Below are 60,948 nucleotides of genomic sequence, written 5' to 3'. Positions count from 1 at the left end.
CTGAAGTTCTGCACCTTAACCCACCTGTGCGAAGGGAGCAGCCTGGGGTATAAGAGAGGACGTAAAGTTTGAGTGTTATTTTCTTTCCATCTCCTGTGCCACATTATGATGTGGCCAGCGGAGTGCGAGTCAGGAGAAGGTCTAACTCCAAACAGATGTGAGTCCTGCACCAGCCAGGTCAACAGAGGCAATAAGAGGGTAGCCCATCTGAGAACACCGTAACCTCACAGCCAGATTTCTTTTCTTTTTTTCTTTCACAAACCCTTCAGGTATACAGTATCGAGCAGCCACAAACATACAGCTGTAAGATGGGAAGGAAAAAAATACACATTTAATTAAACTCTCCATTCCAGGCATAACTGGTTGAGAGTAAAGAGGGTTGTGTGTGGTGAGCCGGCCCTGTGCCCCCTTGTGTAAAAGAACACCTGGGACTCTCCAAGCATGCAAGCTATGCTCCACGTGATCACAGGTTACCTCACCTGGGCACAGGCTGACGATGGAGGGTTGTACCTGATGTGTGGCTTTCTCTGACCTCTCCATAGACAACTAAGGAAGTACACAGAACACAGTTCATAGGACCAGTCAGGATTCAATTCAATTCACTTTCCTGATCCCGAAGGAGATTCAAAAGGACTTGACTTTAATACAGAACACTAATCACCGGACTAATCAGTTAAATTACATTTAATTAGCTTTCAATTCATGTGGACTCCATGACTGCATGCCCGATTAAAAGCTATCATGACGTTGCAAGGCAGTCCCTTTCACAGATGGTCTCTGCTTCTGGAAGCTGACTGGGAATTAAGGGCATGCAGAGGTTTTGGCTTCTGTACTCAATCATGATGTCATTCTAATAACAAAGAAAATGTCTGACAAGCCACAAGGAGATTTTGTGTTTTTATTTCTTCAGACGGAAATTTACAATTGGATCTGAGTTCATTCTCTGCAAACTTTCCAGATTACCACCAAACAACTGCTTGAGGGCCACAGGGTTGAAATGTTTTACTGTTTTAAAATGTTTTAGGCTTAATTTATTTAGAAGATTTCCAGCATTGCATCTGTTCCAGTGTTAACAAGGGACAGTACATACAGTACGGTTGATTCATAGATGTTGCCTGTAGAAATTATCTATTCCAAACAGATCCTTCTGAATAAATACATTCAGGCTATTCATTCAAACCACCCCATTGTTGGTTTGCTTGTTAAACTGGAACTGGATTACTGGTGAACAAACGTTTCTTTTCACCTCATTTGAAGGGATAAACCCTGTCGTCCCTTGCCCAGAAATGCAGTGGACACGAAGCATAAAAGCTGGAGGCCGTAATCTCTCCCTTCAAAGGGTTTGACTGGCAGAGTGGCCAACGGGCCTGCATTCCCAGGAGAGGCAAGGAGGAGGAGAGGGGGGGGGGTGTGAATGGGTCTGGATCGTTAGATTCTCCACAACACAACCCCCCCACACTGCAAATGATGCCTTTACCTAACCTTTCTCTTTTCTTTCTCACCGAGGACTGAGAGAGAAGCGGGAGAAGGAAGGAGGGAAGAAGGGATGGAAGGAATAAACAGACAGTGACAGTACAGGACCCCACCGTGGTTGGCTCACAGCTCCATTTATGTAAACTGAGTCTGAGATGAGGAGCGGTGATTAGCTTGGCAAGGACACAGCAGTAATTAGATGGTGGTGTGGGTGGCCGAGGGAAACAGCTGCAGTCTGGACTGATCCTAGAAAGATACTTTTATACTGAGGAATTATGTTCCGCTCCTTGTCGCAGTTTCTCTGACCTTTACGCGTTGTGTGACATGATGCTGCGGGGGGTGGAAAGCTTTGAAGAGAGGTTACGTAATAGTTCAGTGCTCAGCAGGCATTGGATTGGACTCAACATTTTTCAACACTCAACAGGCATCACTTTTTCTCCTCAGTGGCACAGTTGAGATTTAACACCTTGTTTCTAACTTGACAAAACTGGAAGGCAAATTATTTTAAATTACCGTTTTTAGTGAGAATTTATGAACCTCTGACACTTGGGATCGTCGTGTACTGTGGGGTTCTTCAACCACCCATGGTGTCAAGAGTGTTATTACATAAACACAGTCCTGGGTGGGGATAGGGATATGGTTAAGGGTGTAGTTACTTGGTGTAGGTTGTAGTTAAGGTGTTCCTTTGCACCGTTGTGTCTGGTAAAAAAGTACAGTCTGTTCCTCGGCACAAACCATTATTAGAATCACTATTTTTAGAACTGTACACTTCTGGTCTTAGATTATCTGATGTATTTATGATATGCACCATTTGTTTTTGTTGTTGTTTTTTTTTACTAAATTAAATAAAACATGTAACTTAATGTTATGAAAATAGTACGGTTATGCCCTCAACACGGAAGTGACATCATCATTAGTCAGGGTTCTTTAGAGATTAGCCCAGGGAACAATAGTGAACACAGGAACAGTTTGAGATTATCCTCCACCTTGGTTTTGATATCACAGACCCAGTGGTGGGGCTGTTTTGAAGCTCATTGGCTTAGGATATCCAGACCCCTGACTTTAGAGCAGTCTAAACAAAGGTAATTTGATTAACGCCATCACCGGGTTCAGGTTAATCCTTCTAACATACACGTCAAAAACCACAGGGTTTAGCTCCCTCTCTAAAACTCCCCCTACCTTCTTTTCTGTCAGTGTCTCTCTCTCTCCCTCTGTCCTCCATGACCCTCGATGACTCCTTCTCTCACCGACCCCCCCCTGCGACCCCCCCCCTGCGACCCCCCCCCATGCGACCCCCGCCCACTACCCCAGTGCTTTTGCTGTCTCTGTTCCCTTCCTCTCATTTCTTCCTCTCTCTCATTTGTTCCCTTTTCTTCCTTTCTTTCCTCTCTCCCTCTCTCCCTCCCTCTCTCCCCCTCCCTCTCTCCCTCCCTCTCTCCCCCTCCCTCTCTCTCTCTCTCTCCCTCTCTCCCCCTCCCTGTCTCCCCCTCCCTCTCTCTCTCCCTCTCTCTCTCTCTCTCTCTCTCTCTCTCTCTCTCAAAAGCCGTGTCAGTCTGAAACCTTCGAGTGGAGCGCCTTCTCCCTGAGACAGAGCCAGCGAGGCTTGAGTGACCTCTTCAGCGATACACAGCAAAGTATCTGAGGTGTTGAAGGGAGCTGTCCTGTGTCTAGCTGGCTATGTTAGGGAGGAAGTAGGAAGTCTCCTCACCTAGCGACCTCCTACTGAAGACCACTCCCAACTCTCTCTCAGCACCATCTGTCATTCTGGCTCCACATTTTCCCGAAGATGATTGTCATTGGCCCATTTTAGCATTTTCCTTTATTAGGCTGGTTGGCAGGCCAACAAAGAGTGCCTCACCTACGTAGTTTCATTCACTTCAAATCCTGTTAATATTCTCAGAGAGAGAGAGAGAGAGAGAGAGAGAGAGAGAGAGAGAGAGAGAGAGAGAGAGAGAGAGAGAGAGAGAGAGAGAGAGAGAGAGAGAGAGAGGGGGGGGGGAAGGAGAGAGAGAGAGGGAGGGAAGGAGAGAGAGAGGGAAGGAGAGAAAGAGAGAAAGAACTATCCCAAGCTGGTCCGCTGTAAAACAGGTCCATTCTGTGAAATAGTTGAGCAGGTAACTCATTTATTGATGTAAAGAGGCACGAAATATATTAAAAAATGTAATGTTATTTATTTGAAGAAAAGCTTCAGAAAGGTACACAGATTGTAGGTTCTAAAAGTGATTTCATGACTTCATGTAGAAGTCGAATCAAAGGTACAATTTATTGCTGTGTAAAAATTTAAAATACTTGTTTTACAGCATGTCATGGTGGAAAGACATTGACTGAACGAAGCTCTAATCCTGCTCCAAGCCTTCTGGTTTTACAATCCAATTTTTATCACACAAGTAAAGTAAAGTGGAACAATTTGATCAAGAGCAATGGGAAACATATTAGGATAGCTGAAGGGGCTATCTAGCTCTGATTCAAAAACATGTGGTATAAAATACATTACTGGAACAGAATAAGCTGCATGACATGAAAACATGTCGACACACTTCATCCATACTGACCATATGATTTCAAATAAAGTTTAAAGGCACTAGGGAAGATATTTTTGTGGTGATTCTGTAGTAGCTCGAACTACATATTAACAGAAGAAAGGAGACAATTAATAGCCAATGCTTCTTGTCTGTTGGGTGGCCAGTCAGAATGAACTATGCGGAGGGGACTCCTTAAGGATATTAGACTACAGTTGCTGTCAGAAGCACATGATGAAACATACCAACTAAGTAATTTAATTATGTTTTGGCTTCTAAGACAAAATGCTTCCCATACCGTAGCTCACTGGGTGGGACACCAGCACTACATTACCCACACCACCCCAGACACACCAAACAGAGTTGGAACACAAGGAAGATATGTTTTGTAGTCTTGTTAAATAGTCTTGTAGTTCATCAAGTTCACAACTCCTGGAATGTTTATCCAATCATCATTATAAGTCAGGGCAAAATACAAATACTGCTAAATCTGCCAGTGATCTCAAATCAGTGTCCAATCTTTACGTACGTTTTTCCGATCCTGGACCTGTTTGTGGAGAGCTCCAAGCTCCAGATAAATGATCTGGTCCTCACAGCCAAGAGGTCAAAGGTCAAGTGACAGGGATCAGTCCATCAGCTCCTCTCTTCACTCCCACATCAAACGCATCCCCCTCACACCCTCTCCAGCGTGTGACAGCCCAGACTCATCACTGTCATCAGGCCGTCAACATCAGGCCAGGCAGGATCTGTCACTTCAGTCACTTGACCCTTGACCTCTAATGGTGTCCAAACCTCACAAATCACACACACACACATACAAACACATGCTGTACAGTACAAAGTATTAGAAAAGTTAAAGATGTAACTGTTATCCTGTATAAGAATGATTCTGTGTTCATCATTCCTTGTGTGTAGAGAGAGGCCTACCCCCAAATCTGAACTTTGGGTAACACGAGGCATACGTAAAAAAGGGAACCTGGGCTTGACCACTATCTTACTGGAGAGGCCATAAAAGGGTTAACCATATGGTCAAGCTTACAGGAGACAGAGAGGTCTATGCAAGGGAGCCAATGAAAAAAGAGCCATGGAACATTTGCATGCATTGTTTTAACCAATGACTGTAAAGAGCAGCTGTATAGCTAGCTAGCACAGCATGCTAGCAGACAACCTTTGTAGCACAATGGCGTGTGATGTTTTTGTCTCGTTGTGGGCCGGCCGCAGGCAATAAATCTTTCTTCAACGTGTTCACCGACTGACTGTGCAATGCATGATATATTAATAATTCTGACACAAACACGCACACACACGCAAACAAACGTGTGCGCCACGTAAAATACAAGACTTGACAAGTGTTGAGGTGTGTGCCGTAAAAGATACAGGGGCTTCACAGACTCATGTAACAGTAACCTAATGGTTTGTTTGGTTTGTTCCTGCTACTTGCCTTGCTGCATACCTGCACAGGCCTCTCTTTCAGCCCGACATGGTAATCCCCATGTCAAGCTGAGACTCTTAATGTGGTGCTTTATCCAGCGTTATATAATCTCAGTACAAAGACATGAATGTGAGGCACAGATAAGCACTTGTAACGTCAAGCAGACGAAGCAAAGACAACAAACAACCAGATCAGAGGGGATTCCACTGGGAGTTTCACTTGACTCGTGTGTGTGTGTGTGTTTGTGAGTGTGTCGCACTCCAATACGTCTGGTCTGTCTAGACTGAAAAACACAGGTGACACCTTGTCAATCTGTTTCCCAGATGAAACCTCAGTTTTTCATGGAAAAATATTACATTCTGAGAATGAAACCTACGCTCCAGAACTTCTGAACTATTCCTGGTTTAAGTTATGTTTGTTACTCGAGTATTACCGTATTAAATCTGTCAAATAATGTATTAATATCCAGGAGTCCGTTAGTCGTTACTATCCTCCATGCTCTTCTCGGCCCAGGCCCAAGTCCGAACTCATCCGATGTCCTCTCATCAGGTTCCACATTCCTGAGAGAAACTGAGAGAGAAGCACAGTGTTCTGAGGAGGAAGCGGTTGAGGTGGGACAGACCTGTGCGTGTTCATCTTTCCCTGCCTTCCTTTTCCCCCAGCTTCTCACTTACTGCCCGACGGGGCATGAATGCCGTCGGGAATCAACATCCTAACTGGGATTATAATAGTCTCAAGCACATGCTCTGGCTGTGGTGTGAGTGTGTGTCTGTGTGTGTGTGTGTGTGTGTGTGTAGGCTCACTGTTTAGCTCAGAATTTGGCTAACATTTTCACAACACTGTCATAATACATCCCTCTGTCCATTCGTCAATGCCAGACTTTGTTTATCCTCAACACACACACACCTCGTAGGGTCCACAGATCCAGAACCCCAGGGCCCCTCTCTGCCAAATTGTGCTCCAGTCCGGACAAATAATAAGTGAACAGCTCAGGATGGTAAGTTCTGGTAGTCTATGGCCCAGTAGGTCTGTTCATTTGGACTCTCAGGCCTCGGCAAGCACCCTCTGATAGAAGATCAGGTCTCAGCATTCCAGCTTTTGATCTCTGCGATCATTCACATGCCCTGCATTCTGTATGGTAAGAGTTCTGGAAAAAGCACACACACACACATATAAAAACAGCTGACGTATTATCGGAGAACTCATTTTCTTCTGGCTTCCTGTTATGGAGAACATTCCTGTAAACATTCCCAGGCTGTGTCAGCCTTCAGCATTAATGGTGTTTCCTTGACTACACGACAGGCTCTTTGATCTTGGCCCGGAAAAGAAAGCCTGAGTAATAATAGTCACGCATTCACACCTCTGGGAGTAGGAGGGAAAGAAGGAGGGGGGAAAGGAGAGTAGGGGGAGAAATAAAAGTGTATTTGAGGACGGAGGGGCCAAAAGTTGGGATGAATAACACCTTTACACCCATCACACAACCAAAAGACCCACAGACAGACAGTCAGACATTCCTGCCTTGCACTTCCTTTCCACCCAGCGTGTCACTTCCTTTTCCAGCTGAGATAAACACAGACCGGTGGATGTCTGCATCCGCCCGGACTCACCTGAGACAGAGCCCATTAGAGATAACTCTGAAACACACACATACACGTGCAAACACACACATGCTCACGCAAGCGCACACACACGCGCGCATGCATGCAAACGCACACACACACAATCTCCCACAAACCCATACAGACACAACCCACACACATGCATATGCTATTGGAAACAGTTGTTATATGTTACTTTGGGGTTTCTCAACATGAGGCAACCCATAAGATGTGTTATATAGCTATTTAGATTCCAGAGTCAAACCACTGAGGATATATACATATCTCGGATGTCGGATCTTACTGACGGTTTTCAAATGTTGCTCGCACCAATATAAAGGAAATCAGAAAAGGAAAGACATTTGGGGTTTTTTGGAGGGTCAAACAAGTGTGTGTACATTTCTGTTGGAGCTTGTGGGTCTCCACTTTTCTGTGGAATGAACCAGGACTATGGATGCGAAGCTCTGGAGACACGCAAGCCGTGACTGTAATGCAAACCCAATTATACAACGAGGAGCCCTCCTCTGTCATTAGTGGTGAGTGCCCCAACAGCAGCAGTCACAGCTACTACGAAGGCACACATATTGCTTTATCCTCCTTAGGCCCAGCATTTCATTCATCCCAATCATGGTGGACATCGGTTTTGGGCTAGTAACTTAGCAACCATACTGCCCTTTCCTACCTCAGGAATAGACGTGCAATCGGTTGATATATTTGTTACAGAAACTTTAACGAATACGAAAACTATGACGTATTTTCCCCTTTCAAATATATATATTTGACATTACATTTATGGAATGTCAAATGTCAAATTAACCTTTTTTCTCTGGTAGCTGTATAAAGCTGCAAGTCTAGGTCCATCAGACCTCTTCACCATCATGGTTTTGGAAAAGCAATAATTGCCAACTTCCTGGATGTCAAAGTAGAATGTACGAGAGAAAAATATATAAAACAAACACAAAAGGAAACAAGAGATCTCCTAGGTACTCCCAAATAAAACAAAGCAGCGATGCCAAACTGACTTCAAGTAAGCACGTTACCGAGAGGTGGTTAAGTCGGGAAGAATTTTCTTAGATTGCGTCAAGGCTCGCTTGTTGGTTAATACAATGTGTCCGCAGTAGAGACAGGGAGTTGCTGGCTCATCCTGGTGTAAATGTTTTCACGGTGATACTCTGGGACAGCAAGGCTATACAGTACACCACCAGACATCAACAAGTTCCAGACATCAGGATCGTCATAAGGTCATAATAAGAATATGTTCGTTTAACAGGCGCCACTTATCTGAAGAGATGTATGTGGGTTTTTTGAACCTGCAACCACTTGGTTGACTGTCTAACGTTCAACCACTGACCTATCCCAGTCAGCCACCATCAACCAGCACTTCAGACCCAGAGGGAGAAGGGTGAGGTCAGGGATGATGAATCAGAGCTTTAAAACACTAGTTCTGTGAAGAGAGTGGGGTGAGTTGGCACGCTAACACTGTATTTAGAGTCTAGAATCTGAAACCTCTTCAGGATAACATCAGCGAGCTGATGTCAGAGGTGATGTTTTATCAGATCCTGAACACAAACCACAACTTTATTTCACACACACAGACTCTACTAGGTCAGAGGGTTGTCAGTTAGTGTGCAGTAGCAGATTTCTGATGCTGAGAAGGACGCTAAGACGGCTGGGTCAATGTTTTCCAGAAGTAAATCACCATCAGACCAACAAATAATAACACTTATTACACATACTGTAGCCTGACCTGTAGTAGCTTCTGGGAGGACCTTTTACCCTCCAACCATCACTCTGAACTTTCACCCCCGCAGATTGAAAGATGGCCGTTCTCGTGTCATGTTTCTCTAATGGCTCCTGTAAATCAGTTTGCATTCGGCTCAGTAACATCTGTTCTGTCAGATGGTTTTTTTCTGGGGGCTACTGAGCTGCATGTATCACCCCCTAAGGCAGGCTGTCATCACAGCTACTGTGCAATGGTGATGAGGCCCGTTGTGGAAGGGGTAAAGAGTTGGAGGGGCAGTTGGAGTGGCAGGATTGGGGGGTGGAGGAGAGGAGGAGTGGAGGGGTGGAGAGATGCAAAAGTGAAGGAGTGGAGAGGTGGAGGAGTGGTGGAGGGGTGGTATACAGTAGGATCAGGCAGGCTTCCTCTGAGGGCTAGCGCAAATCGCTCGAGGCAGTGTTGGGGATAATCATTTATGCTAGTGAAAACGTCTCTGAGAAAATACCTGACTCCAGACGGCCGGCGGACGGATGGGTTGGTGCCTGCTGAGTTGTCTTCATCTCACATACAGGAGTTCATGGAGGGCAGTGTCACACCAAGTGCTGTTTTCAAACTTAAACCCACACAACATCTGTCAATCTGTGTCAGCTGTTACACAACCTGACTAACTAGAACACAGGTCTGAGAACGTCCTGCTCTGAGCAGCGTTTGTTTACGCTGTATGTGAGCCACCTGAACAAAGGAGTGCTACACACACACACACAGCCTTCCCCCCCAACCCCTACCTGAACAGCTGGGGAACAATCTGAATTCCCAGAAAGCCATGAAAGGGAGCCATTCTGCTGCTTCTCAGTGGAGAAGCAGGGGGTCTCAAGTAGATGACCACAGTCTTCCAACCAGCCCCTGCCCCTTCTAACCCGTGGTAGTCACGCACAGCAGATGAGGTCCCCTAGACCAACGCCATAGGCAGCGTTCCAATCAGCTTTGTTAGTGCTGGGCCGCTGGGCCTAACTAGGGCAAGCCGTAGCAGCAGTTCCCATGCTAACCCAATCCTATAATAACATCAAACTGTGCCACAGCTGTTGTCAATGTATCATAATAACATTAGGGTAATGATAAACTCTGTTGAAATTTGTGTTGAGCACAACAGTGGTTAATGGATTACAACAACATGGACCGGTGTGTCTGGGTACAGCTCAGAGGTAGAGCAACAGGATTGTAGATATGAAGTGAGTGTCGGTAAGTATACCACCTCTCATCTGTGTGTAAAACCCAGCACAGTGTATGTGGGGGTCATGTGGGGACTGGTGTTAGGAAGGTTCAGGGGTACAGTGTGTGTGTGTGTGAAGCTTGTGCTTAGTATGAATGGTCGTTACGCGCCACTGGTGGAGGTATGTCAGGGGGGGCTGACTCCAAACAAACAAAGGAAAAGTCAACCTGGGGCAGAGCAAAAGTTTGAGTTCACAGAGCTCAGGTTTCCCCCGGGAGCAGAGAAGGTTCTGGCACTGTGAGACTCATCCCACCCCCTGCAGAGCACCACCCTTCCTGCCAAGGTAAATTCCTTGTCTGTGCAAACTTTCATGGCGAATAAATCCCTTTCTGATTCTGATTCTGATTCAAACAAGGCAGCCTGCGTACAAATCAGAGTTGGTGTGTTTGTATATGATAAATCATAAAACCAATTTCCTTTCTCAATAACAATCACTTACCAATTATTGAAAAAATACAAAATTGCTTCCCTATGTTGACTGACAGCTTCGGTAAAGAATGCTTGTGATAAAAACCCAGGATTATTATGATTTGGATCACATGGCATTCACTTCCAAACTTGTCCTCAACCGATGCATTGTGTGTGTTCATTAGTGCGTGTGTGTCCGTGCGGGGGTGGATTAATTATTAGTCTATTCACAGTTTCCACTTTAGTTATGACATCACGTCCTGTCAATGCATAAACGGCGATGGCCCACCTGCGGACTTAGTAATACTCCTGCAGGTGGTACATTTCTGGAGGTGTAATTTGATTTAAATTCTGCCCGAGGGGATGACTAAAGTTGTATTGTATTGCATAGTGAGAGGTGAGAGACAGGATGAAGGGGATTCCCAGAACCAGGAAAGGGGAAAGAACACCGTATAAAAGGTTGTCTCAGACTCGTAACGGGCACCTATGTTCAAGGACAAACTCAGACGGCAGACATTCCATAAATTCCTGCTCTCTTCCAGTAAGCAAGATGGTGGAGTGTTCAAACCAGTGTACGTTTTTTCCCCCCCTCTCACGTTCTGAACAACCTTCTCCGGTATCCCGGTGAAGCAGTTGTCTGGTATTTGTCTGTGCCGTTTGCTTTCATGTGCTGTTCTGTATGCAGATTGGTCCAGGAGGCTGGCACTGGGTACACCTGTGGACCAGATGCTCGCTGTCTCTCTCTCTCTCTGTCTCTCTCTGTCTCTGTGTCTCTCTGTCTCTGTCTCTCTCTGTCTCTGTCACTCTCTGTCTCTGTGTCTCTCTGTCTCTGTCACTCTCTGTCTCTGTGTCTCTCTGTCTCTCTGTCTCTGTCTCTCTCTGTCTCTGTCTCTCTCTGTCTCTCTCTGTCTCTCTCTGTCACTTTCTTCCTTGCGATTTCACTCTCGGTCTCTCTCTCCATGTCTCTCTCTCCATGACTCTCTTTCTCCGTATTTTCTTTCACGTCTTAATGATTGTCTTAAATCACTTCCTATACGAGCTCCAAAAACAATTTGCGTGTACTGTTAGACAAATATTAGCTTTGCATTGTGCTGTGTTTTACACATACACACACACACACACACACACACACACACACACACACACACTCATATCACAAACACCCCACCCCACAGCTGTGTCTGAGAGCTCCCATTGTGCCATGTCTGTACATCTCTGTGGTTCCTTGTTTCACAACTACAGGAAGACTAAAGCCACCTCAACGCCCAACTTTGTATTTAAACAGGTATGATGATGCTGCTTCTCCAGTGTTTGAGTCAGTTTTTGAAAACAAAGAGCAAACATATCCCCCTCCTCCCCACCTGTGACCCCCTGTCATCATTTCATCCCCTATCTTGAGCGATATACTTCCCCCCCACCCCCTTTTCTCGTGGTACCCCTGCTTTTGCTTTTGACACCACTCCAGTTTGGAGACTCCAGTGTTATTTGATGGAAGCACACAGTTCACTCTGCCCTCTGTTCTGGATTTAGTTTTGAAAGAAAAAAATGTATTTAACGGACCCTGACAAACGCTCTTCATACCTGCTGTACTTATCCACCTTGAGGTTTAATGGTAGGTTGGGGGTGAAATAGGCTTAACGGCGTATAATACGGCCAACAGGCAAAGTGCTAAATCACCTGGGTTCAAAAGCTTAACACGAAAATCCTTCTTCTACTGTACTCAACAAGCTCCCTTGACGTATCCCCCCACCCCCACCCCCCCCACCCCCCCCACCCCCGGGGGGCACTGCTGCAGTTTAGCGTGAGTGACATTTCCAGCTTATATCGTTAATCAGACTCATACCTGCACTTTCTCCGCCTCTCTTTCCTCCCCCCCCCCCCCCCTCCTGCTCCGGGTCAACCCCTGCCCCTCGTTGCTCGTTTAACTGTGAAGTCCCGTTTGAAACGTGGCTGCTGGTGGTATTTGTTTTCGGGCTGCCATGTCGACCCCAGAGGCTGGCGTGTTTAACGAGGCCAGCGTTAGGGACTGCCGGTATCAGACTGGAGCTGAACGCCAGGCAGCAGGCTAACGCTCCGCCAACTGCCTCCTCATGAGCGCTAGCGGTAAAAGTGTGTTATGGGTACCTCTGGCACGTGCTGACCTGAGTGATGTGGCCTGGACTGAACACAAAACCCTCACTGAGGCTGCAACTGAGGCCGCAACTGACGCCGTAACTGAGGCCGCAACTGAGTATCCCTGAAACGAACAGTATAATCATCGTAACCTCAACAAACGTTACTATCACAAACAGATGTTGCAGACAGCGGGCAGAGGGTTAGCAGGTCCTCACTGTGTCCAACCTTCCTTGTTATCTCAACAAGGTCACGCCATTCCAACTATTGTTTCACCATGCTAGATTAGGGTTTATTTGTTTTTTCATCTCCATGGTGAGTCAAGAATCACATAGATTAAAACAAATCAAACCGAACTGAAGTTAGGAATGGTTTAACTCTTGCTGTCAGCAGACCCGTCATATTTAACATCAGGGATAACTCTGTGTTTAATTCTGCACATCATTCTTTTTTAATAAATCATACATATTATGAGACAAATATCTCCAACAGGCATTATGCAGCATTAAAAACAAAAAAACAAGTGGTGTTAAATGACCAGAGCCATGTTACCCTTTAATCAATGAAATGTTATTCAGAAACGAATATGACTTAACCCTGTTGTTTGATTTTAGGTACATAGTTGCATGCCCACGTTCACCATCTATGAAGTCATTAGTTCTGTGGATGTTCCAAAAACAAACTCTCATACTGATATTCTCCTTGCATTCCAATTGGTCCAAACCCTGAAAGTGGAACAACTATACTTTACCATATCACCATGAACAGTTCCCAAGCTTTTGGGTTTTAGTTTTTTTTTGCCAGCAGTTTTATCCATGACATTCCAAATAGAATTTCACATTCAGTTCCCAAACGGGAGGATCTGTCACTGTGACTGTGGGAGCCTTTGTGTCACTATTTTAGGAAGCACTTGACAGAGTATTCAAGATCGCAAAGAGAACCTTATTACAATTTACAGCTGGACTGTTGCTAAAATAATTGCATTCCGTTCTAAAGAAGCCTGACAAAAAACCCACAGGGAACCGGGCAGAAACAAATTCAAGTGGACCCAGTGTCACACTCGTGGATCAAAGCAGAGGACTTGACTGCTATTGTGCCGTAAATCCTGTTGATATCCACACAAACATGACCCCTGTGACCTCTTCTGAGAACAAGGCCAGCCGTAAACCTGCTCTGAGACAGGAGACATTTCCATTCAGAATTCTGCTGCTCCTGAGACCAGGCTGTGTCTCCATAAAAGACTGATTATTTTGCATCCATCTCCACGGGACAGTGAAGTTGATTGGGCGCCAAGTGGGTTCCGGAGAATGAGTATTGGGTTGCCACGGCAACGGTCACTCAGCAGTTTATTCCCAAACAGACAATAGAGTTATGTAAACTGGACGTTAGCTAACCGTTTTCCTGCCAGAAACCAGAGGATTCAACAGTTTTGAACCTTTTTCAAAACGTCGTTATTAGCTGACCTACGTTCCACATTATCTTATGGTCTGATTATTTGAGTTGTGTAACAGCTCAGTTAAACTCTACAGTTCCTGTATTCGTTTTTTCTGCACATTTCAGTAAGCAAAGACTGAATTGAATTGAATGAGCAGTTGATCTGAGCTCTGTGGTGAAGCCACGACTAACTGATGCATAAAGCCATCATTAAGCCCAGTCAGGGTTTTATGGAGGCCAAACCTCTGTAACTACAGATCTACGACAGTGTTCCTCAATATCCCCTCTGACACACACAATGACTCAATCTACTGCGACCTCTGTTTCCCAGTCAGAGGCCCTATTTTTAGCATTGAGAGGAGATAATGTTTTGACAGTGTGTGCTGTCCTGCAGTCGGGTGATAGGAGGCCACAAGATAGACCTGTCCAGGGCTGCTCCCAGCCTGGTAGACACAACAGCAGAAGGCTGCTGAAAGGGAAATGGAAATTCCTCAGTCAAGAACTAAAAAGAAACATGCACGTCCATGTTTTCCAGACAGGATCGTTTGGGTATCAGTCCTGCTTCTGAACTAGACACCGTAGATTATTTTCTGATGTTTTATCCATGTCGAGTACCACATAAAAAAACCTGGAGAGTTTACAGATGACCTCAAATGCCAGATACTGCTAAACACAGTGTAAACCTCCACCACCAGCCTCCGGTGCGTCTGGGCGGTTGGAACATGGAAGGCCGCCAAGTCCTGCTGCCTCTCTCCTGAATTGCACACAGCAGATATAGGAGGTTGTGTTCTTTGTTGGGGAAAATGATTACAGCCGTAAAAGCGACTCTCATTAATTAGGGTTTTACACTCCGGGATCAGACACATCCCATTGAGTGGTCTCCAAGAGCACATCCCAGAAAGGTTAGTGATGCCCAGAGGAAGGCTAGTGGGGCGGCAGCGCCAGGAACGAGGTCTGAACTTGTGAATTTTACCTTTTCTCCATCTAGAGATGTTATACTTTGTCTCCTGAGAGGGGAATATACTGGAAGCCATTACCCACTTGAACTAAAGCAGATGCTTCAATGCTTTGTTTTTTGACCCTAGTTTTACTGAACTCGTGTACAGTGAGCGCCTAACCCATGCAATGAGTGAGCACATACAGATAGGCCACCGATTAATTACACTTGATAAATATTGGTCAAGGCCATCTGTTCCTACTTACAGCATGTAGGTTTTTGGTCACACAGGGTGTAACGTACAATACATGAAGCTGCTTTAATGAGACATTGAGATGTCTCTCTCAAAGTCCTCAAGCCACACAGTTTTATTTTTTTTGCAAACTGGAACAATTAAAGGGTTTCATTACAACATAATTTGCTTTCTCTATGCTCACATTCAAAGTCATTTTAGTGCCACCCCACCCAACAATGCTAACTAATGATTTCCTTCGGGAATGCAACAATGCAATCACGCAGAGAGAGAGAGAGAGAGAGAGAGAGAGAGAGAGAGAGAGAGAGAGTGAGAGAGAGAGAGAGAGAGAGAGAGAGAGAGAGAGAGAGAGAGAGAGAGAGAGAGAGAGGGGGGGGGGGGGGGGGGGGGGCAGAGAGACACAGAGGCAGAAAGAGAGAGACCTCACTAGTAAACAGTTTTCATATGGAAAATCACACAAAACTGACTTTGTCGTGCAGTTGATGGGGTGTAGAACATAAACATGTTTCCAATTAAAATAAATGCAAAGAGGGCTTTCATATTTACAGTATGCAAGCCGTAAAACTCGACATAAAACATAAATGGCATGTACAGACACATCTCCAACTACTGCACAATACTCAAAGAAATGTATTTGATTAACTTATGATTGCAGTAAGAGAGTAGAAGCAGGATTTCAACCAAGACACTGTAAGGATACAAATACAACCTTCTTCCCATTCTGGTGTATTTATCTCTTGCTTCATTGACGATTATGGCTCTAAAAGCCAATCCTGGGCCTACCCTGACTTTAGAGGTCAGCCTGTCCCAGTGACCTGGTGACACCCCCAAAGTGAGACTCCAGTTTGACTGAACCGTATCTGGAAGAGTGGGAGGGTCAGGGTGATATGTGACTCAGTGTAAAGTTATTTGTCCCTTTCTTGAAAGGTCAGAGGTCATGAAAGGAATATTTGACTCAAGGACTGATTTATTGCACTGCACTTGAATCTGACTAAACTACATGAACATTTATTTTAATACTTGTACCTGGAATGTTACCTGTCAATTCTGGTAAAACTGTACTGCGAAGCAGGTATGAGCATCAGTTAAATAAATAGTGAACTGTAAAAGACAACGTCTGAAGATATCAAAGTTGTTCTTCTTCGATTAAAATGTTTGGGAAATTCCTCAAAACTATAAACACCTCAAGAATGCGTCTCTCTTACAGTGAAAACATAAATCCCTGTCACAAGTCAGTGTTTTGCCTGGGTGGATCTGTGATTGACAGGTACATCAGAAAGCCCCACCAGCCCACAGGCTCTTGAGCACATCAAAGTGAAGACCAACTGACGTTTCACAACTCAAACTGCAGCCAGCTCAGAAACATCACACACACCAGACATTGTGAACTGTTTGTCTGCTTACCTGCCAGCCCGCTTGACTGATTACCTGCCTGTCTATCTCTCTGGACTGTGCAGCATGTGGGTCCATAACTTCTTGGCTGCATGCCAGTCTGAGGATCTTCCTGTAGGAATATACTGTAAATAGATCAACCGTTTCATACAAAATAACTGATGCTTTAGACAGAGAGAGTTGTTAGAATTGACCATTTATTCATTAGTACTGTACTTTTGTACATTTTGCATATTTTTTCAAATATATCCTGTATTGTGCTAATCCAAATAGAGTGTATTAATTGATTAATTGATTGATTGATTGATTGACTGAGGGATGGGTGTAGCTCACCAGCTCAGCATTTGACTGCAGATCACAAGGTCTCAGGTTCAGGTTGCCTTGTACATGACTTTAGGTGAACATGTCTGCTGAGTGAAGTCTTTAGGGATACCCATATCCATGTCTCCGTCTCTTCACCGGCTTCTTCTGTGAGATTACACAGGGCGGCTGTTATTTTTGGCTGTGGCGAGTTTCACAGGAAACACTCAAGATGCTCCATGTGTTTATGTATCAGGCAAGAAACGTCATCTTCCGCCAATAACAAAGGACTAGATCGTTTTCTGTGGTTTATGTTCATGTTCAACCACCACCACAAAACAGATTGCGGCATTGAGTTCTAGGGTCAAATTCAACAGCCTCTCAGAGAAGGGAATGTTCTGCGGACGTCCTCGCCGTGTGAGCCTATCTCCCTCGCTTGTGTTTATCCTCCTCTACAAGCTCTCTGCATCGTCCCCAAGGACACTCACCCGCCACTGTTTCAGGCTGTGTCCAGGCTGCATCCTAGCAACCAAGTCAACACTCCGGTAGACAACAAGGTGGTTTGTGCCTGCCTAAGTCAGCCAGAGAACAACATGAGCCACTTTGAGCATCAGCACTCCCATTTTTGTCTTGCAGAATCAGGTTTTGGTTGTTGGATGATTTTGATCTCATTAGTAACTCATTTGGACTAATGGGCGCAGTTTACAAACATGGGCCTTCAAGGTTTTTAGATGTAGGAATGGGGAGGAAGGGGCGGGATGTGGGGGAGAAAGGGGTGGGGTGTGGGCGGTTACTGTAGCAAAGAGAGTTGTTTTGGCCTCTCACTGTTCCTTGGGTTGCTAACTGGTCCAAACAAGGGATTCAAACCTTGTTAAAACCCCTAACAAAAGAAGTCCTGATAAAAACCACACAGTCTCCAAATCAACTCCAGAAATGTCATTTTACATTCAGCACGAAACTAACTTCTGGGATGAAAAGAAACTAAACGATTGCTCCCTGGTTCGGCCATAAAACCCTGTGACTTTATGGAGCCCAGTGTTCACTCTGGAAGTCATGGAATGTTATGATTCCAAAAACTGACTCATGGACCGGAGGGGGGGCTTTCCCCTCCCCTTTGCCGAACGCTGCAGTGACGTCTGTCCATTTCCATTCACAGATGAACAGCAGAGCCCCCACAGTCCCAGTACCCCACAGTCCCAGTGCCCCACAGTCCCAGTACCCCAGAGCCCCAGTACCTCACAGTCCCAGTACCCCAGAGCCCCAGTACCCCACATCCCCAGTACCCCACATCCCCAGTACCCCACATCCCCAATACCCCACATCCCCAGTACCCCACAGCCCCAGTGCCCCACAGCCCCAGTGCCCCACAGTCCCAGTGCCCCACAGTCCCAGTACCCCACAGCCCCAGTACCTCACAGTCCCAGTACCCCACAGCCCCAGTACCCCACAGCCCCAGTACCCCACAGCCCCAGTACCCCACAGCCCCAGTACCAGTACCCCACAGTCCCAGTACCTCACAGCCCCAGTACCTCACAGCCCCAGTGCCCCACAGCCCCAGTACCAGTCACAATACAGCAATGTAGGAGTTTGAGAAGCATCCCAGTAGACAGTCTATGATACAGACAGCCTGGTGGTAGTCCTGAGTTGTATTGCCGTTTGGGCAGTCTAACTCTAAACTTAACCCTAACTTTATAGCAACCGTGTTTTTATGCAAAATGTTACACTAACTGTAACCCTAACCCTAATATTTGATGTCCAGATAGTACTCAAAAGATAATAAAACGCCTTGAGCTTTAACGGCATGTCTTTTGTGAAGCAATGTCCAATGTACAAAAACGTATAACTATTGTCAAGTCTGTGTACATGATCCTCCACTTGAATACAAACAGTCCAAACATTTCCAAGCCCAGCCATAACGTGAAGTAACACGAAAATCAGGGTGTACAGCACATTATTCATACAGCCCATTACAGCCCACCTCACAATGTACAGGTGGACTGAAAGGGAGACAGACCTCCAGGGACTTAATCATGGGTTAAATACCCACTGAAAGACACCACAGGGGGGTGAAGGCCATGTGAAGCTCTGCTGGAATAGCCTCAGGTTGTAAACCATCCAGGTAGAAAGCAGACACAAGACTAGTGTGTTCATAGACACCTCTATATGCAAATCTCAGGTTCTGATTGAGTCACTGTTGCCGTCACCGAAAACGATAACGTTTGATTAAAACAATGTGAGGAGTGATCTGAAAAGTGATGTGCATTCGTGTGTGTGTGCGTATGTATGAGAGAGTGTGAGTGTGAGTGTCATAAACAACACCTGGAGGGTGAGTGCAAACATGCCTGCATGTGCGAGAAGTTCTCTCTGTCTGCATGTGATTACATGTGTACTGGGGCAGTCCACGCCTAGTCCCAGTTGTACAGACCGCCTGTATGGGGCATATCAGTGGGATTGTGTGTCTGGATCTGGCTCCTGGTTGGACTGTTAGTGACTGAGCAGGTCTGGACTATGCAAACCTGCACAGGTATTCACACCTGCCCTTGTCCTTCTCCACCAACCCACACAAAGACAAACACATGCACTCTCGCTCTCTGTCTCAGAGCCACATACACTGGAGCACACACACTTCTCTCTATCTCTCCCTCTTTCTAATATTTATCTGCCTCTCTTTTCAAACTCGCTCTCTCTCTCTCTTTCTATCTCCAGAACCATGTAAAACCCGGTGGGACCTTATTGTCTGGGGGCAACAGGAGTATTGACACCAGAACATCTAGCCTCGGGAGGATCACAACAGCGGGGAACCCCTCAAATCACGTGTCCCCTCTCGTAAACAAAGCCATCTCTCTTCCCTGGCTTCGTCTCCAACTGCGCGGTAGGAAAGAGTGATGCGCCAGGCAGGCTCTCATCCCGACAGGTCTTCTCACAAAGTCCATCAGAATCCATTAAAGGAAAACAAACCTGTGATAACAGCTCAACACAAGGGCTGGTATTGTGGGATCTCCGTTGCGTTGAGTGAGAGAAGGGGCCATCAGTGTGATTTCTGTCTGTCCTGGTGGCGCAGTGGCGGGGCGGCGTGAGCAAGTCTCCTGGGATGTTTATCTATGGCTCGGAGTCATGCAGGGAATGTGGGCAGGGCAGGTGACCTCTCTATATCTCCAAATACGGTCGTCCAAGCAGTATTTATTGCATCTGTAGGCTGGGTCGCTGTCGTTTGTGTGTGTTTGGTAAAGGAATGCGTGATGCTGTAGGGAATGGCCAATGTTTGGTAGAATTCACACAATATAGGATAGAGAATGGAGGATGTAGAAGCAGTTTTTGGACGTGTGTGTGTGTGTGTGTGAGGAGGGGAGCAGGGTTATCTTTAGAAACAGGAAACAGTGAAACAACCCAGAGCGAGAACAGTCAGGCTCATGTAGAGATATGAACAAACACCAAAAATAGTTACCTTCATAACAGTCATCTCTTTAGACTCTACATTAACCAAATATGGACCAAAGGTTCCATCAGTCTAAATGGAATGGGCAGTTTCACTCCTAGAAGCAATTACCTGATGACTCACAATAGCCACAGGCTTCTCCATTCGCTGCTGCCTGGAATGTCAATTACACTGTCCGTGAAACCCGGTGAGAACCCTGTGGAAATAAGCTGATGACCTTCTAATACTCTTTGAGTTTGTGAGAACAAGCTTAAACACTATTTAAATCAACACTTCACTGAGTTTTTTTATAGTATATGTGGGTGGACTTGAGGGAGTGAGAGAGAGAGCAAGAAAGAGAGAGAGTAACCAGGCAGTATATTTTGGCTTCTGCCTCAGTCTGTTATGTGTGACAGACTGAGGAGTGTCTGTGTGTGTGTGTGTGTGTGTGTGTGTGTGTGTGTGTGTGTGTGTGTGTGTGTGTGTGTGTGTGTGTGTGTGTGTGTGTGTGATATTTGCCTGCTAAGAGTGCGATGCAGGGGTTCAAATCTGGCGAGTCTAAGTGTGACCTTAGGGTGAGTCTCACCCATCTGGGCTGATCATCAACAATAACATACACACTTTCCACACTCCTCTCCACAATATTAATAATGCCAAGAGGGTTTTGTATCTTCACCATCATTCACCATGGAAAGCATGCAGTGGAACTGCTTTCCGACACCATACAAAATGTGAAAATATGTGAAATCATGTGTTCACAAATGAGTAGGTTTTTGTATCCATGACCAGCTCCAAATGAGTACGGTCTCATCCAGAGCCCGTTCTCCTCCCCCTGTTGTGTTCTCCTCTGAGCTATCAGAGGAGTACCTTCTGTGTGTTTGACCTGACAGAGATCTGGCGCTCTGCTGGGTGAGTCAGCACAGTGAGCTTGGTGTTCCAGCCCATTAGCCCACACCTATGGCCAGTCACACAGAGACAGGGAAGGGCCTCTCTCTGGTCCACAGCAAGCCACAGGCATGCTCTGGCTCCTGCTCTCAGTGGCTGAGGGGAATTCCAACACACATTCGCATGCATGGATACACACAAACACACACACACACAATCCAGCTTTGGTTTGTGATTTTGCCTGTGATTCACCTCCTTTGGGCCATCTCTGTGACTCGATATTAAAGCACATTTAGAGGAGAGGATGTGTGATAAATAGACAGAGGAGATGAGAGGAGCTGACTGTGTAGAGGTGTGCCTAATTGAACCACCTGCAGGGTAAGGAGCAGTGAGTTAGCAGAGGGCTGGGTTGGGACCTGTTGTGACACTGACACCTCACATCAGAAGAGAACGGAACAGGGGGCGGGCCAGCTGAAATCACCCGTCATAAAGCATTGCTTATTGATTTCCGGTACATGGACAGACGGGGAGCAGAATGTGCTTGAAACTGCTGTACAGTTCATGGGCAGGGCATTAAAATACCATGCTTATTGAGTCCTTCTGGGATTACAAGTGTGCAAAGGAAGGAAGTTATGAGAAATGTGTTAAAGAGTGTGTGTCCTTGTGCATGTATCTGTGTGTGTCTGATCCTATTATTTATGGTTTCATTTGCCAAGTGTAAGCAGTAGATTAATGACTGGAATGCAAACCAATTCCTCTGAGATCCACACAGCCCAGTGGCTGAATGTAACCGTCAACACTGGAACAAATACATGCTGCTATTTCACATGTGTGGTCCAACCATGCATGCGTCAGCAATCCAATATATGGCTGCCAATGGTAGCACTTAGCAACAGTCAGTTATGCTGTGTGACAGAGGCGGCTAGGAGAAAGGTTTCTGGCCTTGTTGGGCAGAGGTACAATAGCTGTGTGTCTGGGGGTCAAGGTAGGTAAACACGCAAACCTACGCACGCATGGACACAGGATTGATGGACTCGGCTTGTGACGCACTTAAGAACAATCCTGTTGCAGGAAACAGCTGAGACGTCAAGGGGCTAAGGTGGCCAGGAGACCACGCCAAAGGATCTCAGGATACTCAAGCTGCTTTCTCTGACTGTGTGTGTGTGTGTGTGTGTGTGTGTGTGTGTGTGTGTGTGTGTTTGCATGGGTGTGTGTTTGTGTCTGAGCCAAAGGCAAGATCCATATCCAGTTACTTATTCCTATGGACGTTTTTGCTTGGCAACTAGTCGTTCACACTACCTGCATATCAATCTGATCAGGTAACCACCTGTGACAAAGCTTTCCTTGCTGGAGGTGGGACACACAATATCATCCATACACCGCCCTGTCACCGCTTTCAGAGTGAACACAGACCAGCTGACGTACGGAAGGGATTGTGATGTGAGACAGGCATCAAGAGAGCCACCTAACCCCTGACCCCAGGACCCCTCTGGCTGCAGGAGGACACCCAGTTGCCCACCTCACCTGTCAACCACACACACACACACAAGGCCTCTGAAAGCAATACCTCAATGCAGATTAAAAGGAATGAGAATGTTTGCGTGAAACCAGTGAAAATATGTAATCATTTGTGGGTCTGGAGACAAAGACCACCTTGTCGGGGTTGCGTAGGTCCCATATATATGATTATTTCCTTGATCTAGCCACCTACCATTTACCTCAACCACATCCTCCAAGTCTCCTAGGACCTAGGTAGTCAAAACATGGTCCGTTTGAAGAAAGCCGGGAAGGAAACCGGGAGGTTGCCTAGTACTGAATCTCTATCTAGCTCACTTTGTTTTAAAGATTTTTCCCTGCTGCAGAGACGAAAGATACATCTGATCCCAGGGAAGGGACACATGCAGGACAGATTCTGTTAAAGACATCTCTGTAGCACAACTCTGCATCTCCAGATGAGCATGAGAATAATCGCACTGGAGATATATTAAGAAGCGGATGAAAAGCCAGCCGCATTCACAACCGAGCTGGATGGTGGCTGAAAACCCTACTCCAGAAGGGCTCAGGGGAGCTGTTAACTGCAGGGGATGAGAGATGAGGGAGGAAAGGAAAGCCTTCTAGAGAGTTCCAGGTACCTCTGGAACTCTGGCCCCTCAGGGCTCTGAAAGCTGAACTTGATCCCTGAGTTCACCTCACAGTGAAAGGTCATATTTTTATTATACCTCAAGTTCACAGTGTACAACCTATATTTGTCTCAGGCAATTAGTAATCTTTATTGATATGTCATTATTATTTATTATGAACCATCTGCTTCCAAAGAAAAAAATTTAGTTGACATAAAGACTGATTTGGCTTTGTTTTTTATATGGACTGGAGAGGATATCACATGAAAATTATACCCCGCTACGATCCTCACAAACATGTTAGTTGGAGAATATCTAAGTGCGAAGACTTCATATCGAAAATCCAGGTGTGTACAGTGATACTCTGTCCTCAGCGCAGCTCTAGTGAACTCATAACGGCTCCTAGCGGACATACTGGTTATGGCACGTAGATAACAAAATGCTCGGCGTGGCCAGAGCATCTTTCCAAGGGATAAAGCGATAAAGCAATGAGGACTTGAATATGAGAAACTGTAAAAGGTCAAATCTATGGGATTAAATTTCTGCTAATATATATATTTCTTTTTACAAAATACTTGTTTCATAGTACTAATAAACAGACACAGTGCTAATGTCTAAATCATTGTGACTGAAAGAAAACTTTTATCGATAGAACAAAGTCAGATATTAAGCTATCCAACACGATGAAATGGCATTAACGAGATGGAAATATTGGGTCAAACCGCTACTGGACTGGTAAGAATAGCAAAGACCGGAAGCTAAATCTATCAAATGATAGATACAGAAACGGAATTTCAGCCTCTGGAATGTGGTGCTTTTTGTATTCTCTGTCCTCTTGTGTGCTTGTGTCTCGCGCTCCACTCTGCGAGGTAAGAGGATAAGCTCGTCCCTTTTTTCTTCTGGGCTCCGATTGGACCAGACGCGCTCTGAGGAATGTCATGAAACTATTTAAATAGCACTTTGTCCCCTCGGCTTAAAGTTAGTTTTTTAGACTCCCCGATACCGGAGAAGAATTACCATTAAAAGTCACTCTGCAGAAAACGTTTTGTCGTTCATATCGGGACACTCGAATAAAAATAAAATAAAAATTCAAACTTGAGGATTATTGTTTCCATTGGACTTCCATTTCAATTTGGATTTTAATATTTCTCTCTTCCGATTGAATTGAACAGGTGGGTGAATTACATTTTGATTTACTTTATGTGCATTATGTCCTTAACATCATTGATGGAAATGATACTGCATTTATAAACCCAAAGACATTATTATAGGATCAAATCTTAATGGTTAATCCTGCAATTTTGATACATTAATTGTTTCATCATTTCTGTAGGCATAAAGTTAGTGTCATCATGAAGTTGACAGGAATATTTTTACTCTTGATGCTCTGGAACTGCGAGAGCGCACGAGTTGCAGGTGAGAGATGGCGTTGGTCATACTTCAATTTGAACTTGAATCGTGTGTGAATTAAGTCTTAAATAGGCTACATTTTAAACATGAACAACTGAAATTGCATACTAATTAATCGTTGTTGTTAAACATTTTTTTAAAGATTGATATTGCTTTGATATTTCACGTTCTAATTTACATCAAAAATTACCAAATCAGACAAAGACTCATTGAGCGTAATCATTCCCACTGCAGAGAGTCGGGACGATAACAGTGTGTACGACCTGTTTGAACTGGTCCAAGTCCCCAAGAAAAACCATGGGGTCACCCTCGTGAAGGGCGACGATCCATACAGCCCCGCCTACAAGATCCTCAACCCAGACCTGATCCCCCCGGTACCCGAGAACTCCTTCAGGGACCTCATCGATTCCATCCATGAGGAGAGGGGGTTCCTCTTGCTGCTGAACTTCAAGCAGTTCAAGAGGACAAGAGGAAGCCTCCTTACCGTGGAGAAGCTGGACGGTTCCGGACCCGTTTTCGAGATTATTTCCAACGGGAAGGCTAACACTTTGGATGTGGTTTTCTCCACCGAGAACAAGCAGCAGGTGGTTTCCATTGAGGACGTGGACTTGGCGACGGGGCACTGGAAGAACATCACTCTGTTCGTGCAAGAGGACCGGGCGCAGCTCTACGTTGGGTGCGATGAGGTCAACACTGCCGAGCTAGACGCTCCGGTCCAGAGCATCCTCACTCATGAGATATCCACCAGCGCGCGCCTCCGCATTGGCAAGGGAGCGGTGAAGGACCGATTTATGGTGAGATAATGGTGGTGGATTTGTGACGCATGGATTATTGATTAAATCGGAAATGTATGATTTAAGTATTTTCTGGAGCGTTTTACAGTGAAGCATTTTATGAAAACTGTAAAAGGGCCTTAACCAAATGTGTTTTAATTACAATGTTTGTAATAATACATTTTGTTTCATTAATTCTTAAAGGGAGTGCTTCAAAACGTACGCTTTGTGTTTGGAACGACCCTTGATGCCATTCTGCGCAACAAAGGATGCCAAAACTGTAAGTAATTATCATCAAACGCATGGCTATTTATGTACCACTGCTGTTACCCAGTATGCTTTGACAAAAGAATGTGCATGCCATTTAAAGCGTTTAAGTGCCAGAGATCTGTCATGGGAAGTTGTTTACTGTTTCAAATCAGTGTAGCCTGGCTTAACTAAAATTTTACAAACCCTCCAGGGAGAGTATGTTCCTTAGAGCAGGGTACAATGACTCATTAACCTCACAAAGATAGTATCAGACTAGATAACTATGAAAATAATTATCTGTTCTCCAGTGTAGGCCAAATCATAGTATGTCACAAATGACAAATGAGGCATGTGTCTCTTGTGGTTTGGGAACTCCACCCATTATACAGTCTGCAGAACTCTAAAGTGAGTATGTGTGTGTGTGTGTGCTTTACCTCCTTCAGCAATCATGACTGATACCATCACTTTGGACAACCCCATCAATGGATCCAGCCCCGCTATTAGAACCGATTACACAGGCCACAAAACCAAAGGTAAACAAGTTAACTAGTCTCCAGAGTACTAGACTTTTCACTTGTACTTATTCTACCTTGGAAAATACATAGTTGGTGTGGAGCATTTCAAGGATATCCAACTTTGTTTTTGGTTCCTTATCCATGGAGTGCTTTTTGTTCAGACCTGCAGATGATCTGTGGTTTCTCCTGTGAGGACCTGGCCAGCATGTTCAAGGAGCTAAGGGGCCTGGGGGTGGTGGTAAAGGAGCTCTCTAACGAACTGCGCAAAGTGGTGAGTCAGGACACTATGATCACCCTGTTGATCTGTGAGCAAAACATCTGTCAGTGTCTATCTCTCTCATATCTCTCTGCTTCTCTTTCTCCTTGTTTCTCTACCTCTTTCCCTCACTGCCTCTCTCTTTGTCTCTGCTGTTCTTCCTCTCTAACTCTCTTTGTCTGTCCTTCCTTAATATAGTCTCTGTTGTGGTTACTAGCACCTACCGTGGTTTATCCACCAGACTGCATGTTAGTTTAATAATTTACAAATGTGCTTCATCTTCACATGAGTATCTACACTCTTAATTAATCTGCCAGTCTGGGGCAAGGGAAACTAGAGCACTTACATTTAGTCATTTTAGCAGATGCTCTTATCCAGAGTGACTTACAATAAGTACAGGGACATTCCCCTGAGGAAAGTAGGGTGAAGTGCCTTGCCCAAGGACAAGGCACTTCCGGGAAATCGAACCGGCAAACTTCTGATTACTAGCCCGATTCCCTAACCACTCAGCCACCTGAGCACTTCAAGCTGTGAAGACCTGTGTCCAAAGTGAGAGGGATCTTCCTGGTACTAACTGATGTCTGTCTGCTTCCTGTTTCCTGCTTCCTGCTGCCTGTCCTCCAGACGGATGAGAACAAGCTGCTGATGAACCGTGTCGGCATCCACATTGGCGTCTGTCTGCACAATGGCATCGTCCACAAGAACAAGGATGAGTGGACCGTCGATGACTGCACGGAGTGCACTTGTCAGGTGAGCAAAATGTGTGTGTCTGTTTGTGTGTGTGACTGTGTGTTTGCCTGTGTGTGTGTGCGCGCCGCTTTGTATGCAGTCAAACAGACACACACAATCATTGCTCCTCAGCATGTTTCCAGCTTTGTCATCTACCCAGTAATTGGTAGGAGTCCAGACTGGCAGCGGGCCAGGACAGAGCCACGTGAAGGGTCTGTGACCCACTCCATTGTGAGGGCTTCAACAGAAACTTGAATGCGACAAGACTACTCCTGCCCTCTCAACAACACCTCGTCTCTAATTAAGAAAATGGCTGTAGTCTAGACAAGCGGCTGGGTTACAGACAAAAACACGCTCCTTCTAACAACAACTCTTCTTATGTTCTGCGTTAGATTTGAGACGTTAACATTTCCAGAGGGAAATAAACAGTTTTTGATCCCACGTCTGTCGTTAGTCCGTCTCCCATTCTCTCCATCTGTTTCCGTATCTCCATCCCCTTCCATTCTCCCATCTCTCCATCCACTCCTGTTGTGCTTACCTGTCCAGCCCTGTTGGCACACCAGCCTGTTTTGTTTAGGACTCAGTCCAACTCAGTATCACCTGCTCTCCATTATGAGGACGTTGGACTAGTTCCCGTCCTACCCTGACCCAATGGGCACACGACCAAAGACCCTCCTCCCAGTGCTGTTCCACTGCACCTGCATGCCTCTGCTAACAGGAGGTCACTCAAGCACCGCTCTCACAACATGGTTTGCTCTTTCTTCGTAGAACTCCGCCACGGTGTGCCGCAAGATCTCCTGCCCTCTGATCCCCTGTGCCAACGCCACCGTGCCCGATGGGGAGTGCTGCCCTCGCTGTGGAACACGTGAGTTCCCGATTCCGTCCGCCAACTCCGACTGAAGTGTTTCTAATGTAGTGCATGTACTTCCCACACTCTCGCTCCTACTTATCCTCCGTTTGCTCCTTTTGTTTGTCCCTTTAAATGAAAAGCATCTGCTGAAGAATAACACGTGAAATGTGAATAGTATTCATCCAGTACGGCATTCAACACTCATGCAGTTACATGCCAGCACACACAAAGGTGCTTTATTTCAGTCAGGATGTACTGTAGTGAATGGCCTTGGTTAAACCATCAGAATGTGTGTATTGTCCTGAAACAGATTGCTCCTTTAAAACAACTCGGCCTTACTCTGAGAGCTATTTTAATGTTACTGACCAAATTAATAAAGAGAAACACCACAGGTATTTTCAGGACGAGAGGGTTTCTATTCAAGAAAACCTTGTTCATTTTAAAGATGATTTAAATCTGCAATAGCATCCCGGTCAATGAAAAGCTCTTATGTGTGTTTGAACATTGGCTCATTGTACCCACAAAACATCTTTGAATCTTCAACTTGTAATGGCCCGTAATTGGCCAAATTGGTTTAAGTGGGATGGAAAATTGGCTGGGCTTTTCAGCAGAGCCATCCTCAGTCCAAGTAGAAGTGACGTGTTCCCGTACCTCAGAGGGCTGGGCTGCAGAGCTCTCTGAAGCTACGTAAACAAGGAAAGCCTCATGCATCACTACCTTGATCACCCGGGGTTACCGTACGAGTCAAGAGTCTGTTTGCAAATTCCATTTCCTCTCTGGTTTATGGCAAAAACAACATCAGCTCCACTCCACAGGGCATCCCTGTGCATTCAGAGCTGAAGGGAGTGTTTCACTGAACAGGCCTTCCCTTACTACTGCTCCCTGGCTCTGCTACCCCCCCCCCCCCAACACACCACACTGGGCCTTCTCTCTCCCACAGCCTGCAGGGCCAAATACACTCCATTAGCCCCCAAACTTTAAGAGCTTCAGGCGTTCAATTAGAGCCGATGGGGGGGCTTTCAGGTCTCTCCCTGGAATAACTCTCTCATTGTCTCCCTCTCTCCCATCTCTCTCTCTCCCCCACCCACTCTTTCTCCCTCCCTCCCTCCTTCCATCCCTCCCTCCCTTCGGTAGCGAGTGACTACGCGGAGGACGGCTGGTCCCCCTGGTCTGAATGGACCCACTGTTCTGTGTCGTGTGGGCGGGGCATCCAGCAGCGAGGTCGCTCCTGCGACCGCATCAACAACAACTGCGAGGGCACGTCGGTGCAGACCCGCGACTGCTACCTCCAGGAGTGCGACAAACGCTGTGAGTCCCACCAGCGCGCCCTCACCCCTCTCACCGACCAACACACTCTGTCATCGATCGTCATTTTCACATCCTCAGTTCTCAATGTGGCAGGGGGCCCTTTCGAATTTCCTTCGAGATGAATACAAAAGTGAATTCAATTCAATTGCCATAGAATTGTGACTATACGACACTGGCAGAGTTCAAAACAAACGTCTCCCTGACCTTTGGCCCCTTCGCTCTGTGACTCCCCAGTCAAGCAGGACGGCAGCTGGAGCCACTGGTCGCCCTGGTCCTCCTGCTCGGTGACTTGCGGCGCGGGCGTCATCACCCGGATCCGCCTCTGCAACTCCCCCACGCCCCAGCTGGGCGGCCAGGACTGCCAGGGCGAGGGACGCCAGACTGAGAAGTGCCAGAAGTCTCCGTGCCCCAGTGAGTACAGGTCTGAGTTCACAACCATGACTGTTAGAAGGTCCTGAGGTGGACGTCATGATTGAGCTTCATGCTCTGTCAGAGACATCAACTAACCTGGTGAGATTGGGGAAGGTTAAAGCTCAGTGCTGGAGCCTTTGATAGCAGATCAAGACATTGCAGGTTCAACCCCCCTCCCCCCTTTATATTGCTTTAGAGTAAAGTCACAGCTTAATGAACATGTTACGTTTAAAGGTGTGTGTGCAGCAAGGCTGACTGTGTTTTCACTTTGTGTAGTCAATGGCAACTGGGGACCCTGGTCACCGTGGGATACCTGCTCTGTCACCTGTGGGGGAGGGGCCCAAACTCGTAAGCGTCTGTGTAACAACCCTGTGCCCAACTATGGCGGGAAGGAGTGTCAGGGTGAAGCCAAAGACTCACAGCTATGCAACAAGAAAAGTTGTCCCATCGGTAAGTCCCTTTCAGTCTTGAATAACATAGCAAAAGGTTTCCTAAACATGATGTAATTGTAAAGTTTGAAAAAAAACATTTGATCTAAACATCGGAGGTACTAAAGTGTTCCAGTTGGGTCCTGACAGCCTGTGGTTCTGTCCCCAGACGGATGCCTGTCTAATCCCTGCTTTGCCGGAGCCAAGTGCACCAGCTTCCCTGATGGGACCTGGAAATGTGGGAAGTGCCCAACAGGGTACTCAGGAAACGGCATCAAATGCAAGGACATCGACGAGGTAAGAGATGACAAACCAGCTGAATCAGGCACCAATTCATCTTCCATTTCATTCATCATCATCTGTACTTTTTTTCCCAATTTAGCAAACACTTTCATCCAAACGAACACACAAAGACCTAAAAGCACCTTTTTCTCTAATTATTTTGCTCTCTCCCTCTTATCGTCCTTGTTGGTCACAGTGCAAAGAAGTGCCTGACGCTTGCTTTGAGTTCAACGGTGTGCACAGGTGTGAGAACACAGACCCTGGCTACAACTGTCTGCCCTGCCCCACCCGCTTCTCCGGCCCTCAGCCCTTCGGCAAGGGTGTGGAGGAGGCAGCCGCCAAGAAGCAGGTGAGCCCAGCCCTGATGCACCGTCACCTCGGATAACACTCACCCACGAGACGTCCGATCGGTCTGCTTAGATCTCATCCATCCAGAATCTGAGCTCATGCGTTCATTCCTGTTGAAAGCCAGTTCTGGGAGGAAGAAGTCAGAAGGACGTTGTTGTTTGGTAGCAAGTACTGTAGGCCGAATAAAACACATCCTACTTCCTTATGCTGAAGGACGGGTGTAGCTCAGTGGTAGAGCATTTGACTGCGGGTCAACAGGTTGCTGGTTCAGATCCGCCCCTGTGGTTAAAAGCGAACACATACTAACATTCCCCCGCTGACTGAGTGGATGTTATTTACATTTACATGTAGTCATTTAGCAGACGCTCTTGTCCAGAGTGACTTACAGTAAGTACAGGAACATTCTCACCGAGGCAAGTAGGGTGAAGTTCCTTGCCCAAGGACACAATGTCATTGGGCACAGCCGGTAATCAAACCGGCAACCTTCTGATTACTAGCCCGATTCCCTAACCGCTCAGCCACCTGACTCTCAATGTTATACTTCCTCTGCTGCAGACGTGCGCACCACGTAACCCCTGTCTGGACGGGAGCCACGACTGCAACAAGAACGCCCGCTGCAACTACCTGGGCCACTTCGCTGACCCCATGTTCCGCTGCGAGTGCAAGCCAGGCTACGCCGGAAACGGGCGCATCTGTGGGGAGGACACGGACCTGGACGGCTGGCCCAACTCAGACCTGGTCTGTGTGGAGAATGCCACCTACCACTGCAAAAAGGTACAGAAAGGCTCCGTAGCATCAACTGAAAGGTGGTGCTGCACCATGGTACATTAAACATGTTCACCTTGAGGCTGAAGTGTATTTTTCTTTCTGACTTAAAAGGCTCTGGCATATCTTTTTTTTTTCATGCTTCGTAAAAGGACATTACATCTATAAGTTAGGAGTTAAATATTACCAGGCAGGATTTAATGTCTTACTTGAATGTTTATCATATCTGACATTGTGTTTTTCCTGTAGGACAACTGTCCCAACCTTCCCAACTCTGGCCAGGAAGACTACGACAAGGATGGCATCGGTGACGCTTGTGACAACGACGACGACAATGATGGTATCCCTGACGACAGGGTAGGTGGAAAAATCTAATTCTGCCTATCAATGGCTAACAGTGTACAGTATGTGTTAGTGTGTGTGTGAGAATGTATGTGTGTCCAGTATTGGCACTGAGCCATGAATGTGGTTTAACATTCATCATTCATGCTGTGCAATAAGAAGGTGAGGGAGAGCGAGAGAGAGAGAGAAGGGAGAAGGGGGAGGGAGCGGAAAGCAAACATTTTCCCTTTTCAAAGCCAAACCTCAAATTCCAACACAGAGGTACCACTCTGAAGAACACACAGTGTATCCACGTAACCCAACATTATATTTGGGACGAAGCCTAAAAATAAAACACACTTTCATCCCCCAAACTCCCTGTAAACAGACCCACACAGTCAGCCACAGCAGATTACATATTTCATGTCAGGGATGTTTTGGCCAGATAGACAGTGTGTGAACAGTGCGTACAGTCTGGACATGGCATGACAACTCCTCAAGGTCAGAGATAAACTGTGCGCTCTCTCTTCCTTCCTCTCTGGAACAGGACAACTGCCCGTTCATCTACAACCCCAGGCAGTTTGATTACGACCGTGACGATGTTGGTGACCGCTGCGATAACTGCCCGTACAACAGCAACCCAGACCAGACAGACACGGACAGCAATGGAGAAGGAGATGCCTGCTCGCTGGACATCGATGGAGACGGTAAGGCACTGTGACCATCCTGATCTCTGGTTATGAGCATGGTAACCATGACGGCAACATGACAAGAGAAGACAGATACAGATGATTTAGCTTCACTGCCACGCTGTGTAGCTACTGGACTTCATTATGTCTGTCCACAGTGAAGTGGGTAGGGTTGTTTGATTCTAAAGAGATAAAAAGCTCCATTTGAATTTCAGACTAACTGAGCATGGCAGGTTCAGTGAGGGATTGAATTAGATAGCCCAAGATGAGAGACAGGACGAGGAACCATGACAGACATAACATGACCCGGTTAAGCAGAATCAGTATCAGTTTGCGTTAGAGCTCATAACATGTTCACCTGCAGATTGGAGTTTGTCATGTCTAACCCAGCAACTATCACTAACTCTCCCCCAGGAATTCTGAACGAGAAGGACAACTGCCCCTACGTGTATAACGTTGACCAGAGGGACACAGACCTGGATGGCGTGGGTGACATGTGTGACAACTGCCCTTTGGAGCATAATCCTGACCAGGTGTGTGCCCTTAAAACCGTTCTCACACACACACACACAAATCATCCACCCAATTCTCACCACTCACCGCCCAAAACCCTGATTCACCTTCATCCTCCAGCCCCTCTGAAAGACTCTCTCTCTCCAGTGAGTCTTTCTAGCTCGCTCTGGGTCTCGGCAGGGCTCATCACGCTGTATGTATATCCAGGCCTTGCCCGGGGCAGCTGCCCCAGGATTAGCCAGGTGGGGTGGGGAGACTTTTCAATGGCCCATTGAGGTGGGCTGCAGGGGGAGTAGGGGCCCATAGCTGGTTGTTAGTGAAGAATGGGCCAGCCCAGGGCTGTGTGCTCATGTCGGCACGCTCTGACCCTGCCCAGTTCCACCTGGGCCACGCTCACATGAGGAGCAGGAATGTGTGGAACAACGAGACTCCGAGGGTGGCTGTTGGGGAACCTGGGTAGAACTGAATCCACACGTTCTATTCTCTCGCTTCCTCCCTTTTCTTTCTCCCTTTGCTTTCTCATAATCCCTCGTTTTGACTCACTTTTTTCCCCTTGCATCCCTCTCTTCCTCTCTCACTTCTTCCCCCTCCCCTCACCCTCTGTTCTTCTGATTCCGGCCTCTTCGGCTGCTGCTGAATGTGTGTGTAGACGCACCAAGGAGAAAGGGACTGGAGATTCATGGCTTCAGATGGATGGTTTGCATGCCTGTGTTAGCATGCATGTTAGCAAGCAAATATGTTAACTGAGCAGAGTAGAGTAGGAGAAACTCAAATTACTGAGGAAAAAACTGAGTAAACAGAAGAATTGGGTAGGGTTGTTTGATTGTAAGGAAATAAAAAAACTACATTTGATTTTAAATAAATGGAGCTTGGCAGGTTCAGAAGGGTGAAGGTGTTTGGTCCTCTAGGTAGGCATCACATCACATGATCCAGTAAAACGGAATCAGCATTGGGTTAACATTACAGCTCATAACATGTTCACCTGCAGATTAGAGATCCTCTAAAAACAGCCCACAACCCGAGATATTAACCAGCTGTTCTCACTCTCACCTTTACAGGTGGACTCTGATGACGATCGCGTGGGAGACAAATGTGACAGCAACCAGGACATCGACGAAGACGGCCACCAGAACAACCTGGACAACTGTCCCTACATCCCCAACGCCAACCAGGCCGACCACGACAAGGACGGGAAAGGAGACGTATGCGACCATGACGACGACAACGACGGTATCCCTGACGAAAAAGACAACTGCAGACTGGTCTTTAACCCTGACCAGCTGGATTCGGATGGTGAGTGGGCTAGATGGTGGATGGATAGACAGACAGGCCGGCCGACAGATAGATTTTCTTTTTGATAGAAGTAAAAAGAAATCCAGTGGTTTCCTCACTGATCACTAATTCCCTCTTGAAAAGCTATTTTAAAAGAAAGACACTGTAATAATCAACGTTTCTTTTTCAGGTGATGGTCGCGGAGATGCCTGCAAGGATGACTTTGACCAAGACAACGTGCCTGACATCTACGACGTTTGTCCTGAGAACTTTGACATCAGCGAGACAGACTTCAGAAAGTTCCAGATGGTGCCTTTGGACCCCAAAGGCACCTCACAGATCGACCCCAACTGGGTGGTCCGCCACCAGGGCAAAGAACTGGTGCAGACAGTCAACTGCGACCCTGGCATTGCTGTTGGTAAGTACTGTATTTATTTTGTGTTAGTACTATGTACAAATAAATGTGTTTTATACAAGAGTTTGTTCCAACCAAGTCATCTGGTTGGATGATTGGACGCATTTAATGAGTGCTAATAATTGGCGATTCAAAGCACTAAGATTTTTAACTATACCTTCATCACTTTGCTTACATTAACAACCATTATCTTTCTATACAAAGTAGCTAGCACTTATCGCTTTTGTGCCGGAAAAAGTTCTCACTGTTCTCTGTGTTTTCCTCAGGTTTTGATGAGTTCAACTCTGTGGACTTCAGCGGGACGTTCTTCATTAACACGGAGAGGGACGATGACTATGCCGGCTTTGTCTTTGGATACCAGTCAAGCTCCAGGTTCTACGTGGTGATGTGGAAGCAGATCACCCAGACCTACTGGTCCAACAAGCCCACCAAGGCCCAGGGTTACTCAGGCCTGTCCATCAAGATGGTTAACTCCACCACTGGACCGGGAGAGCACCTGAGGAACGCCCTGTGGCACACAGGGAACACACCTGGACAGGTAAACAGGCTGACATCAGATTATAGAGAAAGGAATTTGCCAGTTTGAAGTTGGATGGAATGCTTTTTTTATGAATTTCTTCTTTTTTTTTTACCAACAAAATAACTTTGATTAAATCGCTGTTCTTCTTCATATTCTGTAGGTGAAAACTCTATGGCACGACCCAAAGAACATCGGATGGAAAGACTTTACTGCCTACAGATGGCATCTAATCCACAGACCAAGAACAGGACACATCAGGTACACAGCAGTAACAGAATCACCCATCCAGTTTCCTGATCAAGGCTCTTTATTGTGATGATCCACCTCACCATTCCTGTGTGTCCCTCCTTGATTCAGAGTGGTGATGTACGAGGGCAAGAAGATCATGGCTGACTCTGGAAGTATCTACGATAAGACGTATGCAGGTGGACGGCTAGGTCTTTTTGTCTTCTCTCAGGAGATGGTATACTTCTCAGACCTCAAGTATGAATGCAGAGGTAAGGAACAAGATCTTTCTGTGTTTGTCGGCAACCTGTGGTGTTTTAAGGCAGGGAGGGGAACAGCTGAGTAGTAGGGCATTTGACTGCCAATCCAGAGGTCCCTGGTTTCCCATCATGTTGTTAAGGATGAAAGTATCTGCTAAATGAATACATTTCCATTTTAAATGTGTGTTTACATTTCATGTGTCACTCTTCATATCCAAATCTAGTTTGATCATCTAGTGATCAATCTAAAATATTTTGTTTGTTTGTGTTCTCTTCACAGATGCATAAATACATGGAGCAGGAAGCTCTGAGAAAAAAAGCACCTTTCTGTACAAACATGAACTCACGTATTCTTGATGCCCAGGGACCCTTTTTTCCCTTTTTTACGCTTTCAACTTTTCTGTGGCACGCACACGACCTGGCGAGGGTGTGCGGTCAGCCTCAGGGGGAATGATGCTGGTTTGGACAGAGAACCAGCTGACTGCCAGTGGAGATTCAGAGAGACTCCCCCCCCCCCCACTCTCATCCAAGCAGAGTAGGTATCACTGAGGAACCAGCCCCCTTCTCTTCTCCTGAGCCAGTGTCTTCTCTGTCGCTCCCTGTTTCTCTTTGAAAGACCTCATTCAGTTCTTTGCGGGATCGGCTCCCCATAGAAAAATAGACAACTATGCACTTCCCAACCTCAACGTCTCTCTCTCGCTCCAACTTTTTCTCTCTCACATTGCCTTTCTTTCATTTTCTGGATGGGCGTCCCAAAGAAAAAGACTGATCATTTTCCCTCCTTAAAAAAACCCAACCAGATCTACCAGGCTGTAGATTGTGAATGACATGACCCTAAGTTTGCTCTGAAACTGCAGAAAGCAAAACATATTTTTCACTTGTATGTTTTGTTAGGAGAACTCCTGACTCTCAGTGGCAGTTGAGTAACCACAAGTCATGGAGGGCTGATAACTCGATGTATGTCTTCATTTTTGTGTAAATAAGAACGTAAAAAACTGCTTTACTATAACCCATTTACAGTATATTTGCTGTTAAAAGTAATTTTTGAGAAGTGTTGCAGAGACAAAAGAAAACAAAAAAACGAAATTAAAATGAGCCGAAAAAAATTGTCAATACATCAATACATGTACTTTGTGGCTGGCATTAGATCGATCTAGTTGAGTTATGAGCATTATGTAACATTCTCAGGGTAAGATGCGAGCTGCCATCTTAGCATTACAATCCAAGACACACAGCACCAAGGGAGTACTATGTTGAGCAGGTGGATGGCCAGAGCGAGACTGTCTGCCCACTTTCTAACAGTATAATGTTTTACTAAAATTACTTTTTGTATTCTTCTCCAAACAAGAAAACATTCATTGCAAAAATCAAGCCATTTGACAGAAGATGTATTTCATCTTCGGAGGTTTAAATTAAAAACGATGTAAATAACACACCGTAACTTATTAAACTTTGTCTACAATGTAGGCAGCGAAGAATTCCAATATTATTTTTTTGTTTTCTCGACGTACCTGGTGGAAATCGGCATCTGGTTAGGTTAGTGGCTAACGTAAACACTAACGCTAACGTGTCAGCTCTGGCTCTCTGCTGCGCAACGCAGCCTGTCCTCCCGCCGACAGAGCGTCAGCTACCTGCCGTGCCGAGATCCAGGGCTTCTCGGTGAGATGTGCGTGTGACCTGTGTGCCTTTTCTTCAGAAAGAGAGAGAACAAAGGAACCTTTGATGTACAAATATTACCTCATTGCTGTGTATAATTTGATCAAACAAACAAAAAAAGCGTAGTACTTTTTTCACATGCTTACAGAATACGAATCGATCCAACATTTTATTGCTACTGTAGCATGAGCTGTAAATAGTATTACTTTTCTTTTATAAGAGACCCCCGTGTTCTCTCTACCTGCCCAATGGAATAAACAGATCAGACGGGAGAGTTATAAATAATATGTTTTGCTTTATGTATGCTCTTTTTAATGGATAAATTATTGTTCTGTTTTGTCTTTGCTTTTTTTGTAAAGTTGATACAGTATGTGTGTGTGTAAGTGTGTGTCTAAGTGTGTATGTAAGTGCGTGTGCGCGCACACGCGAGTTTGTGTGTGGATAAATGCTATTTAAATAATTTATCAGGATTTGCTGCCTGAGAAAGGGGGCGTGTCCGTCTGTATAAACGGTTTGCACACTGACGCGAGGATGTTCTGTTCTTTATCGTTTGTACCTTTTTTATTACTGTTATCATCGTCATTTTTGTACAATTAGTGATGCTTGTCTGTAAACATTTTTACGTAGTTTGCAAAATTCTGTTTTTATCCATAGCTATTATTTTGTTACATACTTGGAAAACAATAAAATAGTTGTTTAACTTTTAAAAAGAAACTGGTTTCCTGTATCTGTTTAGGCAGTAAGCACTCATATTCACCCTTACCTGAATAACAATGCCATCATTGAACCAATGCGGTTCCCTTAAATAAAGGACTTTATCACTGAAATAATAATGATAATTTAGCAGACACTACACTACACCTAATTATCTGCATTACAGGAACCGAAAGTGGGTGAAACTGCGAAGGTAATGTCGACCACTATACCACCGATGCCAAGTGTCACCATCAGCGTGCACCCTGACAGCAAGCAGAATGCCAGGCCCAAGTTCAGAGAGACTGGAGGAGGAGGAGGAAGAGGAGGAGGAGGGCAGGGACCCTGTGGGCTCTTGGGGTAAGGCACACACGCTCACTCTCCTGCGGGCAACATGAGGAATGTGACACAGTCCTCTCCTTCTTGCTCTTGATCCGTCTGACTTCCCTGATCTGCACAGGCCCTCCGTTCACGGGGTTAAAGAACATCCAGAACAAATACTACCGCGACAAACTGTGACTTGAGATAACACTATCTGTAAACAGCAGCTCCATCCCCACATAGAGGCTCAATGAGTCTAGGAAGGATCAATACGAAGCAATTAATTGCCTGTGGGTGGTAAAAGACAGTTTGTTATGGTTGGTTGTTGGAGGAAATTGCTTTATGGCAGCTGTAGTATGGAAGGTCATCATCACCAAGCTGCCCTGGTGCGGAACTCTGTGTAGTTTCAACGGATACCCGTTTCCCTTTTGTTTATTCAGAGCACCTCAGTCCCGGTCAATACATCTCATCTGACACAGTCCTTGTGAACTGCCACACATACAGGAGAAAAAAACACTTCAGAATGAGACACAATTTGTCTTAAACTCTCACATTTCTTCTTTCCGACGTGCATGGTGGATACCATGGGGTATGTTGCTATGACGACAGACAGAAAGTGTTTTTTGGTTGTAGTAATGACAGACTCGATCTTAGAAGACCTGTCCATCCCATCATCTCAGGAGGCTGCAGATTAGTGTCCTCCCAACAATAGCGTCTCCTACAGTAAAGCGAGACAAGCATCTGACTGAAGGGGCCGGTCAAGAGCATTTCAGAAGATAACAAAGTGTGGGGAGCGAGAATTACAGCCCAAAGTCCTGATTCTGAAGTCCCCTCTGGCCGGACTGCACTTCCCAAACACACCAAACGGCCTCACTAAGTCCCCATTGGATGGACTGCACTTCCCAAACACACCAAACGACCTCACTAAGTCCCCATTGGATGGACTGCACTCCCCAAACGGCCTCACTAAGTCCCCATTGGATGGACTGCACTCCCCAAACGGCCTCACTAAGTCCCCATTGGATGGACTGCACTCCCCAAACACACCAAACGGCCTCACTAAGTCCCCATTGGATGGACTGCACTCCCCAAACGGCCTCACTAAGTCCCCATTGGATGGACTGCACTCCCCAAACACACCAAACGGCCTCACTAAGTCCCCCCTGGACGCACTGCACTCCCCACAGACTCGGACAAGGCCTCCCAACCGCCTCCACCAACTCTTCAAAGGAAAATGTGTTGACATCGTTACTTTCTGGCGATGTATAAAAGCATCAAAGTGCTATGTAAAGATGAAAGACCCCCCGTTGAATACCATTTCCTTCCCCACCCAAGCTCAACACACTCAGAGGCCCACAGGGATAGAATAAGCCTGTTCTGTGGTTGGATGAAACCATGTGTATTTATATGAAACTCGATAAAGAACAGAATAACATTTTCATTTGAACAGAAGGGCTCGACTAAGAAGGTTTGGAAATGTGTTATGGTCTGATTGCTGTTTTCCTAACTGATGGTCATAGTGGTCTGAGACAGGTCTGAGATGGACGTAACAGCTTAGGCCACAGAAATACGATCGCCCACCCAGCAGATGCATGCGTGTAAGATCTGTGAGCATAACCTTGTCATTGACACAGTTCATGTAAATTAATGAAAATGAATACCAAAATATTATCTATATAAGCTGTTTGGTAAGTGTGTAAGTGCATCAGCAGTACTTTGTACCAATGGCAAAACAAAATCCCAATGAAGTATATAATCGTCTTGATGGCATAATTGCAAACTGTCGTAATGCTTTTCTGAGGCCCTTGCAACAGTTATCCTCCACAGAACTATAGAATGTCATGTGATTGTTGGCCCACAGTGGGAGTCATGGCAACCTTTGACCCTGTCTGCACCTGGTAAACTCCAAAACACTGAATATTTTGAAGGAAAAGTTTCACCTGCGAGGGGAAGACTGCTGAAAACAACTGAAAAAAGAGATCCAAAGCACGGAAAAACAGGAGTTATTTTCAACAAAGGCTTGTCTATCTCTAGATCATCAGCTTTGAATCACTCTCTGCATCCCCTTGAGGTTACATCAACACATACCGTGTTCAAGAGTTCACACAGGCCAACAAGCAGACAGCAACACATGAGAAAGACATTTGGAGTGGAGAAGCATGGCTTGCTGTCACTCACTCGTTGAGTTGTCGGTCAGCCATACGTCGAGATCTAATCTCAACAGTCATCTCAGTGTGGTGACAGATGTGTCAGACCATGCAGCCTATCTAACCCACAGCCTTCTGCAGCCTCAGGCCTGTTTGGCTTGTCTGCGCTGCTCTGTGTTCCCCCTGCTCTCATCTTAAGGACACAAGTGGGGCAGGGAAACTGCCGGAATACCTGAGGATGAACGTTCCACAACGGGAATGTTCCAAAACAACAACGGGAGCCATTGGCAGCTTGGAGTGCGTGCCGTGGGTTCTATTCTAGAACACTTTGTAGTTCTATGTCATGGCTGAGAGGGGTACAGCCAAATGCCTGCTTCTGCTTCACTGTTTAGCAATGCCTTCTCTGTTGGAGATATTCATGCAGGACCTTGGGATTAGACCAAGGTATTTCATCACAACATGGAAATATCATTATATACATGCTGATACTTCACTTTTTGGCATTTAGAAGAAGGTTAAGTTGTGGCAGCTAACTTATCTGGTACGGTGTAACAACCGCATCCCACTAAACTACCTTAGCTTTAAAAATACAAAGTGGAACCAGATATCCTACCCAATGTGGCCACTGTAATAGCATATATATTACTGCCAAATAGGGGCTGCTGATATAACTTTCGGCAAGGTGGATGTGTCCTATCTAGATAAACAACAGAAGAAGATGAGGAAAGCCAGAGACTAATAGTTTTCTATTCATTAACCCACTGGCAGAAGATGAGAGAGAACCGTGAGTCTGAAGGAAATAGTCCTAGCTTTTAATTTCCTGAGGGAGTACACCCAGGTCCAACTACTCCCCTCCAACCTCTGCTCAAAGAATAGCCTGTAATTCCCCCTGGCCTGGCCTAACCCTAACCCTGCAACCAGTTAGTCTGGGTACCACTGCACAGCACACACTAACCCTAAACCCTATACTGCTACTGTAGCTATAACCTCAGGTCTGCACTCTTGTGAATAATGACAGGGGGTTTGATGGCCTTCCTAGCAAGTGGACCCACGCGGCAGGCCATAGACACGCTTTGAAAGAGGCCGAGTTAGCAGTTTGAAGTAATTGGTGGAGGACGGGTCGTTACCACACAATGAGGCCATAACAGCCATGTGGTGTTTAAGTGGGACAGTTGTAAACCTCCGACCAAACTTCCTGGCTTTGACTTTGGTCCTGAGCACAGGAGCTGCAGTCTGTGAAAAGGTGTGTGTGTAGACACTCACGCGATGATTGACTGTCCTAGAATTCTTGTAGAAAGGAAGTCTGCAACTGTCGGGTCGTCCTGTGGATTGCTCACCGTTATACCCCCCCCCCCCCCGCGCGCCCAGCCCCCATTACCGTTGTCATGGAGCTGTGAAATATCCCAGACAGCTGTGATGAACACTCCCGTCTCCACGCATCCCACTACACTTTCCTCTTTCCTACAACCTGCCAGTGTGGGAGATGCAACCACAACAGATTGCGACAGAGACATTTCGTATCGCCACGAATACCACCGCAAATCGCACACTTGCATTTCACATCCTGTGCCTTTAGAAACAAGTGATGCCTCTCTGGTCGCACTTGACTTCACCCGCTACCCAAGTGTAATGATCACATGATAAACCTTTACTTAATCATTACAAACAAAAATAATCCACTGTTAACACATATTATTGCACAACAACAGAACACATGGTATAGCTCAGTGGTGAGCTTTAAACTCTTGATCCGGACTGTTATCTTTGGTTCAAATCCATTTGCTGAATATATGCTATATTTACATTACATTATCAGTTCATGCTTTCCATTGGATGGCACAAACGTATGACAGGGACCACAGCTGTCCTGAGTTTGTACTTGGGAGCATCTGCAGACACACACAGGAGATCCTCTCCTCTGTCTGGCCGCCGCAGGGCTGAGAGCAGGTCCTCAGGAGGGAACAGGAAGTGGGGAGACAGAAGAGGAAGTGAAGAGCTAACCCCCAGTCTGGATCATCTGCCAGGAGCGTGACAGAGCTTACTGACGTCCCGGGTGACGCAGGCCGGCTCAGGCCATGACAGACCAGGAACTAGCCTGCCTCAGCCTCCCTGCGTCAGACTCCTAGGGGTCTGTGCCAGGATGAGAAGGTGGACCAGCAGAGTGGACCCTCTGTGGAGACCGACACTGAGGTGCCAATCTGTCAGCAGCCACCGCAAAGGGATACACACACAGATGAAAGATCTCTTCATGACCGAATATATTATGCTGGGGAACTGTTCAGCACACCTGAGTACACTCAACCCAGACATTCTCCAATGACTTTCTGCATACACAATCTTGTAAATTCACAATCTTCCTCAGCTACATACAAAGCTCCTTTGGCCACCCCTTCTCCTCAAAGTGTAACGTGTTTAAACAGTCAGTTCAGAGGAAGATCACAGCAATATTTCAAAATATTAATTTATCAACACGAGTGTTGAAGTTAGAGTGGAGGTTGCAACTGAGATGACAGAGTCTGATGTTTCTTTGGACGTAAATCTATGCCATTATGAGAGAATACAGCAGAACAGTCCTACCACCGATCTCTGCCGCGAGCACCCTCTTTCCAGCCCGCTAGTTGGGCAGCTTAGAGCGTCTAATGCTGGAGGTATGCTGCTCACATTACAAGGTCACCAGGTGTTACTTTACCAGCCAAGCCACCTGGGACCGTTCACAAGTGGTACTGGGAAGTCCTTATCTAATACTCTGATTTTAGCCACAGATAGAGAAGACACGTTAAAATAATGCAGTGCCGTGTTGATGTCATCCTCAGATGGGTTTGAGTAGTAAAAACTAAAAAAGAAAAGTTGTTTTACGTTGAGAGAGAGAGAGAGAGAGAGAGACAGAGAGATGCGAAATGCGAAAGAAGATTTCTCTTTTCCATCCAGTGTTCTGGAAACAGGGCTGCAGGGTTGAAACGGGAGGGAGAGGTGTTGGGTTGCCTCCAGCCTCATTCAGTGTCCCTGATCTGTGGCGCAACACAAAAGGGCCTCAGAAATCAGAGCCTGAGGTAGCGTTGCACTTCAGCTGAGAGTCAGAGGAAGAAGAATGGCCTCCTTTCTCTGTCCGGCCGGGCTTGGCTGTACTGTACACCTCCTAGAAGCACTCAACGCTGAGGAGAGATGGGTTACCCAGATAATGGACACACATACAGACCCCCTCTTCAGGCCTCTCCTGGCAGACTGAGCCTGAGAAAGACACGGGAAGGTTTTGGGGGGTCTTTTTGTTTTTTTTGTTTTGTTTTGGTGTGAATAAAACTGCAGTTGCTGATTCACTCCATCCAGGAGTCTTCTCTGTTGTCTGGCTGGTGCAGTAGGGCAGGCAGCAGTGAGACAAGCTGCATCACCATCTCATCTGACACCACGGCCTTTGTGGAGAGACCTTGACTGGACTGTGGTATTCAATGTAAGGGGTATGAGGCCTGACACTAATACTTGGAGTGGATGTTCCCATTGAGAGGTGCCAAACCTCTCTGTTGTCTCAGTGTTCTCACACATACACACAATGAAAGTAGAGACGCTTTCAAGAAAATAGCACAGCTATTGTTCCCCATGCAGAAAAGAACCACTTGCAGGGAAACGATAATGACACAATGGGGACTACGTTTTAATCTCACAACAATGTCTCTGTAAACAACTTCATGTCAAAGCTACATGTACTACAAACCTGTATGACCAAAACCCTTCTCTGCAAAACAAAAACATGCCATACAGTCTGTAACCAATGCTTTGCCCATTTACCCATTGATGGAAGAACAACAAAACCAAAAAGGATCCCAAGAGCAGGGTTCCACAGGGTTCTCATCAATACCAGACGTGGGACATCTGACAATCATCAGCCAGTGTTCCATCACTTCAAGGCCTCTTGTATGATTTCACACTTCAATCAAATACACCTGTCCACATTCCAGTTTCAGTCTCCTCAACACGAAAGACACGGATGCTGCTGGTCTGCACGGGCTGGAGGAGAGAAAGGAGGGCCACATGTGCCATGGAAATACCTGCAATTTACACAATACAGCAGTTAGAATGTGTGGAATGCCTGTCTGCCTTCTAAAGAAGACTCACCAGAGTGCTGTCGCCTGTGGAGTGCTGACGTGAGGGGAGGACAATGGGCTCCTTATCGTCACATTCACGGGGCTCTCTTCAACTGCCTCTCCCCTTTCTCTCTCCCCCCTGGTGGACAAGACTGATTGAGTGGATTGATCAAAGATCCTGTGGAACATATGGTCCATAGTTCACCTTGACCTTGGTGAGGACTGTCTGATGAGAACAATAGGCTTTGATTGCAATCTAAAAGTAGACAGATGACTGCTGTTGTAAAGGGCCTGTGTGCCGGAATATTGTGAATGGTGGGCTTGTGCATGGTATGCTGTACATTGAGAACATCTTGGCTTTTTTGTCATTGAGACGAGGGCACCCACGTCTCAATGACAAACGACAGTAATGGTTGTGTCTTTGGGTGTTTGAGTCCATACAACTTTGCTATGTTCTGTCACATGCTGTAAAGATGGGCTGGTGCCAAGCATGGAGTCAAACCTGCAGTGTGATACCACTGTGTACAGTACAATGGCCTGTATACCCAACCTACCAGCATGGCTCTCGTTAAACATGCCAGTACCATGGTTTATCCTCTGTAACCTTTGGCTCAGTGACACAGCACAGTAGCGCAGACAGAAGACTTTCACACAACGATAAAGTATGTTTTCTCAAAGATTTCCCAAAGCTTGTGATTACAGAGCTAATTACTGACATTCCTAGGGGACCTTGACGGCCACTGCTCAGAGTAAGGTAGCTAGAACAGTGGGGTCCTTATTCTGCATCAGAGACAGCCTTATGCCCGCTCAAAAATATGTTTCGGTATCTCCAAAGAAAAACCTACAGTATCTGGACCATACTGTTTATTCAAGTAAATGCACTGCAGACCAAAAACTATTTCATGACATTTCATATTTACTGCGGCAAAATGTCTTGTGTTTATATTCTGAATTTCATGTGGAAAAAGTTCAAAGATTCAGTGTTCCGTTCGACTCAGAAAAGGGAAGAAAATAAATAGGATTCAACCATTATACAATTTAATGTCAGCGAAAACATTGCAAACAGCCAAAGCCAACTAAACAGGCCTAAGATTATAATTATAAACATCAAAGAAGAGGTCAAACACACACATTCCTTCTACAGCTATATGGATACATCCCTGTACTCAATAAGACTGTGGGCTTGTAGTCCTCCAGTTGACTCTAACCATCAGAGACACTGTTTGGACAAAGAAATAATGATCATGGGACTGGAGATTGATTTTGGTAATTGAATGTGATTGGATGAAATAACTACTGCATAAACATAACCCCTCTGTCTGAATCAAATTCAAGTAAGATTACTTTTTATTTCTCTAGAGACTGTGAGAATCGCTCATTTGACCAAATGCGATCTGAATCAATGGTAAACAAAAGAGAAGATAATTCAACGTAGCGTATTGATTTTACAGTGAGATGTTTCCTATGAGACAATCTAGAGAAAAGATGACCTCATTGCATCTCCAAATGACAGAGTAGGCTAGCTTGTGTCTGAGCTTAACTGGATGTACAGTAATCAGCCAACGATGTGGTTCATATCTTTCCTCTTCACTCAAGATGTCTCCTGAAACCATGGAAAGAAAACTGGAACCTAACTCTGAGTCCATCTCTGTCATCCTTCAAAGACGGAGTGTCTCAGCTGTGATTAAGTCAAGTGGCAGACACTGTAGTGAGTAATTACATGTAACTAGGGGATTCCTTACACAAACACTGAACAGGTGAGCTATACTAGCACTAGAATGGACTACTGTGTTTTGCTGTGTGATCACAGATCTCAAATATTATCCATGTAGATCCATGCAACACAGACTAGATGTCTGGGACAGTTCAACACTGACTGCGGGACGATAGACCGTAACAATATAAATAGTGTTGCAAATAACCTAGACCCATGTCAGAATGTAAAAATGCTAACACACAAGAATTAACATTTTGGAACAGGTCAAGTTCAGTTTGGAACAGTTTATTTTATACTTTGGGACGTACTGGGACAATGAGGGGAAAAAGTTAGTTGCGAGCCCTGGCCATTCTTAGGATTTTTAATACAGGCCACAAATCAGTGTACATGGCCCTTTTCAACATGTTCATTGAACTCCTTGTTTCTTTTTTACTGAAGTAGGTTAACAATAGTCTGGGAAAAGTCACCGTTTATGACGTTAAAGGGTGTTATGAACCAGATGTATGGAGCAGGGTGGAACTGAGAGAAAATAGAGTTCATTACTGAACAATGGCTGGCTAGAACCAAACAGAACACACAGAGAGAGAGAGAGAGAGAGAGAGAGAGAGAGAGAGAGAGAGAGAGAGAGAGAGAGAGAGAGAGAGTATATTGGTCACCATTAAATATGGTGAATCATGATGTCATACAGTACATACATACTAGTATCAATATTACTGTAGGAATAAGAGAGAGAGAGAGAGAGAGAGAGAGAGAGAGAGAAAGAGAGAGAGAGAGTGAGAGAGAGAGAGAGCGAGAGAGAGAGAGAAAGGAGGAGAGAGGACGAAAGAGAAAAAGAGTGACCAAATGACAACCGTTCCTTCACAAATCCATTTAAATTATCCGTACCAACCCAGGACAAATCTACACTTGCGAGTTTGTTATTTTTATCCCTCCTGTGTTAGAATTGGAACAAAGACTCCTATAATTACACCGTTTAAAGTGTTCCAGTCACTTAGCAGCTGGGTATTTATGGTGTTATCTACATGGTTATTTGGGAATTAAAGAGTATTAGGTTTGCCAACCACAAAAAGGCCAAAAGGAATAGTTCTCATTCTTCCACCACCTCAAACGCTTCCCCACAACTCCGCTCTGGGTAGTCATTATGACCATATTTCAGACAGTGACCAGCAGATGTAGAACGCATGGTTGAGGAAGGTGCTGGCTTCGCAGAAAGCTGCTAATGAAGCCGTATTGACGCAGCTTGCCTTGTGAGACTTGCAGCCTGGCACCACCATCAACCTTGTAATTCTGTCAAACCAATTACAGTCAAAATGCTGCCTTGTTCTCGTTAAAAGTACTGAGGAATGGCAGTGCAATCTGCTGCAGATATCTTCTGAATGGTTTACCAGCTGGGTAATGGGCCTTTCCAGACCTGCAGCTGGGTGGGTACGGGCGTGCCTGTCAGGGGACCCTATCTCTGAAGCGAATGGGTGGGACGCTTACAGTAAACCACACATCATTTGTATCTGATCTGCACTTTTGAACCCCAACCTCACTGTAGGTAACAGGTTGTGTGGTCCTGGTCACCCTGCGTACTGTACCAGAATTTCTAACTAGACGTGTACCCCCAATGCATTCAGCAACACTTGCACAGACTGAACACTGCTTGTTTCCTGTCGTGAGGAGGGATCTCAGTGTGACACCAGTCTGACCCACTGCTGCGCATCACTCAACTCCGTCCCCCTAAAAGAGGTTGTCACGGTTGATTAAGTTCCACTTATGTCCTAAGCCACTGACACCCTGATGTGGTTTGCTGGACATCCACTCAGACATGAATAGGTAATCTCAGCAGTGCACTCTGACTGGACCACAAGCACCGAGAAAAACACCACAGGGTGTTGAACCCGGAAGGAGTTTCCCATCACAAGCAACGTCTTCTATTTTCATGCCAGGCAGGGGGGGACTGTGAAGGTCACCGTGGGGAGGACAGGTGAAGCAGATCCAGCAGACCTCAGTGAGAGGCAGAAGAGGCGTCTGCAGCAGCAGCCAGTGTTCCCGGTCCTGCTGTGGGATGGTTTCTGGATGCACCAGCATACAGACGCACAGCTCTCTGTGTCCTCATCGGGATTTCCACTCATGTCTACCGTTGTCCTGTCCCCCATTCTCTCTCAGCACTAGCCTCTTTGTTTTCAGGCTGTCTCATGGTCAAATTGAGATAATCTTGACTAAATTAAATTTGCAAGTGAAGCCATGTCACCCGTAAAGACCTCACAAAAGCGATAGAAAAGCATGGCTTTCTTTCAGCGGCTTGAAATAGAGAAAGAAATGGAAGGAGGGAGCGAGATGAGGAGAGAAACAGAGCGAGAGTGAGAGAGAGAGAGAGAGAGAGAGAGAGAGAGAGAGAGAGAGAGAGAGAGCGCGAGAGAGAGAGAGAGCGAGAGAGCGAGAGAGCGAGAGAGCGAGAGAGAGAGAGCAGGGAGCCAGGGATGTGGTATTTTGCCTCTGAACAGGGGGAATCACTCTCTGGTAGATTTGGCAGGTTAACAGCACAGTGGTCAGGCCTGGCCAGTAAATCATGAATTAGATCAGCATTCCAAATTGAAGCATTGCTTCAGAGATCAGGACGGCCTTACGCCACATTAGGCCATATTTAAGAGCCATGATGGAACCACAACTCCCTGAGCAAGTGTGTGTGCGTGTGTGTGTTTGGGAGCAGTGCTTGTTTCCCTCTGGCTTTCACACTAAAAGGAAGCCGTGCTGCAGGCCTGCTTCTCCGGGCAAGTCTGGGGATACCCCTCACCAAGCTGGACGGTCTGCCTGTAATAACAGGCTGGTCATGGAGGGAGCCTGTGTGTATAGATGCTGTGGCTGGAGAGGCCGGAGAGGCCCAGTCTGGTCCGGGGCCTGGCCTCAGAGAGACTATGGGCAGGCCGGGCGCAAGAACAGACCACTTAGTCAATTACCGCAGAGGAAATGTTTATGTACCTAAATCAGCGCTGAGGTAATCCTGAAGTCTTCTCTGCCAGCATCAAGCCTGACCCAGGGGGTTTAACACTCCTAAATACTGTTACATATTACTGTATATCCCATTAGCTCATCACAGGCAATCACAGATATGATACCCATCTAGTCATTACATTAGACATCAGATACCTTTACACAAAAACTCAAGCTTAAACACAAGCTACTTGTCACTTTTTCTGTTGTTGGATTCCACGCCCTCCTTCCACATCACCTCTGCAATCAAACATTGGGGCCTTATCAAGTGTCTAAGAACTGTACATGTGAACTGTAGTTTAGGTCAAAGTTTTTAATCTCATGAGGCTCGGTGTTCAGGGACACTTAAGGCTCGATTGCAGAACCTATCCTTGGTATCCCGGATGTTACGATCTGACATTTTAAAGCTCGAAGATTTTTGGCTTAAATTTGATACAAAAAAAAAAAATTGCCACTGGGACACATTGCACACTGCCTCAAAACACAAACACTGCCACTTCCTGCTCAGACAACACTGCCACTTCCTGTTCCCTCAAAACACAAACACTGCCATTTCCTGTTCCGACAAAACACAAACACTGCCTTAAAATACAAACACTGCCACTTCCTGTTCCCTCAAAACACAAACACTGCCATTTCCTGTTCCGACAAAACACAAACACTGCCACTTCCTGTTCCTGTTCCCTCAAAACACAAACACTGCCACTTCCTGTTCCGACAAAACACAAACACTGCCACTTCCTGTTCCCTCAAAACACAAACACTGCCACTTCCTGTTCCGACAAAAAACAAACACTGCCACTTCCTGCTCAGACAACACTGCCACTTCCTGTTCCCTCAAAACACAAACACTGCCACTTCCTGTTCCGACAAAACACAAACACTGCCTTATAATACAAACACTGCCACTTCCTGTTCAGACAAAACACAAACACCGCCACTTCCTGTTCCCTCAAAACACAAACACTGCAATTTCCTGTTCCGACAAAACACAAACACTGCCACTTCCTGTTCAGAAAAAACACAAAGGCTGTGTCTAATACCGCGCACTTGTGCACTTCGAGCACTGACTTTCAGTGCTTAGGGCGCTTCACTCACAAAACCAGAATAATTCAGTGCACTGAAAGTACCCGGATGGCGCACTGCAAACGGTAAAAAAAAACAGTGTACAACGATGGACACTACTCGCCCTAAACGGGCGCCATCTTGGCTACGTAGCGGAAAAGGAGGAGCCCTTTCGGCAGCTTTTTCCACTTGAGTGGAGAAGCGCCTTCATTTTGGCAGGTTTTGCGGGTGTGGCGAGCAGATTTGCATCCGTCACTTCCACCAAGTGTTTAACGTAAGTGTTCCATTTGAGACAACACTTATCAGCGACGGAGTGCACTGAATATGTAAGTGCACTGTTTTGCAGGGCACTGTATTGCAGTGTACTTCATAAAGTTCGCGGTAGTAGACACAGCTAAACACTGCCGACAAAACAAACACTGCCACTTCCTGTTCCGGAAGTGTGTGTGTGTGCACCTCACACACAAACTGACATACACACTGCCTCAAACACACACATTTTAAAAGGCATTGAATAATCATTATTGAAATTTAAACAAGACCGATGTGATAAAATCTTGCATTAAGGCTCAATTGCTCAACCTATACCTGGTATCCCGAATGTTACAATCTGACATTTTTAAGCTTGACATTTTTGGGCTTGAATTAGATAGACTCCAAAAAAATTGGATCGAATCTCTTTGGCTTTAATTTTTTAAGATAAATATTTTAAGATAACATTTTTTGGGGCTTGAATTTGAACAACTTGAATTTTATTTTACATTTGTTTACATTTCAATAAAAGTATTCAATGCCTTTTAAAATTCAAAACATTGTCACTAATTTATAATATGCTTCCATATCTGTGTGAGTGAGGGAGTGTGTGTGAGGGAAAAATATCAGATTGTAACATCCGGGATACCAAGGATAGGTTGAGCAATCGAGCCTTAAATATTATGTTCCATGCCTTCAGAACTCCACGCTCTGATTGTCATGAGGAAATTAGCAAATAGTTGATTGCCAATTAGGCATGTCATATTGAAGGGGGGGGGGGGGGGGGGCGTCAGAGAGCAGTTAAGAACGGCCCATTACCCGGAGTTAAATGAGGTCTTTATAGACTATGTAACCTAGGAAGGCCACATTGCAACAGGGTCCAAGTTCAAGCCCACATGTATTGATTATGTGATCATACTGTGGCAACAAAATAATCAGATTTGGTTTAAGAAGCATGTAAAGAGATTTTCAACACAATGTAATCAACTGAACAGAGATTCATTGTGTTCAGTCAAAGGGTTCTGTCCAAAACAGAAGTTCTGCCTGGAGAATTGCTTCATAACAGGATGTATTTACAGACCCAGTTCCCTTTCTAAGCATCTCCCAGGACATGCCTAGAGAAATGGGTTGAATATCTTTACAATGGTATTGGATTTAGTGTAAGCTATTTGATGCTGGACAAGTTAGGAGGATTGGTCTTGGTATAAATGTATTGTGTATAACTATTTAAACGTTGCACGGTTTAGGCATAAAGCTATTTAGCTAAAACTGCCAAGAGACAGCTGCAGAAACACCCCAGGCACAGACCACGGTGTTAACATCTTATGTAGCTAGCTAGCTGTTTCCAGGCAGTTATGTCAACACCCTTCGTACTGGTTAGCTCAGAGCTGTACAAGTTAGGCTACTTACCCGATCCGGCGGTGGTGGAGCAAAACGGAAGACTTTGTTTTCCCTACGTTTGCGCTGTTGAGCTAGTATTCTGGCAGGAGGAGGCATCAAATCATGATCGTAAGTCCTGTAGCGCAAATGCCATCCAATATCCGAACGATTGGAGTGGATAACACTAGAAATGTTAGGAGGTTTTTCCTTCTCATAGCGCGGGAAGCCAGTCACATGACCCTGGCACTAGGCTAATACAGAGCCATAGAAAAAGATCTTCTATGGCTCTGGGCTAATATATTGGCATAGCATTTTTTTTTTTTGCTGCTTCATATTGGCCTATATATTTTTTATATCTGGTAACCTGTGAATGCATCTTGTTTGAAAAGTAAGACAAATCTATTTATCGTAAAAAAGAAACAAATATATTTTCGACAAACATTGACAAGTAGAAAATCGAAACCAAAGCTTAGGCTACTTCATTCCACATCACACTGAGCGATTCCAAATGTGTCTCTGAACGACCAGCAGCCGAAGGAAAATCCCATCCCAACAAAAAAACATTCCCATTCACAGACGAATGAAAAACTCACAAATGTCAGCATATGGAGAAATCAGACCCTTTAATCACCCTTTGTGACTCAGAAACATTCCTAGCATAGCATCCTGGCAACAAGGGCTTAGAGAAGCGCATCGATTGTGTGTGACGGCCGTGTCTGCTAGTCACGGGGCGGGACTGGGCTGCGACTGAGACCCCGACTGAGTGACCTTGTCGAGAGGACGCCTCCCGACTCCCAACATCGCTCAGGCAGGCCGAAAGTGCCGCTCTATGGAGCCCCAAAACAAGTAGACAGCTAATGAATGTGATTAATGAACCGACCCATCATAGGATTTGAGAAGTTTCTTGACGTCTCAAAGGAACAGGAAACCGCAGGGGAGTGGGTGATTTAGACATATATTCAGTATTGTTTTGTGTGCTGTTCAAATGGACTGATACTACTGGCTTACAACTGCAAAGACTTTCTGAAAGGGCAGCCTACTGGTCCACAGTTTTCAAGAATCGGCCGTCAGTGTCTGTCTACTGAGATCTAGTAACATGTGAAAATATCCAGGTCAGCAACTTTCCCAAACAGCTGAGAGCTGCTACCCAAAAAAACTGTCAAACTCAGCAACAACATCAGCTTAACATATAAAGCTACGTGTTTATGTTGTTTGAAAATAAAACTACATTTGACTACTTCAGCAGTAATTACACATCTTGGATTAAACTGCTTTTTCACTTCCTTGATTACAGAGAGGTTTGGAAAAAAAGCTTAAAATTACTTCAGAAGTTCCTGACCCAAAATAGGCAGGCTTTAAGCAGCCATGGCCTGGCTGAGAAAACCGTACAGTATTTCATGTTTTTCTGCCGTTGGTTATTCTCGTCTCTTCGCCATAGGCTTCAGATAAACTTTCCTTGATGTGAAAGACATATTTAAAAAACCACGATTACAGCCTTTGGGAGTTCTGTATAAATATATATTCAATCAAACAGGGCAGCTCCCCACTCTCCTGTTTTGCTTCCCCTGGTTTCCATTCCAGCCCGTTTTCCTCTCGTGTGTTTGATGACCTGAGAGGTCAACGTTGTTTCTCCATGGCTGCACGTGCTGCAGAGATCCTCTTCCTGCTCCTTACTCATGTCTGTCTATCAGAGAACGTGGCTCCTTCTGCATGCTTTTAGCCTCCTTGTGTTTTTGCTGTCCAAGGTGGTGCTGCTGAAGCTGTTTCTTGAGTGAAACAGAGCTTAGTTGATAGGGATCTGTCTAAATGCACTTCATCACAGGTACTTAAAACACTAGTGGCTCAGGTAAACTGTCAGAAGTGACCAACTTGTCCAACGGATCCTTGATTTAAGTTCCCAGATCTTCCTAAAAGCTCTTAAGCAAATAAATATCTTACCTGTCATAGTATGTGACAGCCAACACACCAATTGTTTGTGTGATAGGGGCCAGGGGTTGAAAGAAGAAGGGTGAGGATGGAGGGGAGAGTGAGGACAGAAAGTGAGATAGAGCCAGTTTGTCAAGTTTCTTCCTACGGCAAAAGTCTACCAGGTCCTGGCAACCACAACAAAGAAAATCGACAATGGGAAGCGGCGCTTCTGTAAACGTTGTCGGTGGCGCCTAATCTTTCTCCTGTCTTTAATGTGGCTTACATCTTCCTCCCAGGCCTCCAGCGTCCTGCTGATTTACACCGAAACACTGAATCCCTGTCCCAGCAGACGCCAGACTAACAAATCACGTCAGGTTTTCTCTGCTGGTCGATCTGGAGGAGAGGAGGATGTTTCCTGGCTCCCATGGAGATCGTACGGTAAGGCACAATCAATCTTCAAGTGTTGTTAGTCGGAAGGAGAAGTGAGGATGTGGATTTGTACAGTCCTGTCCTCCACAGCAGTCAGGCTGAAGAGGGATTGGTAAGGGAGTGAGGACTGTGCAATACAGATATATCTCATCAGGATATTTCAATTCAGGAGTGTTGCTCAGCTTGAGCTTTGCTTGATATCAAGGCCCTGAAAGTCATTAAGGTGGTAACCAAGGCTACCAAGGCATCTGGCTGTGAATGTACTGCGTTACAATATGAACCAAGGGAGGTGCAGGCAAGAAAGAGGGTGAAATGGTTTCACTAACGCAGGTATCCAATGCAGACATAGATATGAAACTGAAATGTTAAATCCCTGGACCTCAGTATGGATCATTTCAGGCTTATACGTTACAGTAAGGAGATGTCTGGAAATTCCTTTGAAAGCTCTGTGTAAAAACCTCCACCGGCTACAGAGAGGGTCCCATGCCAACCAGCACTTTTGTTCACTCTGCTCACAGAAGCTACTGGGCACAGAATGGGAAAAATGAAGGAACTTAATGCCTTAACATTGTAAATATTTATGTCCACCCCACTTCCCCGAAACGTATTTCATTCCAACAGAGGTATTGGCACTGAGAAGCCACATCCACTGCATCTCAGGACAGGGTTTTTTATGGCAGCACCCAAATTGCAGGGTCACTGTCGTAATGCTTTAACTTCATGGTTGATTTTTCATAGTAACTGACAAACTGTGTAGAGAGCTGAGGAGAAACTCATACACAGTCTAATATATGTACCTGCAGTGGTTACCATGACTACCATTTCATTATAAAGTGACAACCTATCATTACCAGAGTCTAAAACTTTTTTATTGATTTTGTTAATTTACAATTGCGCAATAAACAGCTGATGTTTCTCCATGGAAATTGAAAGAAAAAAAATGGATTCACATTTCTACATGCATTGGGGTCAGTACTTAACGACAGGATCATTCGTTACCCATTCTTCGTACGGCTGTTGTAAAAGTATTTGAGACAACTTTCTAGGTTAACGACAGCCATGATATCTTCCTGTTTTACATGTGATGAGGTCTTCAGATGCCTGTCAGGGAGTCTGGCTCCACTCCCTGCATCAGTTGGGCACCATCTCACTCAGTCTCTTGGATATTAGAAGGAGCCTCTTTACCACATACTTTCCTTTTCGCTCCTGGCAAAAATCTTTTACTAGCTTCCCCGTCTTTATGGCACCATTAAGACATTTTTGGCCTCCTAATTTCCCCTCTGAAAATTGTATAATTGAGAAGAAAAGAGGAAAGGATTGTACCAAAACAAAACAACATGGAAAAAAAAGATTAAAAGAAGGTGACGACAATTTAGTACAATCATTCTCAAAGTTCTGTATTAGTGCATGGTCTGTCTAATATAATCCAATGGATTGGAATACTGTACACAAGCACAATTTGTATGTCGCTTTGGATAAAAGTATCCGATAAATGAAGAAATGTAATTCTAACGTACATATTAAACAGCATGCATCAGAAGGAGCCCGAGACCAAACCAGCGTGTTCCCTCCAACTCCTCTAAACTCTCCCGGTTTCTAATCCAGAACTACAAAGGACTGCCAGGAGTTTAATATGGTGCAGATCTCCTCTGTAATGCAGAAGGGTGGGAAGAGTCAGACTTGACTTATCAAGGAACGTCGGCTATTTCCTCTGGTCTGGCTTTCCTCAGGGACAGGAATACCGATGGGCATATCTCCCCTCTTCAGATCCCCCATTCATTTAAGTGCATGGAGAGGATCCATCGTAGCTTGTCTCACATCCTGTGATGCGGCAGGAAGACTCCACGTGCTCCAGCCCCACCATCACCCGTGTGTTTCCTTCATGCACATGATACTGTTACATGTCCACATTTATTGACATCTCAATTGTTCACACAAAACCAAACGAAACAGTTGTCCCATCAACAAAGCAAGACATTAAATATTTATAAACTGATGTACTTTTTGAGGTCCATTCTGGCATGTAGTCCAATACAGAAGACCCAAAATGATTCATGCTAAGCTGTTTGATTAAACAAACACAAACGGTATAATCATCAGGGGGGAGAATGTTTGGACCTTGGTTAGGAGAACGCAAGCAAACAGGGATCCCCAAACATCTCCACAACGACGTAAACGAAGGCACTGTTTGTTGTTTCAATCCTCAACCAGACACGCTGTTTGTCTAACCACAGATCAAACCCTTTTGTTTAGGCTACAAAGTGCTACTGTCTTTGGAGAATGCTGAATACATTGACAGGAAATGTTCAGTGTTTTGGTTTACTTTGGAAGACACCCAGAAAGTTTGTTTCTGGAGTTGGAAAGAGTGAGTTTCATTCCAGGCTAACTGTTTGCCACAGCATGGAGTAGAAACAAAATGCAAGTAGAAAAAGGCTGGCTGAACTTTTGTGTTTAGACAAATTAATATGAAGGTAAATCCACTCAAATTGACCTTCTAAAATCGACTGAATTGCTTTGCAAACAACCAGCCTGACTGGTAAAGGTGAGGCTCTCTCTTTAATCAGTGCTTTTTAGATGAGCACAACCTTCTGGAGAGGCAGTAAATCATTAAACGTATATAGAAGGTGGACCATATTTTCTAACCCCGACTGCCCTTCCTCTACATGGGCTTGGCACATCTACCACATCTGCTCAAGCCTCCAGGAAGACCAATCTAGGCCAAGGAGCTTTTGGGAGAGCTGATGGAGGGCATCGACCCCATTTAGTCTAAGAAGTCATGGCGAGGCTGCCTGAAGGCGTGCTTGTCTGAGAGGGAGTGTCACGTGTGGATTCAAGAGTGTGGAATCCCAGGGTAAGAGGGGCTTTGCTGGAAGCCACAAAGTTTGAGCCTCAGAATGCCATGAATAAACCAAACAAAAAAACGTGACCACCATAAACGGTCACGTTTCTAGGATCTTTGTCTTCGATGGGAAGAGGAGATGCAGGGTAAATTTAGTCGTAGTTAAAACCGCCAGGCCTTTATCTAATTGCACAGCCCAATTCATGCATTACGTTAACAGCAACTGCAGCATGTGTCCTGTGGTAGAAATTTCTACCACAATCCTCAATTTGTATGCATTGATTCTGCATAGAATGACATTGGGCCAGCACAGTGTTATTTCTGAATTTTCCCTGTGCAAGCATGTAATTTATCCTATGCTGGGCACTAGGTCTGTAAGTCTTGACATTGGGACCACAAAAAGCAACCAACATCCGTGTTAGATCAGTTATCACTCTGAGCTAGAACGTTCCTGCGCAGTCAATATAGTAAACCGTGAGTTCTGGTAAATTGGAAACACACACAAACCTTTTTTTTCTTCTTAATGCTTCTAAGGGCCTTGTTTAAAAAATTTCATTTTCAGATGGCACATTTTCCAAGTACAGCACCCATTAACTATAAAATGTTGCTTCTGAATACAGGTCTATCCTTAGCCTGAAAGCTGGCACTTTGTCTGAGACATTACAGCAGATTAGCCAAACTAATGTTTAACAGGCTGTTTTGAGAGGCATGGTGGTTCCAGACTCTCATTATCACCCACAGTCCACCTCAGACAGGCCTGTCCTTGAGTGCTCCTGGATGGGGAGACAGTGATCACCTCAGAGCTGGAAACCAGCAACCCAAGACACGCCGTGAGAACCCTCACTTACTGCTTGCTAGGCTCACCAGAGAGAGAGAGACAGAGAGAGACAGAGAAAGAGACAGTTGGTTTTGATAAACTGCACCCTGTAGAATTTAATTCAGTTTTTCATGACAAGAAACTCAAGCAGTATAGAGCTTCTCAGGTTTTGGGACAATAACTCAGGTCTTAAAGAGCTTTCACACACGCCTGATCTACCACAAGGAGGTATTAGCTTAGGGATCATAAGTAAATATTTTCATGTCTGAGACAATTACTCATCACTCATGCATCTGTGTCCTCATCGACTACCTATCTGGACTCTACTTTCAGCCTCCATCTCACAGTGGCGTGAGGCACTGACTGAGTTTAGCCAGTAGAAGGAATGCTTCACTGAGGCGAACACACCAACCATTCCCAGACGTACTCCCTGGCCGTATCGCACAAGGATTGTAACTCTTACTGCCTAGACAACCTCCCCATTAACAATGATTGATTCTTACGGTTTGGGAGACAAACCACGAAAATGATACAAAGTTTGGATCATCTGAAGATCGGATCAACAGAGACTTTGATTGAGCCAGAAAACACAACTAACAATAAATCAACTTAGCAACTTAAAGAAACACAGTTGCTCTGGGAATAAATGTTTTCGGTGTCCTCTCTTGGAGCTGAATGGATCAAAAGTGGATCAGCCAAGGAGTGACGTGAGATAGCTGGTGAAAAATATTTTCTTTATTATGTCTCTTTTATGTTTGTCCAATGCATCTAGGTCACATTCAAAACAATTCCATATCCAGCCCACGCTAACATCACACACAATGGATTGCTAAACTGACCAATATTTGGTTGATTTTTGACCACTAGGATAACACAGTTCCTGCCCAAAAGGAAAGAGGGGGAGAGAGAGGGAGAGAGAGAGAGAGAGAGAGAGAGAGGGAGGGAGAGAGAGAGAGAGAGAGGGGTACAGAGAGACAGAGTGTATGTTGGTCACCATTAAAGATGGTGGATCATGATGTCATACAGTACATACATACTAGTATCAATATTACTGTAGGAATAAGTAAATGAGCTGACAACTGTAAACAAACTACCGTCCCAGAAGAGCTCAGCTCTGCGGTACTCAAAACATATCCTACTTCTCCATCAAGTCTCTGAGCCCCACAAGAAGGCCTGTCGTCCATCGCCCATTCTATTTAGGAAGTTCCCAACCAACTTATCATTATCATAAGAAGTCTCCATCAAATCACACGCTCCATGAGTCTTGCGATGTGGCGAATAGCTCAGTGGAAGAGGACACCAGCTATTATGCAGGGTGGACACACTTTCACGCGACCACGCAGGTCACGGTTCCAAACCCTCAATGACCCTCCGCCCCCAATACCGTTCCTCCCTCGATGACACAGCTCCTTATGGACAGACTGAACACAAGACCACACACACACACACAAAGAAAGACACACAGACACACACACACTGAAAATTGGGGTCTCGTTATGATTACGCTCAACTCTTGCTGCCAAAATATTCATAACAGAAACAGATGGAGACAGTTATCACATTCACAACGATTATAGCGACACCTCCTAAACAGTGGGCGGTGAGGGAAAAGAAGAAAAAAGGCAGCTTGGCGTTGGTTTCCGTGCGCTTCCCTCACAAGTGAGACGCCACAGCGAGTAGCCGTCTTAACCCTCTGCTGATGGACGCCTGCGTCAGTGTGGCCCAGACCTGGGTTCTGCTGCTGATTAAACGTTATGGCGTGACATGTGGGGTGGTGAATAACAGGGAGTCTGGGCCATTTCGGCCCGTGCTAGTGGTGAATGTGGCTCAGTGAATGCAGAGTTGACCAAGTAGAATAGAAAAAGGGAGAGAGAGATGAGTGTGGGCCAAACCACAGCTGGAGAGATTACAAGCGTTGGATTAGAGGCTAGGGGTTGGGGCAGCGGGGATGGGAATTAAACTGATGGGGAGGAACTGAACCGTTCAACCGTGAACCGTGCATCCACGTTATTAAAGCCTCAGTGTCACCACCAGGCAAGTAGAAGTACCTTCGACATGGACGTGTACTGCAGCCATCTTGGACACCCAAACCTTTCATTTCAATCAGCGGAAAGTGTTGTTAGCCTGTCTCATCTCCAGCAGGGCTGGGAAAGTCTTGTCACTCAGGGGAAAAGGTTGGTTAACAACCGCACAGCTATGCTGAGGGACAAGACTTTACCAGCTCTGCTGGAGAATCGTCCACATACCAGCTGGACCAAACTTAAAAATCAAAATCTTGATCTCGGCCGACGCCATCATCATCGTCGTGGTGACTAAGGTTGTTTTTCTGGTTGCTCATGCGTCAACTGAAGGATTGGCATCCCATGAAAGCAGCTCTAAACTGGGACTCAACGTAACTCAACAGTACACAGGCTACGTAGGGTTTCCGCTGCTGTCAGACAGATAACAGCTCCTCGTAAAATCGAACCAGAGCCTCAATGAAAGAATGAGAACATTCTGGAAAACGAGAGAGAAATGCAGAGATATAAACAGAAAGACAGCGTGAGAGCCAGGGAGCTTTGCTGTGCACATCATGATGAAGTTATATTCAGTTAGCTTCTTCTGTAGTGGATGACTGTGTACCAATCAGTGTATCATCGTAAAAAAAAACAAAAAAAACACAGCCACAGCCTGGGTTCAATAGCAGGGTTCAATATCTGGGTTTGGTATCAGAGGGGGAGAGTTAGAGCACAAGATGTCCCAGGGATTTTATGATTATGATCATAAAAAGTAGCATATGGAGAGTGAGAGTGAAATAAAGCAGGCAGGGTCTGGAAAGAGCAGACTAAATATTGGATGGCAAGTTTTGAGTCTGGCCTGCCATTG

General features: G+C 45.5%; 2 protein-coding genes and 1 long non-coding RNA gene across 3 annotated transcripts; 2 read left to right on the top strand and 1 right to left on the bottom strand.

Annotated features, from left to right (window-relative positions):
• Nucleotides 1-5,167: 5,167 nt before the first annotated feature.
• On the bottom strand, nucleotides 5,168-8,090 carry LOC124468916. The gene is made up of 3 exons (XR_006956245.1): nucleotides 8,063-8,090; nucleotides 6,331-6,571; nucleotides 5,168-5,994 (listed from the first exon to the last, which is right to left on the bottom strand). It is a non-coding gene; the product is annotated as an uncharacterized LOC124468916 (long non-coding RNA).
• Nucleotides 8,091-18,004: 9,914 nt separating this feature from the next.
• LOC124469049 (vegetative cell wall protein gp1-like) lies at nucleotides 18,005-18,439 on the top strand. The gene has a single exon (XM_047022138.1). It carries the CDS (start codon nucleotides 18,005-18,007, stop codon nucleotides 18,437-18,439), a length of 435 nt encoding a protein of 144 aa, XP_046878094.1.
• Nucleotides 18,440-24,238: 5,799 nt separating this feature from the next.
• thbs1b (thrombospondin 1b) lies at nucleotides 24,239-38,173 on the top strand. The gene is made up of 23 exons (XM_047021427.1): nucleotides 24,239-24,440; nucleotides 24,602-24,684; nucleotides 24,913-25,472; nucleotides 25,656-25,731; nucleotides 26,144-26,233; nucleotides 26,377-26,486; nucleotides 27,096-27,221; nucleotides 27,969-28,065; nucleotides 29,185-29,358; nucleotides 29,593-29,769; nucleotides 30,046-30,219; nucleotides 30,367-30,494; nucleotides 30,676-30,828; nucleotides 31,383-31,601; nucleotides 31,842-31,949; nucleotides 32,461-32,620; nucleotides 33,017-33,135; nucleotides 34,174-34,408; nucleotides 34,578-34,805; nucleotides 35,069-35,340; nucleotides 35,483-35,580; nucleotides 35,680-35,819; nucleotides 36,088-38,173. Exons 2-23 carry the CDS (start codon nucleotides 24,621-24,623, stop codon nucleotides 36,093-36,095), a joined length of 3,516 nt encoding a protein of 1,171 aa, XP_046877383.1. The 5' UTR covers nucleotides 24,239-24,440; nucleotides 24,602-24,620; the 3' UTR covers nucleotides 36,096-38,173.
• The last annotated feature ends 22,775 nt before the right edge of the window (nucleotides 38,174-60,948 follow it).

This window comes from Hypomesus transpacificus, chromosome 6, assembly GCF_021917145.1.
Source record: "Hypomesus transpacificus isolate Combined female chromosome 6, fHypTra1, whole genome shotgun sequence".
NCBI lineage: Eukaryota > Metazoa > Chordata > Actinopteri > Osmeriformes > Osmeridae > Hypomesus > Hypomesus transpacificus.
The sequence above is the reverse complement of the archived record's forward strand: the minus strand, read 5'-3'. Positions and strand labels throughout refer to the sequence as shown.

What these genes read in the sequence shown, in the direction of transcription:
- LOC124469049 (XM_047022138.1), top strand. Translation starts at nt 18,005, where the DNA reads ATGAACAGCAGAGCCCCCACAGTCCCAGTACCCCACAGTCCCAGTGCC.
- thbs1b (XM_047021427.1), top strand. Translation starts at nt 24,621, where the DNA reads ATGAAGTTGACAGGAATATTTTTACTCTTGATGCTCTGGAACTGCGAG. An exon ending in CTGCCCTCGCTGTGGAACAC is followed by an intron (nt 28,066 to 29,184) that starts GTGAGTTCCCGA and finishes TCCCTTCGGTAG; the next exon opens with CGAGTGACTACGCGGAGGAC. An exon ending in GCTGGACATCGATGGAGACG is followed by an intron (nt 32,621 to 33,016) that starts GTAAGGCACTGT and finishes ACTCTCCCCCAG; the next exon opens with GAATTCTGAACGAGAAGGAC.